Below are 72,089 nucleotides of genomic sequence, written 5' to 3'. Positions count from 1 at the left end.
TTCCTCCTTCCTTCCCTTCCTTTCTTTCCTTCCTTCCTTACTTTCCCTCTCTCCTTCCTTCCTCTTTCTTTCTTTCCTTCTTTCCTTCTTTCTCTTTTTTTTCATTTTCTGAAAAACCAAGGGTAGGAAAAACAACACCGTAAGTGAGACTTCACTTCAGTACAATACTTCAATGCAATAAGACAAGTCACCATTCATTTGCCTCATTTCATTCATTATAGCTATGAATGTCAGTGCACCTCAGCTTTTTAATTTTCGAAACAAAGAATTCAACCTGTAAAATGCCTAAAGCATGGCAATGACCTCCAAATGGATAAAAAGAAGTTAAATATACCATAGCAGCCATTCTATGAGCATCATATGCATTTCGATTTTTCAACAAAACTCGTTAATATAGCCTTAGAGAAGGCATTCCAAATTAGTAACGTAATTAATATTGGCAGACTGTTTCTAATGAAATGTCTGCTCTGTCACTTTCAAGTAATAATGTGACTAGAACTAAACTAATAGAAAATTGCCGAATGAAATTCCAGGCTTTATTGAATAGATATGATTTCCCACCAGCAAATCAGTTGTCTAGAATGTAAATATTTACTTCTAATGTGCTTAAGGAAACTTAAAAAGTTTACTGACACTACATATTCAACAAATACACAGAGACAGTATAAAGTTAAATTCCAGGATGTCCTCCATTTAATAATTTTTAAAAATCTGACATAGAGTCAGTATCAACAAATCCTCTCAGCCAGTATTTATTATAAGGAACTGAGTGAAAAGCCAGAGATACATAGAGTTATATGATGTAGGCTTTGCCATGGAAGAGTTTATAATGTAATCTAGGATTTCCACAAAATCATACTGCATTAGTCAGGGCTCTACAGAGAAACAGAACTAATACAAGTATGAAATACTTAATATACGTAGTGAAACTGCCTTCTACCACTACCTATTGTGTATTTCCTCTGAATTCCCATTCAATAAGCTCATTATGGTGTCTCCTGTGGAAACATTTCTCCCTCTAGAATTAAAACCTTGAGGACAGGGGCAACTGGTGGCTCAGTGGGTTAAGCCTCTGCCTTCGGCTCAGGTCATGATCTCAGGGTCCTGGGATGGAGCCCCACATCGAGCTCTCTGCTCAGCGGGGAGCCTGCTTCTCCCTCTGTCTCTGCCTGCCTCTCTGCCTACTTGTGATCTCTCTCTCTGTCAAATAAATAAATAAAATTTTTTAAACAATAAATAAATAAACAAAACCTTGAGGACAATGGAACATAAATTCAAGGGAACAGAAACCAAAAATTTTGCTAATGGTTTGCTGGGGCGTAATAGTGAATGGTGCCACTCCCATTTCTACTCCTAGATTCCTGGACCCCATGAATCCTGATTACAAGAGAGAGAGCATGATGTATTTCCATCCTGATTCAGAGCATGCACAGCCTTCTGGACAACCTTGTACAGCTCTTCAAGCTATTTCCACTTAGTAGCCACTGTAACGATGTATTCAAAAGGCCATTCCATAGTTCTATCAAGCCAGCTGTTTTGGGATGATAGAAAACGTGCCAAGATAAAAGGAATTCCATGAAAACAGGCCCATTCCTGCACTTTATTTGCCATGAAGAAAATTCTAAGATCAAAAGCAATGTTGCATGAAATACCATGATGATGGTTAAGGCATTCTGTAATACTACACAGATGGTAGATTTGGCAGAAGCATTGCATTCAGGGAAGGCAAATCCACATCTAGAGTAAGTGTCTATTCCAGTAAGAACAAAACACTGCCCTTTCCATGATAGAAGAGGTCCAGTATGTTCAATCCACCACCAAAGAGCTGGCTGATCACCCTGAGGAATTGTGCCATATCAGAGACTCAGTGTAGGTCTCTGCTGCTGATAGATTGGACATTCAGCAGTGGCCATAGCCACACAGGTCTTGGTGAGTGGAAGTCCATAGTTCTGATTTCATGCATAACTGTCATGCCTGATGTCATGGTCACTTTGTTCATGAGACTATTGGGTGATAATAGGGGTGAATGGGGAAAGAGGTTCACCTGTATCAATGGAATAGGTCACTACAAAATTGATTATTAAACTTTCCCTCTACTAAAGTCACACTTTGGTAAGCAGTCACATGGAATACAAATATCTTTGTATTTTTTGCCCATTCAGAGAGATCAGGGTCCCTGTTGAGCAGGGAGTCCATTGATGGATGAACGAATAAAGAAGTCTTGGTTTGGGGCACCTGGGTGGCTCAGTGGGTTAAGCCTCTGCCTTCGGCTCAGGTCATGATCCCAGGGTCCTGGGATCGAGGCCCACATCAGGCTTTCTGCTCAGTGGGGAACCTGCTTCCTCCTCTCTCTCTGCCTGTCTCTCTGCCTACTTGTGATCTGTCTGTCAAATAAATAAATAAATAAATCTTTTTTAAAAAAGAGAAGTCTTGGTTCATATATAGAATGGAATACCATTTGCCCACTAAAAAAAGAAGGAATTCCTGCCATTTGCAATAACATGGATGAATTTGAAGGCATTATGCTAAGTGAAATAAGTCAGACAGAGAAAAAGAAATACTATATAATCTCACTTATATATAGAATAAAAAAAAAAACTGACTTCGTACAAACAGAGATAGATGTTTGAGTGACAGGGAGAGAGGTGTGTGAAATTGGTGAAGGTGGTCAAAGACTACAAACTTCCAATTATAAGATGAACAAGTTCTGGGGATGTAATACACAACATGGTAACTATGATTAACAATACTCTTTTGGGAAGCCTGGGTGACTCAGTCAGTTAAGTGTCTGCCTTCGGCTTGGGTCATGATCCGGCTGGGATCAAGTCCCACATCAGGCTCCCTACTCACCAGCGAGTCTTATTCTCCCTCTCTCTCTGCCCCTCCCCCCATTCATGTTCTCGTGCTCGCTCTTTCTCTGTCTTGTCCCCCTAAATAAATAAATAGTTTTTTAAAAAATATGGTTTTGTATATTTGAAAATTATTGAGAGAGTAAATTTTAAAAGTTCTCATAACCAAAAAATAAAATACTGTATCTATGTAAGGTAATGCACTGACTAATCTTATTGTGGTAATCATTTCAAATATACACATATGTCAGTTCAACACATGTATGCCTACATAATGTTCTATGTCAATCATATCTCAATAAAGTTGGGGGGGTGGAAAGGAAAGGAAGAAATTACCTAGATGATCAAAAATGAAGAAACAGCCAAGTAAATTATAGTATATATCCATATATATAGATATCTATATATGGTACAACATTATTCAGTCATTAAAAATGATACTATAGAAAAATATTTATTGAAGTACATGTTTCTAAGTATTGTTATGCAAAAAAAGCAGAATATAAAAACTACATGAATAGAAGTGCCCCATTTTGATGTCAATGTTTATCATATGTGTGTACGCATATATATGTAAATACTTAAATACTCTGTCCCATTAAAAACACATGAAATGAAGTGGTTGACCCTGAAAGATAAACTTAAGGTAACATAAATAGTAAATAATGGACCCTAAATTCAAACTCACACTTCTCAGATTTCAAAACAACACTAACTGTGAATATGAAAATATATGATACTAAGATTCTATGCAAATGGCATGCTTACAGTCATGGAAAAGGTTATCAGCAGAATCAGACGAAAGACAGAAGAAGAAAATAAGAATTTCAGGCCAAAGGTGGTTGTGTGGCTCAGTCAGTGTGGCATCTGACTAGTTTTCGGCTCAGATCATGATCTCAGGGTCATGAGATCATTCCCCATGCTGGGCTCCATGCTCATCATGGAGTCAGCTTGAGAGTCTCTGTTTCTCCCTCACTTTCTGTCCCTCCACCCGTTTGTGCTCCCTCTCTCTCTCCCCTCCTCGCTCTCTCAAATAAATAAATAAATCTTAAAAAAAAAAAAGAAAGAAAGAAAGAAAAAAGAATTTCATGCCAATGTTCATTCCAAATGCTTGTCAAAAATATCTAACAGAGGGTTGCCTAGGTGGCTCAGTGGGCTAAAGCCTCTGCCTTCAGCTCAGGTCATGGTCTCAGGGTCCTGGGATCAAGCCCCACATCGGGCTTTCTGCTGGGCAGGGACCCTGCTTCTCCCTCTCTCTCTGCCTGCCTTTCTGCCTGCTTGTGACCTCTCACTCTGTCAAATAAATAAATAAATAAATCTTTAAAAATATTTGGGGGGAGGTAGTTTCTTCTAAGAGACCAAAATATACCCAAAATCAAGTGGGTGACTCTGTTCTATGCACCAGTCTAATATATATATTTTTATCCCCTTTCTTCTCCCCCCAGTTTGGGATCTCCTCTGATTTGGTTAGTGTACATTTTTGGGGGTCTTTGCCACCCTTTTAGTATTTTATCATTTTAGTATTTTATTCTCTCATTCATATATTCATATATTATTATCTAGATAAAATGACAAGACAGAAAAACTCACCACAAAAAAAAAAAAAAAGAGCAAGAGTCTGTACCAATGGCTAGGGACCTAATCAATACAGACATTGACAATATGTCAGATCTAAAGTTCAGAATGATGATTCTCAAGGTGCTAGCTGGGCTCAAAAAAGGCATGGAATATGTTAGAGATACCATGTCTGCAGAAATAAAATCCCTTTCTGGAGAAATAAAAGAACTAAAATATAACCAAGCTGAAATCAAAAACGGAATTAATGAGGCTCAGTCAAGAATGGAAGCTCTTACTGCTAGGATAAATGAGGCAGAAAAGAGAATTAGTGATATAGAAGACCAAATGACAGGGAGTAAAGAAGTTGAGCAAAAGAGAGACAAACAACTACTGGACCATGAGGGGAGAAGTCAAGAGAAAAGTGATACCATAAGATGAAACAATATTAGAATAATTGGGATTCCAGAGGAAGAAGAAAGGGGGGGGGCAGAAGGTATATTGGAGTGAATTATAGTATAGAATTTCCCTAATATGGCAAAGGGAACAAGCATCAAAATCCAGGAGGCACAGAGAACTCACCTCAAAATCAATAAAAATAGGTCCACACCCTGTCATTTAATAGTAAAACTTACTAGTCTTAGTGACAAAGAGAAAATCCTGAAAGCAGCTCAGGACAAGAAGTCTGTAACATACTATGGTAAAAATATTAGATTGGCATCAGATTTATCCACAGAGACCTGGCAGGCCAGAAAGAACTGGCATGATATATAAGAGCGTTAAATGAGAAAAATATGCAGCCAAGAATACTATATCCAGCTAGGGTATCACTGAAAATAGAAGAAGAGATTTAAAAAAAAAAAAACCTTCCAGGACAAAGAAAAATTAAAAGAACTTGCAAACACCAAACCAGCCCTATAGGAAATATTGAAAGTGATCCTCTAAGCAAAGAAAGAGTCTAAAAGTAGTAGAGCAGAAAGGAACATAGGCAATATACAGTAACAGTCACCTTACAGGCAATACAATGGCACTAAATTCATATCTTTCAATAGTTACCCTGAATGTAAATGGGCTATTACCCCAATCAAAAGACAAAGGGTATCAGAATGGATAAAAAAAAAAAAAATCAATATGCTGTCTGCAAAGAAACTCATTTTTAGAACCACAGACACCTCCAGATTTAAAATGAGAGGGTAGATTTTTTTTGATTTATGATGCTAATGGACATGAAAAGAAAGCTAGGGTGGCAATCCTTATATGAGATAAATTAGATTTTCAGCCAAAGACTATAATAAGAGATGAGGAAGGACACTATACCATACTCAAAGGGTCTGTCCAAGAAGAAGATCTAACAATTTTTAAAAATCTATGTCCCTAACATGGAAGTAGCCAACTATATAAACCAATTAATAACAAAATCAAAGAAACACATAAACAATAATACAACAATAGTAGGGGATTTTAACACCCCCTTAACTGAAATGGACAGATCATCCAAACAAAAGATTAACAAGGAAATAAAGGCCTTAAATGACACACTGGGCCAGATGGACAACACAGATATATTCAGAACATTCCATCCCAAAGCAACAGAATACACATTCTTCTCTAGTGCACATGGAACATTCTCCAGAATAGATCACATCCTGGGTCATAAATCAGGTCTTAATAGGTACCAAAAGATTGGGATCATTCCCTGCGTATTTTCAGACCACAATGCTCTGAAGCTAGAACTCAATCACAAGAGGAAATTTGGAAAGAACTCAAGTACATGGAGGCTAGAAATCATCCTACTAAAGAATGAATGGGTCAACCAAGAAATTAAAGAAGAATTGAAGAAATTCATGAAAACAAATGATAATGAAAACACAACTGTTCAAAATCTGTGGGACACAGCAAGGGTGGTCCTGAGAGGAAAGTACATAGCCATTACAAGGCTTTCTCAAGAAAAAGAAAGGTCTCAAGTACACAAACTAACCCTACACCTAAAGGAGCTGGGGAAAGAACAACAAAGAAAGCCTAAACCCAGCAAGAGAAGAGAAATCATAAAACTTAGAGCAGAAATCAATGACATCAAAACCAAAAGAACAGTAGAACAAATCAATGAAACTAAGAGATGGTTCTTTGAAAGAATTAATTAGATTGATAAACCCCTGGCCAGACTTATCAAAAAGAAAAGAGAAAGGACCCAAATAAATAAAATCATGAATGAAAGAGGAGAAATCACAACCAACACCAAAGAAATACAAACAATTATAAGAACATATTATGAGCATCTCTATGCCAACAAATTTGACTATTTGGAAGAAATGGATGCATTCCTAGTGATGTATAAACTACCAAAACTGAACCAGGAAGAAATAGAAAACATGAACAGACCCATAACCAGCAAGAAGATTGAAGCAGTCATCAAAAGTCTCCCAACAAACAAAACCCCAGGGCCAGATGGCTTTCCAGGGGAATTCTACCAAACATTTAAAGAAGAATTAATACCTATTCTCCTGAAACTGTTCCAAAATATATAAACGGAAGGAAAACTTACAAACTCATTTTATGAGGCCAGCATTACCTTGATCCCCAAATGAGACAAAGACCCCATCAAAAAAGAGAATTACAGATGAATGTCCTTGATGAACACAGATGCGAAAATTCCCACCAAAATGCTAGCCAATAGGATCCAAGAGTACATGAAAAGGATTATTCACCATGACCAAGTGGGATTTACTCCTGGGCTGCAAGGTTGTTTCAACATCCACAAATCAATCAATATGATACAATACATTAATAAAAGAAAGAACAAGAACCATGTGATCATCTCAATAAATACTGAAAAAGCATTTGACAAAGAACGGTACCCTTTCTCGATCAAAACTCTTCAAAGTGTAGGGATAGAGGATACATTCCTCAATATCATCAAAGCCATCTATGAAAAACACACAGCGAATATCATTCTCAATGGTGGAAAAACTGAGAGTTTTTCTGTTAAGGTGAGGAACACAGCAGGGATATCTACTATCTCCTCTGCTATTCAACATAGTACTAGAAGTCTTAGCCTCAGCAATCAAACAACAAAAAGAAATTAAAGGCATCCAAATCGGCAAAGAATAAGTCAAACTCTCACTCTTTGCAGATGATATGATACTTTATGTGGAAAACTGTAAAGATTCCATGCCAAAACTGCTAGAACTCATACAGGAATTCAGTGAAGTGTCAGGATATAAAATCAATGCACAGAAATCAGTTACATTTCTATATACCAACAGCAAGACAGAAAAAATAGAAATTAAGGAGTCGAGCCCATTTACAATTGTACCCAAAACCATAAGTTACCTATGAATAAACCTAATCAAAGAGAAAAGAGTCTGTACTCGAAAACTATAGAGTACTCATGAAAGAAATTGAGAAAGACACAAAGAAATGGGAAAAGTTTCCATGCTCATGGATTGGAAGGACAAATATTGTGAAAATGTCTATGCTACCTAAAGCAATCTACACATTTAATGCAAACCCTATCAAAAATCCCATCCATTTTTTTCAAAGAAATGGAACAAATAATCCTAAAATTTATATGGAACCAGAGAAGACTTCAAATAGCCAGAGGAATGTTGAAAAAGAAAGCCAAAGTTGGTGGCGTCACAATTCCAGACTTCAAGCTCTATTACAAAGCTGTCATCATGAAGACAGTATGGTACCGGCACAAAAACAGACACATAGATCAATGGAACAGAATAGAGAGCCCAGAAATAGATGCTCAACTCTGTGGTCAACTAATCTTTGACAAAGCAGGGAAGAATGTCCAATGGAAAAAAAGACAGTCTTGTCAACAAATGGTGTTGGGAACATTGGATAGCCACATGCAGAAGAATGAAACTGGACCATTTCCTTACACCACCACAGAAATAGACTCAAAATGGATGAAAGACCTCAATGTGAGACAGGAATCCATCAAAATTCTTGAGGAGAACACAGGCAGCCATCTCTTCGACCTCAGCCACAGCAACTTATTCTTAGAAACATCGCCAAAGGAAAGGGAAGCAAGGGCAAAAATGAACTATTGGGACTTCATCGAGATCAAAAGCTTTTGCACAGCAAAGGAAACAATCAACAAATCTAAAAGGCAACTGGCAGAATGGGAGAAGATATTTGCAAATGACATATCAGATAAAGGGCTAGTATCCAAAGTCTATAAAGAACTTATCAAACTCAACACCCAAAGAACAAATAATCCAATCAAAACATGGGCAGAGGACATGAACAGACATTTCTGCAAAGGAGACATCCAGATAGTCAACAGACACATGAGAAAGTGCTCCACATCACTTGGCATCAGGGAAATACAAATCAAAACCACAATGAGATACCACCTCACACCAGTCAGAATGGCTAAAATTAACAAGTCAGGAAATGACAGATGTTGGAGAGGATGCAGAGAAAGAGGAACACTCCTACACTGTTGGTCGAAATGCAAGCTCATGCAGCCACTCTGGAAAACAGCATGAATTCCGGGGGCCAGCCTCGGCAGGTCCAGGTGTCCCTGAAGGAGGGGCGGTGTCAGCAAGAGGAATGAGAGAGCCACACAGCAAGTTCTGGTCAGTAGTCAGGCATCTCCATCTTTATACTGATTTTAGAGCTTCTTATATAAGCAGTTTACTTAGGGTTAGGGGTTACATTCGTGCAAAGGACATCAAAGGACTCGAGCATTCATCAGGTAATTTCTCTTTGTTCAGCATATGTTATTCTAGTTAAGCTATAATGGGTATAAACTGGTGCCAGGTATGGGGGACAGGGTCTTGCTTCTTGAGTAATCATGAGAGGTAGCAGAAATATGTACTTTTTGGTAACTTATTCTGGGGTCTGCAGGAAAACAAGATACAGGTTAATGGAAAACGAGAAGGTTTAGGGATAAACTAGATAGTAAAGAACTGTAGGAAAATAAGATATAGGTTAGTGGAAAATGAGAAGCTTTAGGGATAAACTAGATAGTAAAGAACTGTAGGAAAATAAGATATAGGTTAATGGGAAACAAGAAGCTATCTGAAGAAATTAAGTATATAGAAGAGAAGTAGGAACGAGAAGGTGTTACCTTTGCAGGAGGCAGGGTGTATTTTAATGGCTCAGCTTGTGAAAGCATTGGACAAACATCAACCTAGGGAGGAATCTGTCTATTGTGGTATATATCTAAAGTTCTCCAGTGTCCTAGGTACAGAATAATTTACCTCCTTGAAGTTGCTTCCGCCCATAAGCCTGAGAGAATGTTTGTGGCAGATTAGCAAGGGGCTCTTCATTTGAGAGAGGTACGGGTATCCAGAGAAAAAGGCAAGAGACTTATCAGATCATGCTTATCTGTGGGGCTATCCAGCCCTCGGCAGCCTGTGGGGCTAACCGGCCCTTGGCAGGATTAGGCCTGCATCAGCTCAAACCTTAACCTAGTGGGGTGATGCCCTCAACCAGGCCTCATGGCTCCCAACACATGGAGTTTCCTCAAAAAGTTGAAAATAGAGCTACCCTATGACCCAGCAATTGCACTCCTGGGTATTGACCCTAAAGATACAACTGTAGTATCTTTATGATCACTGTAGTGATCCCAAGGGACACGTGCATCCGAATGTTTATCACAGCGATGTCCACAATAGCCAAACTATGGAAATAACCTAGATGTCCATCAACAGCTGAATGGATAAAAAGAGGTGGTATATATATGCAATGGAATACTATGCAGCCATCAAAGGAAATGAAATCTTGCCATCTGCAACAATGTGGATGGAACTAGAGGGTATTATGCTGAGTGAAATAAGTCAATCAGAGAAAGACAATTATTATTTGATCTCACTGAAGTGAGGAATTTGAGAGACAGAGTTGGGGTTTGGGGGGTAGGGAAAGAAAAAATGAAACAAGATGGGATCAGGAAGGAGAAAAACCATAAGAGACTCTTAATCTCACCCAACAAACTGAGGGTTGCTGGGGGGAGTGGGGGAGGGAGAGGGTGGTTGGGTTATGGACGTTGGGGAGGGTATATGAAATGATGAGTGCTGTGAAGTGTGTAAGCCTGACGATTCACAGACCTGTCCACCTGGGGCAAATAATACATTATATGTTAATAAAAATAATTAATAAAAAAATACTTTTAAAAAATATATCTAATGGTTTTTTCAACCTTCATCATTCAATTATCATAAGAACTAAGTTGAACTCTTTAATTGAACTATAATTTATAAGTGTGATTGAATTATTTTTAAAGTTAAACCCATAATTAAATAAATATACTTTCAACTTCCAGAGGCTAGAAAAATAGTAATTTGCTCTTCAGCACTCTCTTCAGTTCTTTTGAAAAAGATTTACCATGTTGGAATTCATTTGAACAATAGTCTGAAAAGATTTCATGGTGTGGAAAATGATTTCCTCCAATGAATTTGGGTCAGTAATGTTTCTTGAAATTAGATAAACCAGCATGACATTCAGGACTCAAATCAAGACCAACTTGTTCAAACCCAGTTTTCTTGAAACAAAGTAGAATATAGTATCAATTTCTTTCTCATCTGCATTATATACTTGAATGAAAAATCACCAATTATATAAAATTCATCTTGTGTTCACAGACTACCCATTTGTTCAGTTGAATTGTGATCAGTTAGCTCTTGCTCTGTCTAAGCTTGCTCAACCTTGAACTGTTACCACCAAAAAGAGCTTTCCCTAATCCTCATCATTTGCCTGACTCCCATAAGAGTCACCCACAGCCTTTTATTATCAGATTAAATGTCACAGGAAACATATCCTTTCAGCTTAAACATCCAGAAGCTATTATTATTCTTTTTTTAGCAAGAGAAATTTTATCTCCTGTCCACAAGTTTCATATCCCAGAGTGAATCAGGTTTATCATTGAATTTACAATTAGATGAATTTAATGTTCCTACTTGGCAGAAAAGACAGCAAAATCTTTTATAAGTTACCTTAACGTAAAGCCCAGGAAAGAGGTTTTATGATGAGAAGAAGAAAAAGCAAGTCTTCTCCATGTTTGGTTTGAATCTTGTGATTTGCCACCACCTTGGGGTTAAGGGGAGAGAGAAAGAGGTAGTATCTATTTTTACATTTATAACAACTACTATGTGCAGGATATCCATTTATATTATATTGGTTAGTGCTCTCAAAATCCACTAAGGTAATATTGTAATTATTAATTTATAGACAAACCATGGCTTAAGAGATTAAATAACTTGTTCAAATTTATTCAGTAAGTATCAGGACAAGTAATCCAAAATTTTCCTTACTCCATGTCCATGCTCTTTCCACTATTTCATTCTATCTGTTTAAATATATTTGCCTCTTTCATCCTATCCTCCCCAACTCTCAAGACAAGAACTGTTAAGTACGTATTTCCTGGTAGGTGCATAAAAAAGTAAAAATAGTTTTAACTTAAGTCAATCAAAAACAAAGAATATAGCTACTACAATACCTTGAGTTTCAAAACCTAAAGCAGGCAAGTTTGTACTATGTCAAGCTGTCCCATTTTTCAGTGGGGAAACCAATTAATTCCCATAAAGAGATTAGGCTCTTATTTTAAGTCCAAAGAGGAATATATTATAGCTTTATGAGAAATCCAAAATTTTATTGAATCTATTGAGTGGATAAAAACTGATAGAGTTTTATTAGGATCAATGACATTACAATTGGCTGTAAGCCACATTCAGAAATTTAAAAAAAAAAAAAAGCTGGGACAAGATTTGTTTTATTTACTGCAAATACCTAATACCTAACTTTTTTTTTTAAGATTTTATTTATTTGAGAGACAGAGAGCATGGGCAGGGGCAGGAGTATCAGGGCAGAGGGAGAGGGAGAAGCAGACTCTCCACTGAGCAGGGAGCTAGACGTGGGGCTCGATCCCTGGTTCCCGAGATCATGACCTGAGCTGAAGGCAGAAGCTTAACCAACTGAACTACCTCAGTGCCTCAGTATCTAACATTTTAATAAGAATTACTCAATAAATATGTGTTAAATCCAAAGTAAATATCGTCCCTTATGACAAGCTTATTCATAACTTTCAGAGATTTTTTTTAATGTTTTGAAGTAAAAATGTATTGAGAAGAAATTATTACTGACTAGAAAGATTAGTTCAAGAATATTTCAGAAAAAAAAAAATTTTCAGGAGACTTCAGTATTAGGAATAGTTTAATTTAAAAGCCCCATTACACTGATACCACTGAAAACGATAGGTCTCTGATGACAATAATCAGCATCATGCCTAGAAGTTTCAGCTGAATATTCAGAGAAGGCCAAATATCTAAGATAAAACCTTAATGTCTATTCTAAGACATTATCAATAACAATGAACACCATTAGTTTAATAATAGCTCTTTTGGGAAAAAAAAGTAACAGTGTATTAATTGTAGTTAAATAAGAAAAAAAAATTACTTGTATTACCCAACAATAGGATATTCATAAAATAAATAAAACTCTATTCATAAATATCACAATCAGATTTTTAGTCTAAGACTTCTTCATAATATATCTTTAATAATACTTCTGAGTACTTTTCAGCCATTGCAATTTAGGATAATGGTGTCACGCAGTTTTTTATAACATGGTTAGAATCTTGGCTTCCTAGTGTCATTAGAACATTAGTGTCATTAGGACAGTCATTAAAAATCTAAATTTAGGGGTGCCTGGGTGGCTCAGTGGGTTAAGTCTCTGCCTTCGGCTCAGGACATGATCTCAGGGTCCTGGGATCGAACCCTGTATCGGGCTCTCTGCTCAGCAGCGAGCCTGCTTCCCCCTCTCTCTCTCTGCATGCCTCTCTGCCTACTTGTGATCTCTGTCAAATAAGTAAATAAATAAATAATATTTTTTAAAAAAATCTAAAGTTTATAAAATATAGCAGTACTGTCATATCCAGTACTAGCGACCAAGATAATTCAGATTAACCCCTAGCCCCCATAAAGACAAAGAAAAAGCTTGACAAAATATACTTTTTAAAAATCAATAAAGAACTAGACAGAAAGAAGGCTAACTGAGCAAAAATACAAGACACTACAGAAGTTTAGAGAAAAGAATCCTACATTCCAGGATGTTTTTGTTCCAGAGGTATTCACCCATACTAAACAGTTGACCAAGAGACTGAGGAGTGCTTTTTTTTATACAGAAACCAATAAGAATAAGAGAACCCTAGTGAGGCAGAATTTGCCTCAAATTCCCTTCTTTCCTGAAATTATATCATCTTAAAATGAGTAGTAGATTAAATAAGGAATTTGCAATTAGAAAACATATTCATGTGTTAACAACACATTTATGGATTATCCACTGTTTGATTCACATATATGGTTATTTTCAAGTTACATATTTCAAAATATTTAAAAGTAATCTCTAGTAGCTCTTTAGGGATTCTCAATATGTGTGAGCCACAGTTAGTAACTCTTTTTGGTGTTAAAAAGTCAATTGCTGACTTACTTTATACTTAGTACTAGACAGATGGTATACAATAAATACTTTCTGCTTATCTCATGCTGTCAAAATTGGAAAATGAGATGACTAATTACATTAGATTTCCCTCTAGTGCATATCTCAACAAATTAGGACAAATTCATGATTTTCAAAAATGTAATATGCCACTATATCTTTTTACCAAAACACTTTGTAAAATACAATTGAAATCTGCAAGAATCTTCATCTTACAGTTTTGATTGCTTTATGTGATCTATTACAAACTTCCCAGGGTATATGTGATAACAAAATTTTTCTTCCCATACAAATAGTCTCCAGAGTTTGACATTGAGAAAGATAAAACTGGAATATAAATTATTTCAGTGACTTCAAACATGAAACTGAGGTTTCAGAGTGGGTGTGTAGAAAGCTATTAGGTGACATCTTTCTGAAGTTAACCAAAAGCTAGGAAAGCAAGAAAGTAAAATGGAAGTGCTATTTTCATTGATACTAATACGATTTACATCCAACTTCAAAATAAATGGACTACCAATGGAGTGAAAATTGGACAAAGGTGAAAGAAATAGAAAAAAAGACAAGATGCTTACCACTGAAGATCTCAAGTAGAGACGGGAAGAGCAAAACAAGTAGACTGTTCCCAGAACCAGTCACATGAATACATGGAAACTAAACTGGTAATGAAACTAAATTTGACAGTATATGAGTGAGGGTAGAATTATTCAATAAATTGTATGCAAACAATTTTATAGAGAAAAAATGAAATTCTATGGCATCTCTTACACAAAAATCAATTCCAGGTGAATTAGAGACTTAAATGTGATCATCAAAATCTACAAAAATCTTTCAGGAGAAAAAAAGCAGAGTATCTCTATCACCTAGAGGTAAGAAAGAATTTTCCAAACAAGATTGAAAAAAAAAAAAATGCAAGGTAGAAAGGAAAAGATTGATACATAGGGCTTCATTAAAGTTGATATAATATATTTATCAAAACACCATAACAAGCATGACTATATAACCCTGTCTGACTTTGGCTCAGGTCATGATCTCAGGGTCCTGGGATCAAGTCCCAAATTGGGCTCCCAGCTCAGTGGAGAGTCTGCTTCCCTTCCCCTCTCCCTTCATCCATCCCCCTGTTCATTGTCTCTGTCTCTCTCTGAAATGAATAAACAAAATCTTAAAAATTTTTTTTTTTAATATCTGATATCAATGCTAGCAAGGACATTGACACTGGGAACTGTTATGCACTGCTGATGGGAACATAAACAGACATAACTACTATGGGAAATTATTTCTAATTATTTCTTTGAGTTATTTATATATTTATATAGAAAGTATATATTTGTACATAGAAAAAAATTATCTCAAATGCAGCCCATGCCCATGAGCAATGGACTCAACCTTATTTGCTGACATATTCCCTTAATATTTTTTAAAATGCTATACTCCTTCATCTTTAAATTGGCTACCATTATTAAACAAAAGTTTTTATAGTTCCAAAGAATGTAATTCCCATTTTAGTATAAATATATGATTATTAAATAAAACTGTTAAGTGCTTCTTTTTAAATGCATTTAAGGAATATAAATATAATAATAAATTTTTACTAACCATTATTTATTTTTAAATGCATAATCAAGTTTTCTTTGACATTTAGAAATTCACATCTGTCCTTTCTCTCCTTGAACTCATATCTCTATTTCATCTCCTTCACATAATTTTGTCATAATGGAATATATTTTATACTTGAAAGTCTTTATCAGTAAAACTATTATTCCTATTTAGAAGGTAAGAAAATAATAAAAAACAAATCATTCATGAATAAAAAATAAACAAAAAGAAAAAAGTAAGAACTGTTTCCAGGAAGATGTAATAGATACAATTTTCCTTATTCCTCCCAATAAGTACAATCAAAAAACATAGATATTACATATAAAATAAACATAAGGAGAGTCTGAAGAGTACAAAGAAGAAAGAAGTCTTTCTAGGCACTACTGGATCCATGCAACAACACAGTGGTGAGTTCTATGGGTTATCTTTTTGCCTCATATATCCTAGATTTGGAGGTAAAGAAGCTAGAAAACTGGAAATACTAACAGACACATTGGAAAAAAAGCCACAACAACAGCTTTTCTAAACAAAGGAACCAAGGAAGGGGCAACCTAGCAAGGCAGAATACTTTTAGAATTTCTCCACTTCATTCAAACACCAGGGAAAGAAAAGCAAACCACGTGGCTCCACCCCCAATCATGTCAGTAAAAGCCAAGTGAGAAGCCTAGACCACCATTCTTGTAAGGCTAAAATAAGGCACCTTAGTCCCCTCCCTGCCAAGATGATTTCAGAGATGACCAAGTACACAGCCAAGCTTTTCATCTCTGCCAGCCGGTATCAAGCCAAATCCTGCCATGTCAGTGGAGACCACATGGAGAACTGGAATTCCCAAATTCCTAACCCCACTAAGCAGTACTGAGGACTAGCCCATCATGTCTCAACAGAGCACATTGTTTTAAGAAACTTCCATCTAGCAATACCAAGGTAAGTTTCCTACTAGAGAGCTGTCATTATCCATCTAAAACAAAGGTTTAAATAAGATAGAATCTCACAACATAATACAAAAATGTCCAGGTAGAAATCAAAAGTCACTTCTTATACCAAGAAACAGGAAGATCTCAAACTGAATGAGAAAAAGAGAGAATAGATACCAACACTAAAATGACAAAGACTTTAAAGTCATAATAAGAATGCTTCAAAAACCAATTATGGAAACAAATTTTTAAAATAGCAAAAACTTGGGAAAGAAATATCAAGTCTCAGCAAATAAATAAAATATATAAGAAAGCAGCAAAGGAAATTTTAAATCAAAAAATAGAATAACCTAAATAAAAAGCTCAGTAGATGAGATCAACAGAAGAATATAAGAAAAAGGGGAAAGAATAAGTGAGGTAGGGAAGAAAATGAAAGAAACTACCCAACCCAAACAAGACAGATAAAACAAACTGAAATCAAAAAATAAACAAAAGATCTAACACATATGTTCCTAGAGTCTGAGAAGGAGAGGAGAAAAGGATAGGACTAAAAATATACCCAAACAAATAATGGCTGAAAACTTTCTAAATAGGACAAAACAAACAAACAAAACAAAACTTAAAACTACAGATTCAAGAATCTGAGGGGCACCTGGGTGGTTCAGTGGGTTAAGCCTCTGCCTTCAGCTCAGGTCGTGATCTCAGGGTCCTGGGATAGAGCCCTGCATCGGGCTTTCGTCTCAGTGGGGAGCCTGCTTCCCTCTCTCTCTCTCTCTGCCTGCCTCTCTGCCTACTTGTGATCTCTCTCCATCAAATAAATAAATAAAATCTTAAAAAAAAAAAATCTGCATGAACCTCACTCAGGATATGCTAAAAGAAATTGATGCCATAATGACATGATTAAACCCTTGAAGCTATGAAAGAGAAATACAACTGTATGGGGAAAACAATTCTAATGATAGTGAATTGTCTTGAGACAATGGAGGCTTGAAAGAAGTGGCACAGTATTTTTCAAGTGCTGAAAGAAAAGAACTATCAACACAGAATCATATGCGCAGCAAAAATATCCTTAATGAATGTAGAAATCAAGAATTTTCAGATGAAAGAAAACAGTGATGATGTCTTTCCAGCTGACCTATCCTAAAAGAATGGCTTAAGAAAGTTCTTTTAGCAGAAAGAAAAATAATAATAATAAAAGAAATCATAAAGAATGCAGCAAACAGAAATATGGGCAAACATAATAAGCGTTTTTTTTCTCTTCTTGGTATTCTAAATTATGTTTGACAGTTGCAAAAATTACAGTGCTATCTGATATGTTTCTAAGTATTTAGAGAAATATTTTAAATAATTACATTATTTTAAAAAGAGGATGAAGGAATGTAGAGGATGGCAAAATTTCTATACTTCACTTGAACTGGTAAAATGTTGACACCAGTAGACTGATAAATGTAAAAGTGAGAGCAATCTCTACAAAAAAAAAAAAAAAGCAATATAAGGACATACCTCAAAAATGCTATCGATAAATCAAAACGGATCCCTAAGGTGTTCAAGTAACCCACAGGAAGGCAGGATAAAGAGAACGGGAAAAAACACAGAATACAAAAGTAAAAATAAAATGACAGATTTAAGGCTTAATCCATCAGTAATTTCATTAAATGTAAATAGTCAAAAAAATAAATTAAAAGCCAGAGATTGGCAAAGTGGATTTAAAAACAGGATCCATCTACATGCTGTCTATTAGAAACTAACTTCAACTATAATGATATGGGTGATTAAAAGTAAAGGGATGAGAAAATATATGCTATACAAATATTTTAATATAAAAGCATGGGTATATTATAACCACATTAATATCAGATAAAGTTGACTTTGGAACAAAGAAAAGTACCAGAGACATATGACATTACACAACAAGAGAAGGGTTAATTCTCCAAGAAGATATTGCAATCCTAAATGTGAATGCACCAAATGACAAAGATGAAAAACATGTAAAGCAAAAATTTATAGAACTAAGAGAATAGACAAATCCATAATTATAGTTGGAGACTTCAACACTCTTCTGTCAACAACTGATAGAACAGCAGACAGAAAATCATCAAGAATATAAAATAATCACACCATCAATCAACAGGATCTAACTGACATTTACACAACACTCTATGTAAAAAATAGCAAAATGCTCATTTCTTCTTCAAGTGTATGTGGCATATATACCAAAAAAACTATATCTTGGGTCATAAAATATCCTCAGCTAATCTACAGTAAATCAAACTAGAAATCAATTTCCAAACACTTGAAAGCTAAATAAAGCACTTCTAAATAATCTGTAGGCTAAAGAGGAAGTTGCAAGGGGAATAAAAAAGTATACTGATGAATGAAAATCAGCATATGAAAAATCATGAGAGTAGTTAAAGCACTGTTGAGAAAGATTATAGCACTAAATGCTTAATATTTAGTAAGAAGAATACCTCATATCAAAAATCTATCCTTTTGAGATTCTAATTACATGATATTCAACCGTTTGATATTGTCCCATAGCTCTCGAATACCTGGTACATTTTGTTCACTTTTTTTTTTCTTTTGTGTTTCAGTTTGGTGTTTTTATTCATCTATGTTTAAATTAACTAATCTCTTCCTCAGCTACATCAAATCTATTGGTAAGCTCATCAAAGACATTGTTTATCTCTGTTATCATGTTCTTTAATATTTGTTTATTGTTCTTTAGCATTTTAGCATGTTCTTTAGCATTTGTTTCTTTCTTATAGTTTCTATCTCTCTACTGAAATTCTCCATCTGTTAAATCCTACTATTCACTTCACTAGAAATTTTAATGTATTAATCATAGTTATGCCAGAGTCCCTGTTTGATAGTTTCAACTTCTGGACCATCTCTGGGTTTAGTTTTACTGATTATTCTGTCTTTTAAGAGTAGATTGTTGTTTGTTGGGGGATTTTGTATCTTATAATTTTTCATTAAATTCCATATGTCTTGTGTAGATTAGTAGAGACTGAAGTAAACAGTTATATGCTTGGAAATTTGCACACCTCTTCTGCTAGCTATTAATATGGAAGGACAGAGACAGGTGAGTCAACATGGCCAGGAGATGAACTAATTTAGAGGTTTGTTATTGCTATGGTAACATCACTATACTGCTTACTTTAACTCTCTCCAGAATGAGTTTGGGGTGGGGATAGCCCAGCATTTCCTCTGGGATTTGTTTGTTTATGCTATCTTCTCTGTGCACTTGCACTACACATGGGCTCTTTCTTCACTCTCTCTCTTTTTTTTATTTTTATGATTTTGTCTATTTATTTGAGAGATAGAGTGCATGAGCAGAGGGAGGAGTAGAGGGAGAAGGACAAGTAGACTCAGCACTAAGCATGGAAGTCCCATACGAGCCTCAATCCCAGGATCCCAAGATCATGACCTGAGCTGAAATAAAGAGTTGGAGGCTTAAACAATCCCACTGTCCTTTTCTAAGTCAGTGCTAGTGTTTACTACCCAAAGACATGAAGACATAAGGTATTTTACTGTGGTCTGGGTACAGCCTCATTCTTAGCCAAGCCCTGTGCTTAGGTCTCTGAAGTGGGATTTTCATAGTCTTCTTCCCCATTGCAGCCATACTCTGCCTTGTATATTTGATAGATCTTTTTTGCAAGGGATTTTCCTGTCTGTTGCCCAAGGATAGGGGAATATAACTGTTAGTATGGGGTCCTAGTACCAGGATTTTTTCTGTCTTTCCCCTGGAGGTAGAGGGTTTTTTTTTGGTTTGGTTTGGTTTTTGGTTTTTGTTCCACCCCCCCGCCCGCCCCCCCCCCCCAGCCTTTTACGCTTTCTTCAGCTGTAGTAGGTCATCGTCTGCTCTTTGGAGGTGACAGCATTGGTTTTCCTTTCCCCATCATCTTAAATTTTGTGTGCCATTTGTGAGAAAGTTCTGGGAGGGGCTTCATGCTTTTCACATAGACGCTGTTCAGGCCTGTACGTCTGAGGGAGTCTCTCTCAACACTCACTCCTTGCTCCTAATTTTTGTCATGAACACCCATTAGCAACCTCTGGAGAAGAATCCGCAAGTGAATCCATTTGTGTCTGTGACTCCCAAGTTTCAATATTCTGACTTGGCCTTTGCAATTCATTAAAAAATATAGCTGATCGTAATAGCGTGGATGGCACACAACATCTCTTCTTCCCACACTCTACCAGACATGAGCCAGTGCTTCCACGTTGTCACTCCTTGGAGCAGTCTGCCTGTCTTTATATTGATAGTTGGATTCCCTTTGGCATCAGCTTTCTGATGGGCACAAAGAAATCTGATTTTGTCATTTATTTGACTTTATTTTTCGGATGGGAGCGCTCTTTCTAAATTTTAATATCCTAGAGAGAAGTAAAGGGCTCAGAATTTTTAATTATGATTAAGATATATCAAGTTTAAGTCACTAATCACATAAATCCTTCTACAGAATTTCATTTTTTTCTGGGTGTTCTGAATGATTTTGTCTTTTCAAAAAAGAAAAAAAATGATTCTGCAAACTGCTGTTACAGCAACATCTCAAATGCTAGTTTTTTGAAACCAAAATTTCAATATTCAATATTCTGTTTCCTTCAGTTGCTTTGTAATTTAAATTAATGTTCTGAGGCACCTAGGTGGCTCAGTCAGTTAAGCTTCTGTCTTTGGCTCAGGTCATGATCCCAGGGTCCTGGGATTGAGCCCTACAATGGGCTTTCTGCTCGGTGGGGAGCCTGCTTCTCCCTCCCCTCTACCCCTCCCTCCTACTTGTGCTCTTGTGCTCTCTCTCTCTCTCCCTCAAATAAATAAATAGAATCTTTAAAAAAAATGTTATTAATTTAACTTAAATTGCAAAATTAATTAAAAAATTAGAAGTATCCACACTTAGTTTTGAAATTTTAAGTGCTAGACATATAAAATTAAAGCTGCTGTATCATTTGAGGAAATGCAAAGGAATAATCAATACATTAAAGTTTTAAATCTAGAAGGTTTTATTCAAAGGCATATGAACAGAACCACTGGCAGTTAAAATATGACCATACACAAAATGAAAGAATTTGGGTTAGAAAAATAGCACGAACTAAAGGGAGATTTTTAATATATACTGAGTGCTATTTCACTGGTCTGTAAGCAGTTTTATGATTCTCTAGCAATTTCATCGGTAACATATCAACCTTACTTTAGTTAATTTTAGGAAAAGTATATGTCACCAGTAATCAAAAGCAGACATTCTTATAAGGTTGTTAAACCATTTCTGTTAAAGCTATCAAAACATTCCTGATAGGATATAATTAGTAAATTCATCGAATTAGATATACTACAAATTGAACTTTCCTTTAATTCATTTCTTGTGAATTTATTTGTGAACTGTATATTAGGCAAATTGTCCATTTTGGAAAATTGAATATTGATCAATTTAGCTGATCTCATTAAAGCTTCAAACATTAGCAACTACCTAGTCATCCATCAATAAGGAGACATTAACCACATTACCATATATCTATAGAGCTCAAGTGTCCAAAAGGATTCATGCACTTTCAAACTAGACATGAACAAATCTTTAGTAGATAAGGAAAAAAGCAAGTTATTGCCATTAATGTAATTCAGTGATTCTAAAAGTGTGATCTGCAGACCAGCAACATCAGCATCACCTGGGAACTTGTTAGAAAGGCAAATTTTCAAGTCTCAGCCCTGTCCTAGCGAACTGGAAACTCTGAGGGGTGGTATAGTAAAGCAAACTGTTTTAACAAGCCCCCCAGGTGATTGTGAGCCATGCTAAATTTAGTGAATCACTGATATAATTAAAATAAAAACAGTGCACATATGCACAAACACCATACACACACACAAACACACACACAGATCTCACACATCCCTCTAGAATCATAGACTATCCTCTTAAAATACATAGGAATCTGTAAGAGTTGTTCTTTTGGGGCAAGAGAACAGAGGCACTAGGGGTCCCAGATGGGAAAAAAGCTTGCTTTTGATAGAAGCTTGTGTACTTTTAGAGTTAGTTTTCTGTGAACAACTTTGACAAGAGTAAATTTTCAAAGAAACCTTCAGACTTAAAGCTAAAGAAATGTTCAGAGCTATTGTTCATGTAAGCTTTTTCCATTAAATTTCCATATTGAAATGAAGGAAAATTAAAACTGAAACAGTGGAAAAGAAAGCACTTTGAAATATTTTCTGCCCCTTTCTTACAGTAAACATATTAAGTTAGAGGAAAGGTAGCATGTTACAGCCAAGGTACACATTTCATTGTTAAAAACTTGAAACAACTGAAGTAACAAATAGTGACTTTAATTAATTGTCATGTTATTACCTTTTTAAAGATATCTCCACATGACATTTTTCCAAATGTCTACACAAAACAGAAAATTATTTGCAAAAATATCAGAGTGGGTATCTATAGACCACAACTTTAGATGGAATATAAGATATCATATGCATAATTCATCTCCTTCACATTGTAGTGAACTTGGCAGTAACCTCAATTGAAGCATACAGACACAAGTTCATATTAAATCTCTGAAGGCAAAAGGTTGCAGTTATTTTTTCATTCTATAAGATTTTCTGGATTTGTATGAAATGTTTCAAAAATGTTTGAAATATAACATATGAGCATATCTTTAGACTTATTTCCATTTCTAAAACAATGCAGATGGATCAACTAATTACTAGCACCACTACCAAAAAAAATTAAATTAATAGTTTTTCCAAAGTTCAGTATGATTTTTTTTTATTTTGATAGAGTAAGTAATCATTTTTTCAAAATACAAATCAGGTAAATTGATGTGAAGATCTGAAAAAAATATATATAAATCCTTGTGATTATTGTAAGTTGTAAGTTTTACTTATAAAAATCCAGTGGTGGTTTTTGAAATATGTCCACAATCTTTATTTTATTTCTCCCTTCCAGAGATGGAGCTGAACTCTTTTCTCTTTGGGTGGAACATGGCAGAAGTGATATTTTATCATTTCTGTTATTAGGTTATAGAAAGGCTTCCATATTACAAAAAAAATTCTCCCTTAGATCATTCCCTCTTGGAGAATTCAACTTCCATAAGTGAGGAACTCTCAGGAAGCTTTTGGAGAGCCCCACATTGTGAGGAAATAAGCTCTCTAGCCAACAGCCTGCAAAGAACTGAAGCCTGTCAACAAACAGGTGAATGAACTTAGAAGTTGATCCCATTCTCCCCATTCATCTGTTGAAGGGCATCTCAGCTCCTTCCACAGTTTGGCTATTGTGGATATTGCTGCATGCACATTGGGGTGCATGTGCCCCTTCGAATCACTACATCTGTATCTTTGGGGTAAATACCCAGTAGTGCAATTGCTGGGTCATAGGGTAGCTCTATTTTTAACATCTTGAGGAACCTCCATACTGTTTTTCAGAGTGGCTGTACCAGCTTCCATTCCAACAGTATAAGAGCTTTCTCCCTTTCTCCATAGCTTCACCAATATTTGTTTCCTGTTTTGTTAATTTTTGACATTCTAATTGGTGTAAAGTAGTATCTCATTGTGGTTTTGATTTGTATTTTCCTGATGGCTAGTGATGTTGAGCACTTTTTCATGTGTCTGTTAGCCATTTGCATATCATCTTTGGAGAAGTGTCTGTCCATGTCTTCTGCCCATTTTTTTATAAACATATAATGCATTATTTGCTTCAGCAGTACAGGTCTGTGAATCATCAGTCTTACAGAATTCATAGCACTCACCATAGAACATACCCACCCCAATGTCCATAACCCAGCCACCCTATCCCTCCCCCCGACCCCCCAGCAATCCTCAGTTTGTTTCCTGAGATTAAGAGTCTCTTATGGGGGCGCCTGGGTGGCTCAGTGGGTTAAAGCCTCTGCCTTCGGCTCAAGTCATGATCTCAGGGTCCTGGGATCGAGCCCCGCATCAGGCTCTCTGCTCAGTGGGGAGCCTGTTTTCCCCTCTCTCTCTGCCTGCCTCTCTGCCTGCTTGTGATCTCTGTCAAATAAATAAATAAAATTAAAAAAAAAAAAAAGAATCTCTTATGGTTTGTCTCACTCTGGATTCCATCTTTTTCCCTCCCCGCCCTCCATGAGCCCCTATCCTGAATCTCAAATTCCTCATATCAGGGAGATCATATGATAATTGTCTTTCTCTGCTCGACTTTTTTTGTTGAGCATAATACCCTCTAGTTCTATCCACATTATTGCAAATGGCAAGATTTCCCTTTTTGATGGCTACATAGTATATATATATATATATATATATATATATATATATATATATACCACATCTTCTATATCCATTCATCTGTTGATGGACATCTAGGTTCTTTCCATAGTTTGGCTATTGTGGACATCACTGCTATAAACATTCGGGTACACATGCCCCTTCGGATCACTACAGTTTCTATCTTTAGGGTAATTACCCAGTAGTGCGATTTCTGGGTCATAGGGTAGATCTATTTTCAGCTTTTTGAGGAGCCTCCATACTGTTTTCTAGAATGGCTGCACCAGCTTGCATTCCCACCAACAGTGTAGGAGGGTTCCCCTTTCTTCACATCCTTGCCAACATCTGTCATTTCCTGACTTGTTAATTTTAGTCATTCTGAATTTCTGCCCATTTTTTAACTGGGTTACTTATTTTTTGAGTGTTGAGTTTGAGATGTTCTTTATAAATCATGGATATCAGTCCTTTATCTGTAAAGTCATTTACAAATATCTTCTTCCATTCTGTGGGCTGCCTCTTAGTGTTGCTGACTGTTTGCTTTGCTGTGCAGAAGTTTAGATGTGGTACATATATACAATGGAATATTATTCAGCCTTCAGAAGAGATGACTACCTACAACTTGCATCAACATGGTTGGTTAACTGAAGAGGGGTATGCTAAGTGAAGTACGTCAAGTAGAGAAAGACAATTATCATATGGTCTCACTCATATGTGGAACATAAACAATAGCATGGAGGACCATAGGGGAAGGGAAGGAAATCTGAAGGGGGAGCAATCAGAAAGGGAGACAAACCATGAGAGACTATGGACCCCGGAAAACAAACTGAGGGTTTCAGAGGGAAGAGAGGTAAAAGGAGAGGGTAGCATGGTGAGGGGTATTAAGGAGGGCATGTGTTGGGATGAGCACTGGGTATTATATGTAACTAATGAATCACTGAACACTACATCAAAAACTAATGATGTGCTATACAGTGGCTAACTGGCCATAATTAAAAAAAAAAAGAAGTAGATCCCATTCACACTTATCTCCAGTTGAGTCTTCAGATAACAGCAGCCCTGGCCAGCAGTTGACTATAATAACTTCAAGAGAGACCATGAGCTAGAACCATCCAACTAAGTCAGCCATTCTGACTTTAAAATTTCTGACACAGAAATTATGAGGGAATTAATATTTGTTGTTTTAAGTTGTTAAATGTTTGAGTAATTTGTTATGCAGAGACAGATGACTAATGTATGCCCTAAACCACATTATAAGTAAAATATAGTGAACATATGTTTTGTATTTCCCCAGCATCCCTTACTTTGTAGAATCACTCCTTCCACACTCTAAATAATCCTGCACAATCCATGGTATTCCTGGTATGGCTGATTTTTACACACTGAGCAAGGAAGCTCAGCAAATCAGAATATACTGTACCTTTACCTGAGTGATTTCTTCAGAGTCACACATGGCAGCTAAACTGAGCTAATCAGAATCCCCTTAAATAATGTTACCAGAGTAATTAGGAAAGACAATCACCCTTTCTCTGAGATCAACATGGTAAGTTTCACATAAGATTAAAGTGGCTAGGTCATCTTTTCACTCCTTGGGAAGACACTTTCTTGAAAATAAAGCCATGTAGATACACAAAAGCAAGTAAGAAAAAGAGTGTGTGATTTTTATCATGCCCTTTAAACTTCTGTATCCTATTATCTACCTTTTACTTCCCACTTAGTGAGGTCTTTCATATTTCAGCTATTTCAGGAAGTTGAACTGGGTTTCTGTTTTTGAACAAGTCTGAATTAGTCAACTGAATCAGTTCTAATAAATATGACAATTCTATAAACTCAAAATACACCAAAGACTTTTGCTTCTGGCTATGATGGAGTAACAAGAATGAGTTCCTCCCTGGCAATACAAAAAAACTTAAAATGAACAAACTATATGAAACAAATTACAGGGGCTCCTGGGTAGCTCAGGTCAGGATCCTGGGATTGAGCCCCACACTGGGCTCTCTGCTCAGCAGGGAGCTTACTTCTCCCTCTCCCTCTTCCTACCACTCCTCCTGCTTGTGCTCTTTGTATCAAATAAATAAATAAAATCTTTTAAAAAGAAACAATTTTCAGACACTAGACAAAAGTCATCTCAGCACAGTAATCCTTGAAGAAGTGAGGCCTAAAATTTCCCCAGACTATTGTCTGCAGAGTTTCTAGACTTCAATGGTGAAATGGTGAAAACCAAACAGACCCTAGAAGTCATCCTGAATTGAGAGGACAGTTGAGAATGGGGAGTCCAAAGCAGCTAGACTTCATAGGACAGAATAATGACAGGAGGGTGCTACAGAGGTCTGAAAATATGCAAGGAATTTCTCTTGAGTCTTCAGCTGAGTAGTTTTTACCACATGCATGTGAGATAACTACCTGAGGCTGGTAAAGCAATTCCAGAGATCATAGCAAGCTGGGAAAAATTCATCTTCCCAACAGCTAGGCTGTAGAAATTTCTTAATGCATGAAGCAACGGGTTATATACTTAGAAGGAGATTATCTCAACAGTGGAGCCAAATTAGCTCCAGGCTAAAGGCTACCCTGCTATTTTCAAGGAACTTAGATATATCATAGAATAAACTTTAAAAAATATGTAAAAGAATACAAAAATCCCAGAACCAGACAACATAAAATTCACTAAATTACTTTGACAATATCATCCAACATTGTATCGGCTGTCTTAACCAGTGCATTGGAGAAGGAAACTGAAAACACACAGACTGGATAAAAAAGAAAATTATCTTTATTCACAGATGACATGATGATCTCTGTAGAAAATCTTAAGGAGTCTGCAAAAAAAATCTGCTAGAACTAATAACAGTGTTTATCAAGATTTAAAAATCAGTATACAAAAATCAATTTTAGTTCTACAAACTAGTAATAAGCAATCAGAAATTTTAAATTTTAAACTATAACATTTATAATAGCATGGAAATTTTTGAAATATTTATGGATAAATTTGATAAAACATGTGTAAAATCTGTATATTAAAACTGTAAAATATTGATGAGAGAAAATTTAAAGACATAAAAAGAAGAGTTATACATCTTCAAGGGTCATGTCAATTATTAAGACTTCATTAAAATGACATATATAAATTCAATGCAATCTCAAATAAAATTCCAGCAAGTTTTTAAGAGACTGACCACCTGACTCTAATATTTGTATAATGCATAAGACCTAGAAAAGACAAAATGATATTTTTTTAAAAGAACAAAGTTAGAGGACTTACACTATTGGATTTCAAGACATATAACAAAACTGTATTAATCGAGAACGTGTGATATTGGCATAAAGATAGACATGTAATCCAATGCAACTAAGTAGAGAGTAAGAAATAGATCCATACACATATGGTCAATTGATTTTAACAAAGGTGCCAAGGCAATTCAATGGAGAAATCATTTACCCTTTCAACAAATTGGTGTAGAGCAATTGGATAACCTTATTTTAAAAAAGAGAAGTTTCAATCATTCTTTGACACCATATTTTTAAAAACTAATCATAGACTGAAATATAAGAGCTAAACTATTAAATTTTTAGATGAAAGAATAGGACAAAAATCTTAGTAGCCTTGGGTTTGGCAATGATGCTTGGTATAATATACAAAAAGATATTAGAGGAAACATCAATAAGTTAGCCTTAATTAAACTTCTACACCTTGACTTTTCATACAATACTCTTAAAATAAATAAATAAAGGCATAAGCCACACACTCGGAGACAATATTTTCAAAACATCTATCCATTGAAGGACTTGTATGTAGAATATATAAATTCTTACAATTCAATAATAATAAGACACATAATCATTTTAAAAATGGGCAAAAGATTTGAACACTTGACCAGAGAAGATATGTGGATATCTATTTATGTATGGAAAAGTGTTCAATATTTTTTTTATTCTTTAGAGAAAACAAATGAAAATCACAATACTATATCACTACACACCTACCAGAAGGGCTAAAGTTTAAGTCTGAGCACAGAAACTATCGATAAGTATGTGGAGAAACTTGAGCTCTTCTGCCTATTTTGAGAATGTAAAATGATTTAGCCACTTTAAAAAACTATGGACAGTTTCTTTAAAGTTAAATATGACCATAACATTTAACCTAATGACTCGGCTCCTAAGTTTTTACATAAGTAAATGAAAGCCTATACCATACAAAAACTTATACATAAACCCTAAATGATTATAGAATTTTTACTTATATTAGCCTCAAACCTGAAGCAATCCAAAAGTTCATCAAAAGGTAAATGAACAGATAGATGTACATATCTATAAAATACCACTCAGCAATAAAAAGAAATAAACTATTAACATATGCAATATCTATGAATTTCAAAATAATTATGCTGAGGGAAAGAATCCAAAGTAGAGTGCATACTATATGACTCCATGTATATAAAACTAAAAAAAAAGTGCAAGCTAATCTTTATTGACAGAAAACAGACTAGTTGTTGGTTGTCTTAGGGATAGTGGAGTGTTGGGTTGGAGAAAGGAATCACAAAGGACACAGGGAAACTTTCAGAGGATTTCAGATATATTCATTATATTGGTTATGGTGATTTTTGTTGTGTTTTGTTGGGTGTCAAAATTCATCAAAGTTTATATTTTCTAATATAAAAAGTTTACTGTATGTCAATTATCCCCCAATAAATCCATGAAAATGTTCTTTTTTTCAGTCCCTAACTGGGACTGAAATGTTATGTCTATAACAATGTATAAAAAAAAAATTTTTTTAAGATTTTATTTATTTATTTGACAGACAGAGATCACAAGTAGGCAGAGAGGCAGGCAGAGAGAGAGGAGGAAGCAGGACCCCTGCTGAGCAGAGAGCCCGATGTGGGGCTCGATCCCAGGACCCTGGGATCATGACCTGAGCTGAAGGCAGAGGCTTTAACCCACTGAGCCAACCAGGTGCCCCTAAAAAAAATTTTTAACAAGAACTAGTACAAGTAGTAGATAGCAGAATCTTAATAACAAAAACAGCTCTCCCTGAACATTTCAATCTACAGCGTACCTTTTACACCAGGTGAAGGCTTCAGACCATGATTAATGATCACATTTAAAGCTAAAAATGACCTGGCAACTCTGGATTTTGTCTAACATTTGCATATTCCCGTTGATCTCCGAACATTTGGAGCAAATAATACATTCTTGGGAACCACTTTTATAATCAACATATTCACAAAATAGCTATTTGAAACTAAAAATATTTTCTTTAACCCTCAGACATGATCATTTTTACTCAATATATACATGGGAGATATTTGGTGCCATTTTTGAAGTCATTAGCAAATGTTCCTGACTCTTTAATGGAGCTAAAATAAAATAAGTACTAGATGCTACCTTCCATATCCACCCCAACCCCCATGAAGCCAGAAATGTCTAAAAAATGAAAAAAAAAAAAACAAAAAACATCTCAAATGAGAAAGTAAACAAGGCTATCTCATTGAAGTATTTCCTGGCTCAGGGAAGGACTGAGTCCCTAAGAAGTGATAAACTCCAGCTAATACACACACACACACACACACACACACACACACACACACACACACACCTTTTTTTTTTTTTTTAATGGTTACTTATTTGAGAGAGAGAGAGAGCACATGTGGGGCATGGGAGGTGTAGAAGGAGAAAGAGAGAACAGACTGCACTGAGTGCAGAACCCCACTCAGCACTCAATCTCATGCCCCTGAGGTCATGACCTGACCCAAAACCAAGAGTTGAACTCTTTTTTTTTTTTTTTTAAAGATTTTATTTATTTATTTGACAGATAGAGATCACAAGTAGGCAGAGAGGCAGGCAGAGAAAGAGGAGGAAGCAGGCTCCCCGCTGAGCAGAGAGCCTGATGCGGGGCTCGATCCCAGGGGCTCTATCCCAGGACCCCGGGATCATGACCCGAGCTGAAGGCAGAGGCTTTAACCCACTGAGCCACCCGGGCGCCCCAAGAGTTTAACTCTTAACTGACTGCACCATCCAAGTGCCCCACAACTACATCTTAAAATAACCCAAAGGAATGTGGGCCCACATTGTTAAAAATGAACAGGTTCTGTCTGCTTGGAATTAGAAAAGCAAAAATTAATTCAAGGACAATGAACAATGAAACAGGTTAAGAGGAATAAAACACAATTCAAAGTTTGGATGGAATTTCAATAAAACAGTAAGAGCTAAGTGCTAAGAATCCCTGTCTTTTTTTTTTTTTTTTTAATCACTGATATTTTCATCTTCATTGGTATTTTGGCATGATGGCTTTCAGGATATTGTATAGTACATGGAAGTCTGGTTTATACAAACATATCCCAAATGCCCCCGTTAATCACTGTCATGAGAATGTAGAGATCCCGTGTCCTCCCTCTATAGTCCTATCAAGCAAAATGTATAGAAGAATATATTGTTCACTGTTAAAGTCAAGGTCTCCAGAGGTGGTGGACCCAGAACCTCTTTTGTTCTCCTGCAATGCTGCCCAGGCCAAGAGGGGAAGGACTATAAGATAGCTGCTAGGTTAAGTTGCTACACTATAAAACCTTACTGGATGAGATCCCAGCAGCAGATGTTTGTCTTGTCTGCCATTTCTGGACTCCTGTATATAAGTTCCCCCAAAAGGTCTATGTCTTACTCACTGTCTCTGGGTCATTTCTTCAGCCTCACCAGAGCATCACCCAACCTTAGCTTGGAATCTGCTGGGGTGCAGCTACACAGATATGAAGAAATGTATAGTAGCCTTTGAGAATTAAGTTTTAAAATATCCAGATATTTTAGATTACTTTAAATAAATTTATGAAAAAACTTTGGTTACAATATATCTGTGTCTTATAGGCAAGGTTTAAGGTTGTGCTTGGATAAAATTAAAAGGTACATAGTAATAGTGATGTGTAAAAACCTGACATGGATCAATACTGCTCTATTCTTCCAACACTATCCTAATGTGAGGAAGAGATAGGAGAGATGGCTCACTGAGAAGTAGGCAGATTATACAACAAGAAAAGAACACTAACAAGAATACTTTCTAATCTGGAGGAAAAATAACCCTATATATATCAATTTCTACTCCGCCCCCCCCTTCTTGCTCAGCCCTGATTGATTTAGTGGATTACTTTTAAGACTACCAATGACTATGTTCTAGTCACTCCTGTTTAGCTGAAGCACAACTTGTAGGATAAAGAACAAGTCTTTGGCTCAATAGACTAATCTCTTTTGAGAAAGAGGGAAAGACTGTTACTAAGTACACCCATCCTTAGCACAAAGTCCTCTCACAAATTTAAAGGGTTACCCTTAGTCTCCTCTCATATCATAAATCAACAACTAAGGTTCTTAATAAGTCATATTGTATCCACCCTACCCATGTTCTTTCTTCTGCACCATTCTAATGAGGAAATAGCTTACAGAAACTAAACTCTTATTGGACAACCTTATACCAAAACTATGCCTATCAGCCTTATTTCATGTCCCTCCTGCTGTGGAACGTAAAGAATAACACTGAGTTAGAACTTACAAAGGATAAAACAAGTTTGTAAATGAACCTAACATTCCTTACCTGTGATTTTAATTCTTCCCAGACATTAATACCATGGAGGCAAATGGCCAATGCCTGGATTTACATTGCTTACCCTCTTCTAGCACTCATCACATGCATGCACATAGGCACACACTCTCAGTTGGGTTCCATATGTTTTAAAATTGCTAACTCTTGATAATTAAACGTGTTTAACATTTTATTTATTTATTTATTTGGCAGAGAGAGATCACAAGTGGGCAGAGAGGCAGGCAGAGAGAAGGAAGGGAAGCAGGCTCCCCAGCGAGCAGAGAGCCCGATGTGGAGCTCGATTCCAGGACCCTGAGATCATGACCTGAGCCGAAGGCAGAGGCTTTAACCCACTGAGCCACCCAGGAGCCCCCATGTTTAACATTTTAAAAATGAAGTCCTTCATTAGAAGCTGAATAGCTCAATTAGTTGCTAATTTTAGAAAGTATTAACTAACATCTACTAAGCACTCACTGTGTGTGTGCCAAGCATAGTTTCAAATACTCCACTTGCATTATCTCATTTAATCCTTCTGAAAATCCTTCATGAGGAGGTACTACTATTAACATCCATTTTGCAGAAGTGAAAATGAGGCACAGTAAAAAAAACTGCTCAGAATCAGATACACTAAAATATATTATGACATATGTTTAAATCCTGGCAATCTTGACTCCAGAACCAAATTCTGAGTGCTGCATAATATCATTCTGAAGAAACAAGTGAGAGTGACAAATATATTCAAAAACCCTAAGCACCGTAAGTATTCTTAACCCATGTCAGTCACTTTGACTTGAAAACACAAGGGTAAAATCAAACGTTCCAAGATTATTTTGTCAAATCAAACTTAAATCCATGAAGGAGTGAAAGTATATCACAGTGGTGAGCACTCAAAATTCCCAGGGGAAACTTTCCCCTGGAATCCATCAGGGCTATGGATCAGACATTACACCAATCCAGGCAAGCCAATTCTCAAGCATCTGAGCTGTCTGAAGCCTTTTGCTGTGACCATGGCAACCCTTGCCTTCCACCTGTGTCACACCTGCCTTCCATCTTGACAAGAACATTTTCACCCAGCTAAGGAGCTCTATATTTCTGCAAATAGTGAATTCAGCAAAATGGTTGATCTCCAGGTTGTAACTCAGTTTTTCAGGTGGGCAAACCGAAGACATTTCTTGGCTGTTCTTCTGGAATGAAAAAAGAGAGGAAGAAAAGGAGAGAGGATCACTTCCAAATTACATAAGTGGAATTTAATCTTATTTCTGAGACTCAAAGCTTAATCTGAGTATACATGTTTTGTTCCTTCACTTATCCAATCTATCTTTGTCAATTCAAGCCATTTTTATTAAATCAGAGACAAGTTAAAGTATGCTATCATTGAAGTTTTAAAAAAAAAAAGAGGATTTTACTTCTCCCAGGGCAGTGATTTGTTAGTCTGAGTAATTGTGAGGGCATGAGAATTCCCCATTTAGTTATTTACAAAGTAGATTCCAGGCTCCTCCCTCCTTGAAGATCATGATTCTTTACGTACAAAGTGAAGCAGACAGTAATCAATTTGGAATTTGGGATTATTTTCCATGACAATCCAAATTTTAGTAACTTTTTTCTCTTTTTAAGTTATTAGTTCTTCAGTATTTTTAATCTTCCTCAATGTTAACCTATTTCCCTGTCCTTTTATGCAATGGAGTATACACATACATTGGTACACTAATAGGTATTTGCTCAAAAGCCATGAATGCAATTACAATGTGCCTCCCTGCTTCTGCACCTCAAGGACATGCTTTCTGAATCTCATCATGCTTCCCTGTGCAATACCTGAATAGCATTTACAAGTATATAAGAGTTCAGGGGTCTGTGGGTGGCTCAGTCGGTTAAGTGTCTGACTTTGACTCAGGTTATGGTCTTAGCATCCTGGGATTGAACCCCCACAGAGGGCTCCCCACTCATCAGAGAGTCAGCTTCTCCCTCTCTCTTTACCCCTCCCCTTGCTTATGGTCTCTCTCAAATAAATAAATGAATAAATAAATAAATCTTAAAACAAACAAAAAAAAGAGACTTCAAATAGGTCCATGTGGCTGTGGAGAGCTTACCCAGTGGCTTTATCAGTCATCGTGTGGCAGAGAGGACAGAGACCCAGACATGGTGGAAGGATAGACTGACATCTAGGAATCTTCTTCATAAAAATGGAGAGAAGGAATCTAAGAGAGACCTGAGCAGCAGGTGATCTCCAGTTGATTAGGGGCTGCATTCACAATACGGGAGTATAGGTTAGAAGTAAAGAACATGGCCTTTGGTATTTGAATCCCACCTTTCATCTATGTGACCTTGGATCATTTACTTCACCTCACCATACTTCAATTTTCTCATATGTGACAACAGCATGGCAGTGAAACTCACCTTACATGGCTGTTGTGAGGATAAAAACAATGCACTAGTACATGGAAAGTGCTTGATGGCATACTTGGACTATAGAAGTGATAAGTTATTGTGACTATTACTACCAAAAAGAAGGAACAGGAGAGCTTCAAATACCAATATTTTTGGCTAAACAAAGTTGGAAATTATATCATCCATCTTTCTTCACTCCTTTCAGCTATGCTCATCATAAATGTCTACTCGTTGATAAAAACTCCCTTTTGACTAAACTTTAGTCAGACTTCTCTGAGACCTCTTCTCAATTAATAGTTGTCCTAGGTCAACCGAGCCTGGTTTTAGCAAGAATCTTGCTAAGTTGGTTTGGTAAAAATCTTCCAATCTTTGATATCTAACCAAATTCCTCTTAGTAATTTCTATCCAGTGACTCCCTCACATTAAACATTCACTATAAATCCCCAGCTGTCCTTCTTGTCTTCAGGGTTGAAGTACATCTTTTTCTCTATTGAAATAGTCTTGACCCCTATTTCAATGGTCTTAAATAGAGTCTTTCTTGCCTATTTAACTTCATCCAGTGCAATATTCTTTGTCATTTGTCAATGAAAAGCCAACACTCTCTTTGGAGTGTCTTTGACTGGGGTGAAAGGGAGAAAAGGAGAGAGAAGGGGCACCTTGCCCTTAAACTTTTCCTTCTCAAGTCCTTCTCACTCAAATGTGGTCATCCATCCCTGGATAAGTAGTTTCCAGTGTGAATGAAGTCACTGGAATTCATTCATAGTAAGGTATAATTTATCAGTTATCACATTAAAGGAACTTAAAAGTGAGAAAGCACAGGAAAACGGGCAAGAATTGGGGCACTGGACCCATAAAAGTAGGAAAGGGAGTCTGTTTTGAGTAAAAGGGGACAAAGGGAGAGGCTGAGTATTTGAATCATGAGCTGACAACTTCACAATGTAGTTTACATCAGAGAAATATTCATACTGTGCATAATTTTTCAGAAGCATAAAAGGAAAAGAAATGGGAGAAATTCTTCATGAAAAGAAGAGAAATCTCTTAGATTTAATAATGATTCCTTGGGTATGGTTTCACAATAAGAAACATTGGATGCAGTTGTACACAAACATTTTAAACAGCCTTTTAGAAAGCAACACATAAAATAATTACACTGTAAAGAACACCTACACCCAAAAGAATGAGAAAAAAATGCCCTAATACCCTAAGGTGTAGTGGTAGACTGACATAAAGTTTTCTATGACAGCAGCAAACACAAAAAACAGAATGTTATGTCTCAGCTTGAGATCCAAGCTATTGGGCCCCAAAAAACTGCTTCAAATTATTCAAAAAGTATGTTTATTAATGATAAAGACAGAGATATCAAATGTGAATGGGGAAAGTATCAAAGTTTGTTTTTCATGAAAAGATATCAGAAGAAATTACTACTTCTAAAAAATGTCAGATATTACTCTGAGCCAAACACTTTTTAACACTTCAAGTAATATACGTAATTACCTATAGGGAGAACACTGAAAGTCCCTAATTTGCAGGTGAGGAGATGGAAGTATAGAGAAAGGAGCAATTTACCAAAGCCATCTCACAATGAGGAGGCAGGACCAGAACTTGAAGCAAGATGTGGTGGATTTAGAGTGCACAGGACCACCAGGCTTTCCTTGTTTGGCTGGCTGTGCTCTCTAATCCACCCATGTAAGGAGGACATCTTTCTCTAATTCCCACCAAGGTGCTACGTAGACTATCAGTCCTAAGAACACAGCTACATAAGCACACACACACACACACACACATACTTGTAATGATAAATTCAATATTACACTTTATGAATTACACTCAATTTTTCTACATTCCTAGACGGTTATGTATTCTCATCAACCAAAGAAATTTTTTGGAGCTTCTCATCAGGAAAATGAAAGTAGAGCATCTATATCTTCTCCATGAAACCAGTGTTGCTCAGTAAAGATATTCTTATATCAGGTGCTAAGACAAACATTTTTATCCACATCATTATAAGAAAAGTGTTCAATAAAGGAAACATCCAAAGCATGAAGAGAACATTTTAAAAATAATTTTTAACATTGAATTTGACCTAGTTTCTCTCAAAAATGTTGTTCATAGATAAGCTTTAAAGAGCTAAATCCCATTTAGGAACTTGTGACTTTTTTTTTTTTTTTTTTTTTTTTTTTGGTCTACATTGCAAGAAGCCATCAAGTAAAGTTTACATAGATTTTGACTCTAGATTGTCTGGATTCTAATTTCTACTGCCTAGGTAAGCAATTCTGGGAAAGTTACTTAATCTGCCCATTTCCTGTCAGTAGAATAAGAATAGTAATAATCCTTTCCCTCACAGAGATAGTGTGAGTATTACATGAATTAAAAGAGCCTTGTAGATGTTCATATAGCCCAAATCAAAATAGCTTTCAAGTAGTACATAACATACTATCTTTATTTTTATGATGCTTTTACAAGTCAAAATTTCAGAAAAAAAAAATGTCTTGTTTTCTTAAGTGATATGAAGCCTTTCCCTTGTAAAACAAATACTTTTCCCATTAATTTTCTCCAATCGGAATCTGCCCCTGAAATACCATCAGACTCATTGACCTGGAAAAAGCCTTATTCTCATTTAGATGTAATTTTCCTCTGAAAAAAGAAAAGGAAGTTATACAAATTTACTTCAGTTTTCTTTTTCAATTTACTGCTTAAAAGAAAATGCAATCAAATCCAAAAAAAATAATGTTTAAGACATAAATTTATTTCATATAAAGGAAATAATGCTCACAAAGTTATCATTCAACACACACACACACACACACACACAAAGCTTTCACTTAAAGGACAACATTGCCTGTCAAAAGCAACTATCTAGTATCTTGATTACCAAGCTCTCTTTTTTCATTTGTTTGTTTTTTGTCTATCTTTAATAGGTGCTTTAGCCATATGTATGTTAGGAAAAAGCATTTTATTCCAAATTTCTTCTTTCTTTTGTCCAAATTCTCAAATGATTTGTATATAATTTCTGAACCTGTTCTTTTCTGTAGATTTCCCTTTGAAAATTCTTTCTATCACCACTCTTCTTACGTAATGCTCTTTTCTTACATAATGCTCTTTCAGGAGCTTACCAATGACCTTTCAGTTAAAAGTCAAGCCTTTTTCCCCCATTGTTGTTTTGTTGTTTACTGGGACCCCTTTATTCTTCTCTTCTGACAGCTTCCAACCTCATCCTCCACCCTTACCAAAGCTCCCATTCTAGCCCCTCCATTCCTCTCTTCATGCCTGCTCCTTCAGAGAAACAACACACCTATCAGAGCTTTAAACATCACTCCTACACTGACTGTCTCTGGAGTTTATGTACTATCAGTGCTCCAGAGTCATTTCTTCAACTCAAATGGCAATCACCGACTCAAGTCTCAAACGCCTGAATTCAACAAGTTCCCTCATCAAAAGAATATCTCTTCACAGTCCTTTATTTGCACTGCTGCCACCATTCTCTGAGCTCCTAATCCTCAAACTGGAGATATGATCATCACCACTGTCAAAGCAAAAACTGCACTGAACAAAATTAAACAAGCAAAGAAGACTTTATTGAAGACTATTACAATAGGAAAGAGAGTCCAGAAGTCAGTCTGAACCAACTTTGCTGACAGAAAAGGTAAGAAGGCTTTTAAGCCCTGGGGTGAACTTGTTGAAAAGTATGATGTAACTGGAGAATGTTAGGAAGAAATCATAGGTCATATGCATTTTCTAACTGGCTATTTCCAAAGGTAAAATAAACCTTTCCTAACTTGATGACAGGAAGTGCTGATGCAACTTGGAGCAAGGTGTCCAATGAAGTGAGGCACCTAACCTCCCACAGAGACTAAGAGAAGATATTGCTAAGAAGCACTATCTTCATTGATAAATACATTTCAAAGGGTCCTTGAGAGGAGTGCCTGGGTAGCACAGTCAGGTAAGCATCCAACTCTTGTTTTGGCTCACATCCTAATCTCAGGGTCATGAGATTGAGCCCCATGATGGGCTATGCACTGAGTTCAAAGTCTGCTAAAGTTACTCTCTTCCTCTCCCTCAACCCCTCTCCACTAAAATAAATAAAAATAAACCTTTTTTTTTTTAGGGTCCTTGGGAAACAAAATTGGCAAAAGTCTTTTAAAAGATTTACATCTCAAATACATTACATGTTTATAAAAATAAAAATAAATAAAATTTAAAAGAAACAGATTTACATCTCAAAAGAGCAAAGAAAGAACTTACAATTACAAATTTTCTAAAGTAAATGGTCTAAGAAAAGGGAGTCCAGTGGCCTACAGTCAGGAAGAAGTCTGTCAAAGTTTAGTCCCGCTGAAAGGGACCTTAAAGCCTTCTTGGTACATCATCATCCACCAACAATTACGGAGCTTGCTATGAACACAGCTCTGGGTCATGAGAATTTTAGACACATTATATTTATACTTCCCCTTCATGGCCAACAGTCCAACAGAACAAGCAGCAGTCCAGCAATCTATAGGCTGCCAAGTGACAGGGGTCAGTGCAGGAGAGGGACACTGAGACCAGACTGCACAGCAGGTGGAACTGAGCGCTATAGTCTTGGGTTCTGAGAAAACGTAAAAAAAAAAAAAAAAAAATCTTCTCTTTCTGGGGGCGTCCCACCTCCCAGCAGAAAAATAATGTTACCCAGATCCTCAGTTAATAAGACATAGCAAACATTTGATAACACAGATGAGGATTTATTTTTAGTCTTTCAGGAGGCAAATTTCCTGAGAGGAAAAGACCGATTTCTTCCTTTTCAAGAAATTAGAACACAGACCATCAAGATTTAAATATTACCCTAAATGTGGCTGGATATAGCTCTATCACTCTAAATGTTGTTGGAAAGTGAATCCCAGAATGTGAAATTTCAAGTCTAAATTACCAGTAGAATAGAAGTTAGTCTTCAATGATGAGGCCTCGGCATACCTCTGGGCATGATTTGGCCTCTGAATATGAAGGGATTTTGTTTTTCCCCTTCTCAGTATCTCTGTTTAGTCAAGCACATTCATACACATCCATGCCCACAGATTACAAAAATCATTCATGTTTACTTCTGTGAGAACATAAGAACCAATTCCAGCATTCCAAGTTAGGGCACACTGGACATGAAACATTGCAAATTAGAGCAATGTGCTCTACAGAACCTTTTGTTCAAATAATGACAGGACAGAAAATTTGTAAAAGATTTTTAAAAATATGTTTCTTTAAATGTTTCACTTTTTTTTTTTTTTTTCATTTGGCATTGTCTTCACCTCTTAGGAGTGAAAGAGAATTACTCTGACTTAAATTTGAGAGAAGAAGAGAGGATTTGGCCTGTCAGTGGATGATTCAGTTAATTTGTAGTGTTATTTATTTGTTGATTTGCTTTGCTGTTGGTTGCCACTTCTATGCACCTCTATTTATATACTATAGGAAGTAGGGCATAAAAATATACAAGGCACTTAGCTGTATGTGATGTCATGTTTCTCTTTTATTTATTAGTGTGACCCCAAAAGTGACACAGAATCCTTAGGAGCTGTTAAGAAAAGAGGGTATCTTTATCATAACACATATAACCAAAGCAATGGGAATCTGAGGGGAAAAAAGAGAAAAGAAATAGCTTTAGAAATTGAAACTTTCTTACAGATATGGGAGATATGATTCTCTGAAAACCATTTTTAGAGATGAGAACATGGGACCAAACTAAGCTTATTCCCCAGCCTAATGACCAGCACACTGCAAAGAATGCCACATGACCTAGACTAAAGTAACTTTTAGTCTGTTTTCTGAGTCCTGTCCAAAGATCCTGAGGTAGCTTATGGCAGATGACTCTCAAAGGCATCAATGCCAAAGGTCCCAAATAGCATTTTACTAGTGTTTTCATAGATGGAAATACACGGCCTTCAACAAATTGAATCCAAGTATCTCCTTAGGTCCATTTCCCCATTTTCACCAAACTCTCAATTCTAGCCAGATTATTCCCTGCTATGCCTCTCCTGTTCATTTCTACCTCCAGAGCTTTGTTCAGGACTTCCTAACCTGAAATAACTGCCATCTTTCTCATCTAAATCCCACCCATTTTCCAGGCTCTGTTCATCAGTCTGGGTAAAGCCTTTCTCTACTAGTGGGCCTATAAAGTGTCCTTCCTTCTTAAATTCCTAGAAAGTTTTGTGTTCACAATCTTATGAAAGTACCTTTCTTTTTGTCTTGAATTATTGTTTAAATATAGTCATAACTGGAAGCACCTGAGTGGCTCAGTCAGTTAAGCATCAGCCTTCAGCTCAGGTCATGATCTCGGGGTCCTGGAATAGGAGCCCCACATTAGGCTCCCTGCTCAGCAGGGAGTCTCCTTCTCCCTCTTCCCCTCCCCTTGCTCCTGCTCTTTCTCTCTCTCACTCACTTTCTCTCTCTCAAATAAATAAATAAAATCTTTAAAAATAAATAAATAAATAAATAAATAAATAAAATCATATCTGTCTTGTGATTTTTAGTGTGTCTTTTAAACTTGTCTTTTAAATATAGCCTCTGTCTTTAAAGAGTTCACTGTCAAAAAGCTCCATAGTTTCAGGAGCCATGTTTTGCATCTTCAAGGATACCAATAATGTTTAGTCTTTTGATGCACTGAGAATACACCAGATGATCTATCATCTTCTGGAAGTAACAAATGTTAATAATAAACTCTGGTAATCCAACCCTCTCTCAAACTCGACACCTAATTCATTTTAGACAGATAGAGATCAATCAGATTTTTCAAGATCAATCAGATTTTTCAAAGCCTCTTCTGATCTTTGCTATTCATTTGAAAATTACCTCCATAGTTGGTCTGACGTCACTGAGCAACTCCCTGCAGATCCCAGCAAAATTTTCCCAAATTCCCCTAGCTCAATGGATCTTAAATGCGAGGGATTTTATCCTCCTCCAGTGAGGGGTGGGGTGGCAATATTTGGCAACATTTTTGGTTTTCACAGCTAGGGATAAGCTACTGGCATCCAGTCAGCAGATGCCAGAAATTTTGCCAAATACCCTACAATATACAAGTCAGCCTCCCTTGACAAAGAATAACCCATCTCAAGAGGCCAATAGTGCTAGGGTTGAAAATTCCTGTCCTAGCTAAGATATGATTTCCCCTTCTAGATGCTTAAAGTACTTTGTCTCTGGCTTCCTTATGGGAAATAATTAATCTTTACTTTGTAAATTGGTAAGAAGATGTCATGCCTTTATCATCTTTTGATCTCCCTGTGCTTGGTACTTAGCACCATGCCTTATAATCCCATCTAGTTCCAAAGACCATCAGCAAAGCCCAGAACAGAAAAAGCAGACCCACAAAGTAATAATGTCTAACATTTATTAAAAATTATTGTTCTCTGAGGTGTCTGGGAGGCTCAGTCATTGAGCATCTGATTCTTGATTTTGGCACAGATCATGATCTCAGGGTCATGGGATCCAGCCCTATATCAGTCTCCACACTCAGCAGGGAATCTGCTTGAGATTCTCTCCTATTCCCTCTCCGTCTCCCCCTCCCCCTGCTCTCTCTTTCTCTCTCTCTCTCTCAAAAATTAACTGAATCTTAAAAAAAAATCTTGTTCTCTTCCAGATACCCTAAGTGCTTAACAAGGATGATCCCAGTTAATCCTGAAACAGCCCTATGTATGGGCATTGTTATTCTATAGATGGAACAACTAAGGCATTAAAGAAGTTATTTGTTCAAATTCAGTTAATAAATTAAAGATCCAAGATTCAAACATACAAATTCTCACTCCAGTGATCATCTTCTTAACCAATGATTAGTACCATTTGCACTCTATTGTTTGGACAATAATCCTCAAATATAGACCCCAGAATTTTTGGTAAAGAAGTTAGGAAGAGTATGTTTTCAAATAATAACAGGATATTTTCAAACAAATGTAGGAAAGCAGGTTTTTTACCCATTACATTAACCAGATGAACAGTGTCTAGAAATAAAACTTGTTTCTCATAAGCCACATTTATCATATGCCTTTCGCTTTCTGGAAATCATGTTAAGATGAACAAGAATATAGTCCCTGACCTCAAAGCACTCATGTTGTATTAGCAGAGAGAGAAAAGAGATTCAATCCAGTGAGGCTGGTACTCACCTAGACCTATGAACGAGGTGTGATGGGAACAGAATAGAAATAGAGAAAGGCAGCCTATCTCAGCCTGGGAAGGCAACGCAGCTATTAACTCTAAACAGAGTAGTAAAAAACATAAAGGTTATGCCAGCAAGGCAGAAAGGACAGACCTCGGGATGTATATGTTCTTTGTATAACTGCAAGTAATTCATCTGGCTGAGTAAAAGTTAAATATAAATCAGAAGCAAGATAAAAACTTTGAAAAGAGAAAAATCAAGTGATGATGTACCTTATTTGTGAAGCTGATTGTAATCCTCAAAACAATGGATTAAGGATTCTTCAAGAGAAGAGTGGCACAGTCAGATTTGTCCTTTTAAAAAGTCACTTGGGCACCAGAGTGGAATATATATTTAAAGAGGACAAGATTAAAGGAAGGAAAACTAAGTAAGCATACACTATAGTAATCGAGGCAAGAAATGGTAAATGCCTGAACAAAGAAGTGGCAGCCAAGGTAACAGGAAGTTCCCTGACAATAAACAGATGTTCTTTACCTGAGTTATTTCCTAAAATTTACAACCCAATACACTTCACCATCAAAACAAAGCACTTAGGCACCCTCATAAATATCTTGTTCTTCAGCTAAACATTCAGCACTTCTGTGATTGCCCTTGGCCGTTGTGACAAAAAGTCTAGATCTTGCTCTCTAAAAAATCCTAGTCAAACCCACATTTTATGAGGGACATGAAAGAATTTAACAGTGGGTAAGCTTTAACAGTGGGTAAGATTCTCAAAGAATAAGGAGAAATCAGCAACAAATCTTAAATTCCTCACATATACCTGGCCTACGGTAGGCCTTCAATAACATTGACTGAACAAATGATTTAAGAACGTCTTCCTGGTGGTTCTCAATAATATTCCATCTAAGGGGTGCCTGGGTGGCTCAGTGGGTTAAAGCCTCTGCCTTCAGCTCAGGTCATGATCTCAGGGTCCTGGGATCCAGCCCCACATCGGGGCTCTCTACTCAGCAGGGAGCTTCCTCCCCTCTCTTTCTCTGTCTGCCTCTCTGCCTACTTGTGATCTGTCAAATAAATAAATAAAATCTTTAAGCAATAATAATAATAATAATATTCCATTTAAATCCTTCATACTGTACCTAGAGTTCAACTGGTCTTTCATTTTGTATTATTTCTTCGCATTTTAAATGCCACACATACATTTATTTATCTTGATTAAGCTTTTTCCAGCTATTTATTTTTAACCACAAATTAAAATTTTCACTTTTGAAAGCTTAAGCCTAAAAAGAGAAAAAAAGATAAATCACTTCAAAGCCTAATAATGCTAAATGTGCTCAGATATATTGAATAGAAATAAATGATAAATCACAGAAACTACTTAAATATGACCACATTGTTTCATATCTGCCTGCAAAGCCTAAAATAGTTGACAGACTCTAAGGCCACTGCCTTTCTTCCCCAGGTTTTAGTGTACATATCATTTCCCTAAGGGAGGCCCTTTATAACCCTCTAAGTAAAGTTAGGGACCACTGCTGGTGGTCACCAGCACCTGTACTTCCCCTATCACAACACTTACCACCCTCAGGAGAATGCTCACTTAATTAATATCCCTCTTTCCCCACTTGCCCCAGAAATTCATTGAGGGCATATTCTTAAGTGGCCTTTATCATAGCATTCCCAGAACCAAGCATAATGCCTAACACATATGAAGTGCTTGATAAATATTTGCTTGAATAGAACATAATCTACTCATTCATCCATCCAGGCTGTTTATAAGAGATTCAAGGTGGGGGGAAAAAAAGAATTATTGCCAATGAGGAGTGAGGCTGTGTTGTAAGTTGGGAAAAGGACCTACTCTTTCTCCACACAGTTTTTCCATTGTTTGTTTGCAGGACTCTTTTCATAATATGAAACCTTACTAATTAAAAAAACTTTTTTTTTAAACTTAAAAAATAAAATAAAATAAATAAATATCTTTAAATTCAATAGTGAATACTTTTCTTCTATTTGATAGATCTGAGAGAGGAAACATGGTTGGAAAACAGCACATTTACTGATTCATAAATACTAATCATGAGGGAGCAGGAGGCTGGCTGAGGACAAAGCAGAAGCTGGCACCTTGCACCCCCTCTCCACCCGCTCCGCTCGGTAATATGTGTAACATTCCTCAGGCACCCCTGACCGCCATAAGAGATAAATAGTTAACTTGCAGAGATCACAATCCTGCAAGACAGGAATCTCCCAACTATCTTGATGTTAATGGCTTGCTAAAAGAAAACAGTGGTCTCCCCGCACCTTGTAGGCCCTCTTTAGTATATGAAAGTTCCATTGAAACCTCCCTTCCCCTCCCCTTCCCCCAAATCGCAAGGTACATAACCTGCCATCCCTCACAACCCGGGGCAGCAGCTCTTCCTGCCCACGGGTCCTGTCCCCGTGCTTTAATAAACCACCATTTTGCACCAAAGATGTCCCAAGAATTCTTTCTTGGTCGTCGGCTCCGGACCTCAGCCCACCGAACCTCACCTAGGTTCTAGAACTTCATCACTAAGAACCTCTTTATCTCCTCAGTATAGTTAGACATAATTGTTTTAAAAAATTCTTTCTTGAATGTGTCTCAGTTTTATTTTATTTATGCTGGGGATAATAGCATTTGTGCTTTTTTGCTTTTTTTTTTTTTTTTTTTAAGTAATCTCTACACCCAGTGTGGAGCTTGAGCTCACATCCCAGAGATCAAGAGTAAATCAGGCTCTACTGATTGGGCCAGCAAAGCACTGCAAGTATATCTCAGTTTTAGAACTATCATAGCACTCATATCAATTCTCCAGTGTTCTTTAAAGTAGGTGTTCATTTTTTTATCACTAAATGTACTAGGTCAGAAGAAAGCATTTTCTTAAATTACACTGTCTCATTGAATACCCTTCCTAATCCATCTTATCTATAATATTGATCAGAAGTTCTCCATACCTCATCAGCATTTAGGGACATTTTTCTCAACCCAATCAAAAGTACTCGAAGTCTCATTGTATCCGATAACTGGTTAGGCTTTATTTATTAATCTTTTTCTAATAAAATATAAATGTATAATTCTATCCCTATATGCATCACTAGGCCTATTATGTCCCTTATTAAGAAACGATTCTGTAAGAGTAGTAGTTTGGACTGCAAGTAACAGAAGATGTATTCCTTTTAAAAATAAATCAATTTTATTATTTCATATAACAAGAAATTGGAAGCAGTGTTTCTGAGGGTGGATGCTATGGTGATTCTTTTCTTATTTCCCCTCTGCTACCCTTAGCCTGGTAGCTATTGATCTGAAAGTCCCCAAATGGCTTCAGAAGCTCTAGACATCATACCCTCAATCTGCAAAGTCCAGAAGAGAGAAGAGAGTAATTCCTTTTCTTTGTTGAAATAACTTTCTTGGCCTGAGATAGAGCCGCCTCTGCCTGGAACTAAGATAACTTTTATGTTCCTGTAAATTCTCCACTAGGCCAGAAATGCAATATATCCAGGCAACCAACCCCCAAACACCAAGCCAACTCTAGTTCTATACTTGTTTCCTTTCTCCTCACCCCAAACAAGTTTGACAGTCAGATACGTTCTGTTTTTCTTTATCCTATAAAGGCTTCCTGCCTCCCACCCCATGTTGCAGTTCTCTAAACGGAGAATATTTTCTTCAGAAAACTTTAAGTAAGTAAACTTTTTGGTATCACCTAAATTGTCTTCTTTAATTTTTTTTTTTTTTTAATCAGCTTGGGCCCCTTTTCTTAAGAGAGAGGAAAACTTTCTCAGAGTATGCTGGTATGCTTATTAATGCCCATTCCTTAATGAATCATTGGCAAAGGGAATGGAATTATCAGGATTATATTTTACTGATCATGATGGCACTTGGTGCTAGGGATGGTTCTCCTCCTTGCCCAAGCAAATGGAGGTCTAGTATCTGAAAAATCTCAAGGTTCTATTTACAAAAAGGTTGGGAAATAATACGAACTTGATAGCCAATCAGATGTGTCAATCCCATAAGTATTTTTCTCCAATTTGCCCCTTTTAGGGAATAAAATCATGATCATAATTTACCCTACTTAAAAAATAAAGGGCATGGGGCGCCTGGGTGGCTCAGTGGGTTAAGCCTCTGCCTTCGGCTCAGGTCATGATCTCAGGGTCCTGGGATCGAGTCCCGCATCGGGCTCTCTGCTCAGCAGGGAGCTTGCTTCCTCCTCTCTCTCTGCCTGCCTCTCTGCCTACCTATGATCTCTTTCTCTGTCAAATAAATAAAAAATAAAAAATAATTTTAAAAAAAGGGCATATTTTTCTTTTTTTTTAACTTGAAGATTTATTATAAGTACAAGATTATTACAAGTACAGTAATCAATACAATGTGATATTACAATAAGGAAAGATATATACACAAATGGAACTAAGTAGACTCAAAGAATAGCAATAAGCACATAACAAGATATTCAATCATCAGATTGATACAACAGGTATATGCAAATTATAACCAGAATTAGGTACTATCACATACCTACTAGAATGACTGAAATTTTAAAATAGTGATGATATTGATGAGGGAACAAAAGGCTGGCTGAGGACAAAGCAAAAGCTGACACCCTGCAACCTTCCCCCACCCCCTCTCCTGGGTGGGACATATGTGACATTCTTTAGGAATCTCCCAACTACCTTAATGGTAATAGCTTGCTATAAAGGAAAAAAAAAAAAAAGATCTTAGCACGGCCTTTGGTATCCAGTATCTTGTAGGTCCTCTTTAGCATATGAAAGTTCTATTGAAACCTCCCTTTTCCTTACCTCTCCCAACACCATCGTACATAAACTGCCACCCCTCACAACCCCAGGGCAGCAGCTCTTCCTGCCATGGGTCCTGTCCTCATGCTTTAATAAACCACCATTTTGCACCAAAGATGTCTCAAGAATTCTTTCTTCATCATCGGCTTCAGACTCCACCCCACTGAACCTCACCTATATTCAAGAACTTCATCAATATCAAGTAAGGTGTGAATATGGAGCATCTGGAAATCTCATGTTACTGATGAGAGTGTAAAATGGTATTTTGCTTTGTTTTTGGTTTTTTGTTTTGAGTTTTCTTATATTTCTATTTTTTTTATTTTTTCCATTTTTTTAATTTAAATTCAATTAATTAACATATAATGTATTATTGGTTTCAGAGGTATTATTGGTTCATCAGTCTTTTATAACAGCCAGTGCTCATTACATCACGTGCCCTCCTTAATGTCCATCACCCAGTTACCCCATCCTCCCACTTCCCACTCCTCCAGCAACCCTCAATTTGTTTCCTATGATTAAGAGTCTCTTACGGGGGGCGCCTGGGTGGCTCAGTGGGTTAAAGCCTCTGCCTTCGGCTCAGGTCATGATCTCAGGGTCCTGGGATCGAGCCCCGCATCGGGCTCTCTGCTCTGCGGGGAGTCTGCTTCCCTCTCTCTCTGCCTGCCTCTCTGCCTACTTGTGATTTCTCTCTGTCAAATAAATAAATTAAATCTTCAAAAAAAAAAAAGAGTCTCTTACGGTCTGTCTCCCTCTCTAATTTCATCTTATTTTATTTCTTCCTTTCTTCCTCTATGATCCTCTGTTTTGTTTCTTAAATTCCACATATCAGTGAGATCGTATGATAATTTTCTTTCTCTGATTGACTTATTTCACTTAGCATAACACCTTCTATTTCCATCCACATCATTGCAAATGGCAGGATTTCTTTTTTCTGATGGCTGAGTAATACTCTGTGTGTGTGTGTGTGTGTGTGTATCTCACATCTTCTTTATCCATTCATCTGTCAGTGGACACTGGGCTCTTTCCATGGTTTGGCTATTATGGATATTGCTGCTATAAATACTGGGGTGTAGGTGCCCCTTTGGATCACTACACTTGTATCTTTGAGGTAAATACCCTCTAGTGTAATTGCTGGGTCATTTTCAACTTTTTGTGGAACCACCATACTGTCTTTCAGACTGGCTAGACGAGCTTGCGTTCCCACCAATAGTATAAGAGGGTTCCCCTTTCTCCACATCCTCGCCAGCATCTGTCACTTACTGACTTGTTAATTTTAGCTATTCTGACCTGTGTGAGGTGGTATCTCAATGTGGTTTTGATTTTTATTCCCCTGATGCCAAGTGACACTGAGCATTTTCTCATGTGTCTGTTGGCAATTTGGATGTCTTCTTTGGAGAAATGTCTTTTCATGTCTTCCACCCATTTCTTGATTAGATTATTTATTCTTTGAGTGTTGAGTTTTATATGTTCTTTTTTTTAAGATTTTATTTATTTATTTGTCAGAGAGAAAGAGAGTACGCACAAGCAGGCAGAGTGGCAGGCAGAGGCAGAGAGAGAAGCAGGCTTCGCCGCCAAGCAAGGAGTCCGATGCAGGACTCAATCCCAGGACCCTAGTTCATGACCTGAGCCAAAGGCAGTGCCTTAACCCACTGAACCACTCAGGCATCCCAAGTTTTATACGTTCTTTATAGATTTTGGATACTAGCCCAAAAAGGATACTTTTATTCATTAATTTATTCAATGCATTTAAAACAGCTAAGGCACTAGAATAACTGATAAATACACGGTCTTTGCTCTTGTGAAGTTTATACTGTAGTAAAGGAGACCGACAAAAAATTAGCCAACAAGTGAAAACATAATCACATTTGGGAAAAGCACTATGAAAGATGAAACCATAAGTGGTAAGATGATAATACAAGGATGAAGCACTTTGATTTAGTGGTTCAGACTTCTCTGAGGAGCTGACATTAAGCTTGAAGGATGAAAGGGAGCTGAGTGGAAGATAGCCACCATGGGCAGAAGGAAAAGCATGTGAAGGTCTTGAGACAAGGCAGAGGCTATCATATTTGAGAAGGGACACTTCACCTTCTGACTCAGAAGAAAGCAAGATGGTTCCAGGTGCAGACAGTAGCAACAAGTTGAGAGGTTCCCTTTGAATGGGTTCTGTGTCTTTTCCTGAAGCAAGACATTGGGTGATTTACCTTAGTAATTTGCTTCTGATGGAAGCCCAGGAAAAAAACCCTTAAAATGAAGACGGGAAGAGGAAGGGGATCACAAAGCTCCTCTAAGGAAAGGAAACTATCTTTTTTTCCTCTACCTTTTTAAATTCTCAACTGGGAACCCCAGAACAAAAGGCAGATTCACAAAAGAAAAGCATGCAAATTTATTTAATCTAAATTTTACACGACATCAGAGCCTTCATAAGGAAATGAAAACCTAAAGAGAGGTTAAATCACAGTGTTTTTATGCTGGGTTTGATGAAGAGCGGAAAGGTATGATAGGGCAAAGAGGAACTAAGTTCATAAACTGAAGGAAACTTAGCAAGGCCTGTCCATTCAGATCCCTCTCTGTGTACCTTCTCTTCCTCAAAGATAAGGATGCTCTTTTCCTCTCAGTATAGGGAGGGCACCTCCCTCAGGAAGGTTTTATGACCTTCAGGGAAAGATCAGAAGGTCCTTCCCATGCATGCTGTTTCTCAGTTCCTTCAGCTTGATATACTCAATAGGCAACGTTACCAGATTTGGGGGTAGCATGTCCTGATCCCACCACTCCTGTGGCAGCCACAGAATGAGAAGCTCTGCACAGCAACCCTCAGGACTCAAGAGACTCTCTCAGGCTTGTCTTTCCCCAGGGCATCAGTGGCTCTCTCTCAGGACTTCTCCTTATGAAATGTGACATTGCAAAAGGCAGTTCTGTAGGCAAAAATGTATGATTCTACAAAAAAAAGAGAAAATAGATCATTCTCTACCACTTTCATTCAAAAAGAAAAAGAAATAAATAGTTTAACACATCCCGGAATTAATCACTGTGGCCATAACAGTGGAGCACTGTTACTGACTCCATGTGTCACAAGGGTTGGTGTCCATTGTCCAAATGGGGAGGACACGAGGCATGGAGAACAGAGATTACACTCCAGCTCCTCAAAAACACAACTCAGGTGTGGCTGAGAACTAAATCTATATTTCATAAAAAAATCATTTACAATTAATTTATGTAAATAAACTACAGAAATCTTCTGCAATTCCAGTATTGAAGTTCTAACCCATATCACAAAGGAAGAATCGATGAAGCCTTAAACCAGTCATAGCTTGAAGAACGGTTTCTCCTGTTTGGAACCTGTTCTTTCACTGTGCTGGTTCTGTGACGCTAATGTCTCTCATTCTGTGTCCCAGTTTATGCCACATCCTGCAACAAACCTTAGAATGTTTCCTCCCCTGTCTCTCTACAAATGCTTAAAATGTCACACTTTTTTTCCCCAGCTATTGTGGCTCTTAATTGGCAATTCCACAAATTTGTGCAAAGATGGAAGAGGATAAAAATATAGATGAAATCATGAAAATGGTCATCCTTGATCTTTATCAGACGTCATATAATCCACATGAAATTTGCTTGATTTTCATTTGAAGTGTTAATAATTTTTCTAATAGAAAAAGATCATATGACTAACTGTAAAATTCACCTTTGATTCAGATAGCACCACCTGCAGAGTCCTTATTGAAGAGTAAGAGACAAAACTAAGAGGTCAGATTCTTAGTTACATTTGTTGTTGTTGTTGTTGTTGTTCTTGTTTTCCAGCCCTGCCTTTACTCTCTGCATTGCAATTTTCCATAAGCATATTTTCCAGAAAATTTCAATGTGTAGGGCTTCAATATCTCAACTAAATTCACAGACCTTGAAATCTAAAGGCTTAGCTCAAAAATGTAAAATAGAATTTAAAATATTTTACTACTCACCCTCTTACTCTGCATGACTTTCTTTAAAAGTTAATGCAATTATTTGCAAATTTGGAGAAATGTCAAACAAAACTTGAGCAACATAGAAAATGTAACTACGGACTAGACTGAAGAAAAAAAATTTCCTTTCTTTCTAATTATTGCAAGTTACCGATGTAGTTCCATCCAGTGTCCATAAACAGTTAAACCTTTTAGTTAAAGTATTTATTGGTTGTTCTCTACAGTACAGTAAAAATGGTTTCCTACACCTTTAACTGTTAATTAGCTCAAGTATTTGGTTCAGAAACCACAGCTCTGTTTAGTGTGACCTCACTGGTATGGCATCTGGGCAATTATCTTCAAGATAATGAGCCTTTTCATCCATAACAGAACAACAACCTCTCACTCGGATTGCAAAAGATCAGAGCCAATCTGCTGCACACCAGGGTGCCTGCCATCCCCTTTGTATCATACCTTATTTTCAAACTAACCTTTCACATTTTGAATTAATTAAAATGTTTTCAGATTAAAAATTAATGAATTCACTTTAGCATCATTTGGGGGGATAATAAGCACAAAATACCATCCCAACAATGTTTTGGATTTTAATACCACAGCCTAAAATAGAAGGAAAACTACATCTCTCGCAGAATTTCTGACATGTGTCACAGCCTAGCCAAATCCTGATTCTGGTTACTCAGGAAAAGGCAGGCTCAGAAAAGATTCAGTGATACAGTGTTATAGGGGCTCAGTTGCTCTTTTGATACATTTTAATTACATTCAAAAATTAATTTAGAGGTTACCAAGTTTTCTATCAGGTTGTGATAAGAGATTCCTAACCTTAACCATCAACTGCTCCTATTTATTCATGTCCTGCCTCCTTGCCTTACCTTCTCAAAGGGTCAAGCCCTCCTTCTCAGACATCTGCTAGAACCTCACTTCTTTAAAATGCTCTCTTCATGAAGAAGCTTAAAATGGGTAGAGTCTGTTAACCTGAAAATAAAGAGCCGCAAAGAGAGGCTGTAAGGACCTATTTAGCCAGAGCCCTTCCATCTGGTTGAACAATAACTTTGTTGTTTAAAACTTAAACTGTCCCTCCCCCCCCTTCCCCCAGGGGACTTACTTTAAAAGTCCGAGGTAACAAAGCCCAAATACAAGGGTGGGTCAGGCCAGGTGGAAGTATCCAATGGGGGGGGGCACATACTGTCTCCCTAGTTACCAAGGAGTATGGGCACCCTTTGGGCACCTTTTGGGCACCAATTGTGACCAAGATGATAGGCTTGTACAAATATCTACTAGGGTAAATTGTAATTCAATTGGTCACTTATGTGTGACCTAGCATGATTGTGTAGCTTTCTCTGTGTGTTACAATTTCATTGGCCACCTGTGCATGGCCAGGCCCAATCACATGGCCTTTGCCCTTAAAATCTAGTCTGTGAAGCAGAGAGGGGTCGCCCTCTCTGTAAGAGGTGCGGCCCCGAACGTTCGGTTTGATTCTTGATGCTTGGCGTGAAATAAAGCTTCGCTTGACCTTCGTTTTGTATCAGTCTTGCTCCTTTAATCATGGACCCATTATTGGGGGACCTTTCAAGGCAAACAAGGATTTTATTTTAGATTAAAAATTGCAATTTGGGGAGCAAAGATTCAGGGAGAAACCCAAATAGTATCTCACTTGTAGGGTAAAAGCAGAGGGTTTTTATGAGGAAGAGTAAAAAGAGGGCAATCACATGGATTGAGAGGGTGGAAAATAGTTTTCTGTGGATATTTTAATGAACTAAGCTACTCTGGGTAGCGATGGAATGTAGAAAGAGCCCAGAGTGATCACCTGGGTGGATAAGGATGGGCCCAACAGACAACCCACCTCAAAATATCCACTGGCCCTAACTGACCAATGGACTACTTATAACCAGGTAGAGTTCCCAAAAAAGAAAAACTCCATATAGCCCCATACTTCCTCACTTCCCCTTTTAAAATACATCCCTGGCCCTCTCCTTCTCGCAGACAGCCTCTCCTCTGCAGTCCTGCCCACCACTCCCCTATGGTGTACTCAGTAAACTTTTATCTCTTTTGTTCTGCTTAAGATGAATTCTTTCACTGCTGAACCATTGGCTTCCACCAGATCATTGCCCCACATTTGGGGGCCCCCATCCTACCAGGAGAAGCACACAGGTTATACATTGATGGAGGGCTGATTTTATCTCAGAAAGTACGCAGCTGTCAGTCTTATATCAGGATGTCCTTTCTCCTGCTGACTTCTCAAGCAATTGCTTAAAACAATTGCCACTTTGCCCAGTCCTAAGGTTTTGGTGCAATTCAAACAAAGGCAAGTAAAGTCGTTTCTCTCCAGCAGCCACTCAGACTCCATTTTAAAATAGTTCCAGTCATGTCACTTTTTTACAATTCCATCTAGATCTACTGTTAAAGTTATTCAGATACTTGTTAAAGACAGTAATGAAGGGACACCTGGATGGCTAAGCTGGTTAATTGTTTGACTCTTGAATTCAGCTCAGTTCATGATCTCAGTGTCTTGAGATCGAACCCGGCATCAGATTCCAGCTCGGCAGCAAGTCTGCTTGAAATTCTCTCTTCCTCATGTGCTCTCTCTCTCAAATTAATAAACCTTCAAAAAAATTTTTAAGGAAGACTTTACTCAAGAGGGAATACTGCAATGGAAGTTCTGCAGTAGGGGAGAGAGACTGAGCTTAACTTCAAATGAAACAAAGAGAACAGGAGATTTACAGCCCAGGAGCAGGGTGGAGTCAGGGGATGCAAAATTACTGAGAAGAAACATTATGACAAGGGGGACTGTGGGTAATCTGACTCAACAGGATTCTTGCTAAAGGCTGGTCAAGGTGGTAAGACATGGAGGGTGGGGGAAGAAAAATTTGACCAAATACAGAGGTTGAGGAATTTGATAAATTGATTTAACTGGAATCTTGCCAAAACCAGACCAAGTGAGCCAAGGACAGAGCCCAAGATGAGAACTTAGCCAAATGAGGGCTCAGAGAAGCCTGACACAAGTTTGGTCAAAGGAGAGAGTCTTTGTCAATATTAAAACTCCTCAATATAATCCTAAAATGATATGTCAGTTCTCTTACTGTTGCATGCTTGACTTTACTTAATAAGGGAGGAATGAGAAGAAAAGTGATGCTAACCACTCTGTCATCATTCCCTTAGTCTTAGTCAAGTTTTTTCTTGGTTGTGAGGAAGAGAAATCCACTCAAATTAGCTGAATCACAAAGGAAGAATTATAAAAGAAATTTTTATAAGAGGACTTAGTTTAACCAATTCTCATAAAGAATAAGATCCAAGGCCAGGAAAGGAATCAAAGCAAAAGCATTTCTCTGTCTCTCTCTATCTCTTTCTCTCCGTGTTTTGTTTTTGTTTTTGTTTTTGTGGGGGAGGAGGGTTTATAGGCTGGTTTTGTCTCTAAGGATGAATCTGACTTGACCACTTTGGTTTGCTGCAGCACTACTGCTGTTACAGGATTTCTTTTCCTTTAGTGCCCATGTCCTTGGTCACACCACTACGAAAAATGAAGAGGTAGACCAGATGAATGAAGAGTGGTGATCTGCAAATCAAAGTTCAGTAAGTGATAGTATAAAGCTCCCAAACAGGGAGGGCATCTAAGAGGGTTGCCACCAGAGTTTCTAAGTCTAGGGATTTTTATGGGCTTGTTGATGGGCTGTTTTAATCTGATTAACCCTCTAGCACCCATCATCCAATCAGGTTTTTGTCATCTGCCTATCAGAAGGGAGAGGGTGGAGGGCTCCTTCCAGGACGATGTAAAATCCTTTTAAGGGTGGTTTCCTCTTAGCATCAGGGTCCGTTGTACACGCCTGCCTTCTTCTTCCGGCTATCCTGCATTACTGTTCCAAGTCATTTTTGTAAGAGAAAGTAAGATGATACTAATGGGGAGCAAAATATACTACCCCAAAATATGCCTCTTTGGCAATTGATTATTTTGAGCTGGTTATTTTTTTTAATTAAAGATTTTATTTATTTTTTTGACAGAGACCACAAGTAGGCAGAGAGGCAGGCAGAGAGAGAGAGAGAGAGAGAAGCAGACTTTCTGCTGAGCAGAGCCTGATGCGGGCTCGACCCCAGGACCCTGAGATCATGACCCGAGCTGAAGGCAGTGGCTTAACCCACTGAGCCACCCAGGCGCCCCTGAGCTGGTTATTTTTAAGAAATAGCAGATACAGGTGAAGCTCAAAACTTTGTGGAAGTTACCCTTTTGTAAGAGACGTAAATTTACACAAGGAGCCCTCCTCTTTGGAAGAGAAGAGTGACTCTAAATCTCTAGAAATCATTATCAGTAGACAAGACAGGGACTTAAATTCACATAACAACATGACTCTTGTTTACCATGCTTTTTCTGGTAACCTCGCATAACTGATCTCCCAGCCCCAACATCTTCTTTTGTCCTTAGGTGAAGATGGTATTTAAGGTAATGCCTTTGGCCCATTTCAGAACCTTAACTCAGTTTTCCTGAGTGTCTCCCATGTATATGGGAGGTATACATATTATCAAACTTTTGTTTGCTTATCTCATGTTAATCTGTGTTATGTCAATTTGATTACTAGACTAGCCAACATACTTAGAAGGGAGGAAGAGAAAGTTTTCCTTCCCCTCCATCTCCTCGATACCAGTGGAGTTAGGAATTAAATTCAGCTGGAATGATGACAATGCATCTTAAAAATCACACCTAGAAATCTGTCTGATTAAGTCACATAAAATTCATATAACTCCTTTGCCCTTTTAAGAAAACTCATTCCTGTCATCAGCTAATCTAATAAAAGGTTTTTGCTCACATTAGAAGTTATTTATATGCTTATTTTATAATTCTGAAACATGTGGCAGTAAAGTACACGCATAACATAAAATAACTAGAAAATGTTAATAGTTGATTAACCATTAAATTTAAAAAGAGGGCTATGGAAGATAGATTTCATTTTAATGCAGTAAATTTAGAGACTTCACTCCATTTCATTTCTTCTCTTCTAACAATAAATTCTTGCTGTTGGCTATTATTTTTAAGGACCATTCAATTGAACTCTGTAGTGGTTATAACTTGGTATTTTAAGGGACTTTTCCTTTAAGGAGCTCTAGAATTAAATCACTCACTTACATGAAGCAAGGCAGTAAAGGAAAGATACACACTGAAATATCAGGAAATTAAAGATCTGTGCTGACAGCCATCTATAAGCAATACAGGGAACAGGACTACATCTGTTTTATGTGTGATACCAAGCTTTTCTACACATAAGATTAGGCTTTGCAGAGCAAGATTGAATCTATGAAATATTTATTCAGATTAACATTCATTCTGCAATATTTGTACAGTGGAAAATTTTGCACAATTGTTCCCACCCCACTTTCTACATCTTTCCAACTCTCTTCTACAAGCCTCTAAGGAAACCTTAAGCTTTGAAATCCATTTCACTTGTGAATAATACCAAAATGTAAACTCTGTGGTTATGGGTGAAAATCATAGTATACAGACCTCATGTAGTAAAGCTAATTACTATAGCTGGTAAATAATAAATATTGTACTTAGATTTCTTGTCCTAAGTACAATGCTCACTGAGAGCTTATAAGTCATTATTTACCACTTAGTAGACACTGAGGTTATGTTAGCATGTTAGTACATTGAATAAGCCATGACATCTTCTAGTTCTTTCTAGTCAAGACCACAGCCTGCTCCCTTGTCTTGATTCTTGTGATTTCTTTCTCCCACAGTCACCATCCTGGCCCGAGCCTCTGTCACCACTTCTTAGAACTGTCACAATAGCCTCCTATGGGGAGGCTGTTGCTTCCCTTGCTTCTCTCATCTGGATGTTTGAATGACATTACATCACTATTGACCTGCCGATCCCCAGAAAATAGTCCAATCTCTCTCTGAACCATGTACAATATTTCAGATTTCCTCTGTAGGAAATCTGAACCCATTGTAAAAAATAAATAACTAAAAAGAATGCATATCTCTATTTCTTTTAATCTGGAAGAGCTTAACAAGTGCTTCATGGTAAAGAGAGGTCCCTTTTCAGGTTAAGTGCTACCTAAATTATCCTCCCTATATAAGCGTTTTCACTAATCCATTGGGATTCCACTCAGAGAGACAGAGAGAAAGATGGGCTGATTTGGGAGACTGTAATCTGTGATGACATTTTCTTTATTTTTAATTTTTATTAAGATTTACTTATTTATTTGAGAGAAAGAGCAAGCAACCATGAGCAGGAGGGGCAGAGGGAGAGGGAGAAAGACTCTCAAGCAGAACTCTGCACCAAGTGCAGAGCCTGATGTGAGGCTCGATCTCACCACCCTGAGATCTGGACCTGAGAAGAAACCAAGAGTCCGTCGCCTAACTGACTGCACCACCTAGGCACCAATTCTTTTTTTTTTTTTTAAGATTTTATTTATTTATTTGAGAGAGAAAGAGAGAGAGCATGAGCAGGAAAGGGGCAAAGGGAGAGGGAGAGAGAGAAGCAGACTCCCCACTGAGAAAGGAGCCTCATGCTGGCCTGGATCCCACAACCCTGGGATCATGACCTGAGCCAAAGTCAGACACTTAACCGACTGAGCCATCCAGGTGTCCCTCATTTTCCTTATTGAACCAGAAATGCTTTGCCAGAAGAGGTCTCTGCATTTCATTCAGTGTGGTATGAGAAAAGTGTACTATTAATAATAGTAGCTATAATAAAAATTGCTATAATAAAAATGGCAACTTTGGATTGCAATGTATCACATACTTAATAATGGCTATGCAATCTTAAATAATGTAAGTATTTGACACTGATTAAAATAAAAATATCCCAAGCTCTGAAAAGAATCTTCTTACTTTTTAGAAAAAAAAATAATTTAAATCTTTTTGGTATTCTTTAGGCAATCAGTATTTAAGATTTCTTTTATCAACTACATCACTATCATAGTTACAAAGGAGGATTATTATGCTTTGTTTTGTGTTTTTTTAACTAATCAAATAAGTAGCTAATTTGTATTATATACCACCTGCAGGTATTTCATTACCACATTGAAAAGGTGAGAAAATAAGTCATTAGTATGTATAGATGCTTTCCTTAAGCAATTTAGAAAGGTATATACAATAGGAACTCTTTCCAGATCTCCACTATTGCAAAGCTAAAAAATTATATTAAAATTCAGCTATTTAACCTTCATAAATGAAGTAACCTGCATAGCTAACATTAAATGTTTGATTTAATTTACTTGCACAGGTAACTCACTGAGAAGGCATTTAACCTTAAAGTTAATGATATCAGATCTATTCCACAGTGTATGTGCCTCCAATTGCTTTCTACAGAACTGCACAAACTAATATTAAGTTCTCCTTTTAGTAATATCCATGGGCAGGAGGGAGACATTATCCTCAATTATACCTGCATAACATCTTTGTCAACTTCCGATGCCTTCCATTTCAAGAGCTGTAGGTGAGGAAAGCAGGGGCAGGACCCAGTTCACACCAGATAACCCCTGAAAATGGATTGAAGGAGAAACCTTTTAGAACCAGGCATGAGTGTCTGTTTTCAATTGTTTCTAAACCAGAAGAGCCTCATTTTCCCTTTTGATATTTGTACCTCAGCCACCTTTAGGATGATTGGGTAGGGGAGGGGGTTTCCCAATGTGGGGAAATAACTATAAAAGTATTTGAAGATATCTTTGGAGAATTTATCATAATTTCAGAGGTGGAAGGTTTTGCTAATCATGATTTCAAAACTCAGAGGTCCTAGGATTAGAAAATGGATAAATTTAGCTACATACATATCAAACATTCCTGCATACCAAAATTCACCAAAGTCAAAACACATGACAAATTGGAGGAAAACCAAAATCATGTGTCATAAAACACTTATCTCCTGTTTAATATATAAAGAGTTTCTATAAATCACTTTTAAAGTCTGATAGCACGTTAGAAAAATGGCAAAGAATGTGAGCACAGAGTTGTCTTTAAAAAAATAAATATGCATCTGAAACAAATGAAATAATGCTCAAGTTCATTCACAGCAAGAGAAATACAAGGTACCAAGACTCCAGCATTCCATTATCAGACTGGCAAGGACCCAGAGGTTTAAAAAGGTACTGAAGGTGTAGAGCAACAGACACTTTTACACATTACCAACAAGTATACGATTTCATAACTTCTATGGAAAATAATTTGCCAATATCTAGCAAATTCACAAGTCTATCTGCCCAGATATCTCACTTCTAAGAATAGTATATCCTATAGATATACTCACACATTTAAGAAAAGACATTCATTGTTTTCAACACTTTTTATAAGAGCAAAATGAGCAAACAACCTAAAGAACTCACATAGGTGGATTTGCTAAACTAAGGAATACACACAAAAGTAAACTGTGTAGTCATTTTAAAAAGAATGAAGGAGCTGATTATACATTAAGATAAATTGAGCTTTAAGACATACTATTAGGTTAAAAAAAAGCAAAGTATAGAATAGTATATGCAATGATAGCATGTATATATTTGTATAAAAAAAAATAAGGAAAAAGATACCTAGGAATAAATAAAGGACAAACAAGAAACTGGTCATTTTATTTTGTTGCACTGAGAATTTTGTACCTGAGGGACAGAAGTGGAAGGGAAAATCTGCGATGAATATCCTTTACATTTTTAAATTTTGAAGCTTATAACTACCTCCTATACAGAAAACAAATAATTTTTAAAATCAAAAGAAGGAAGCAGAGGTGCCTTAATGTCTCGGTCAGTTAAGCATCTGCCTTTAGCTCAGGTCATGATCTTGGGATCCTGGGATCAAGCTCCAGCTTCTCAGTCTCCCTGCTCAAAGAGGATTCTGCTTCTCCCTGTCCCTCTACCTCTCACCACACCCACCCCTGCTTGTGCAGATACATGGCTCTCTCTCTCTCTCTCTCTCTCTCTCTCGAAAATAAATAAATAAAATCTTTTAAAAAATAAAAATTTTAAAATTTAAAAAATAAAGAAGGAAGCAAGCAGATCGTTAATTGCCTAAAATAAGGCATGTAGATTTTCCATGATTTTCAATTATTAAAAATTTAACTTTTATGCAACAAAGATAATCAACATTATTTTTTGAAAGAAAAATTAGGAATGCCTTTCTGAGAACAACTGTCTGTGTCGTTTATGAGAACTCCTCCTGGAGAATTCTAAATGTTTTCTCAGCACTTTCCCCACTCAGTGCCTCTTTTCCTTTCATGGCATGAACCATGATTACATAATTTTTCTAGAAAATATCAGTAAGGACTTCCAATTCTTGCTTGTATGGAATTAGCCAGCTTGCTCAGTATCAAATTGTAGTCTTTCTTGGGATGTAATTTCTATATTTCTCCATTAGAGAGGCCTTATCTAACATACAGTCTGGCACTGCGACAGGACATTTTAAATGGGGCCACTTAGACAATCATGGATTAAAAAAAAAGAGAATTTTTTTAATGTTTAAGGTTAGAGATTTGATAAGAAACGAGATATTCTTGGGTTTTCTTCTGTTCTCTTTATGTTTGATTTTCATGTTTGTTTAATAGAGAAGCTCTTTAGTTATTGATCAGAGAAAAGTGTTCAGTCCTAACTGAATGCCATGGACTCGGTCCAAAATGCCATGGACTCTTCCCCAAGGTGAAGCCATGGAGGGAATGGAATGGGCAGGAAGAGGCAGGAGTTGGCAGCAAAGGCACATGTGAAAGAGACAGGTGCATGATTATTTCAATACTGCATGTGGTCCAGAGATGGAGGATGTCTGGGAGGGTAGGAAATGAAATGTGACCCCAGTGATTACTAAAAAATTATCACTACAATGCTTGTCTATTTTTGAAACATAAAGTTATCTTCGGTCCAACAGGACTGCGAGGTATATGTTATCATAATTGAAAATAGATAGTTTTTAAATAACACCTGTAACAGCAGTGCAGGACAAGCCAGGAGGGTGTTTAGTGCAGCATAACACATTTAGCCTACACAAGAGAGAAGAGATACTGATCAAAATAAAAACTCAGCCAGAAAGATAATTCTCCACATTTACATTTTTGTGGTCACAAGAATTTTTCCTTGTGGCCCAACATCTTTTTCCTTATAAACTCAGGCTGGGCACAATGTGTTCCTTCCATCTTCTTTTTGTTCCTCCCAGCACACGGTTTGACATTGGTTTGTTGTCATTAGCATCACCTTCAACAAATCATTTTTTTTACTTGTCCAATTACAGACAACATAAAAATGCCTGTCCTCCATGTTTCTTATTTCAACACTGGGCTTGACATGACTCTACTCTAAATCACAGAAGCTGCTTGTCAGTTTCTATGACTTAAAGTTAATTTTCACTTGGCTTTCTCTTCTTTTTATTTCACATTTCTTATGGGTAATGGCCAGAGTGAAAATGATGGTTTAAGAGCTTCTCTCCTTCAGACCCCTACCTTCCCCATCATGGATTTACAGCACACTTTTCCTCAGGGAAATTTTAGTGTATCTCCCCTCCACTCAACAATAAAAACAAAAACACTATCATAAACCAGTACAGATATCCTCTTGCACTCTTTAGGGACAGGTCCTTCCTTTACACCAAACTGTAGAACAGCTACATCAATCAACAAAGAAAATGGAGCATTTGTTGTCTTAAGGAAATCATCTGTGTTTCTAATTCTTTTCGTCCCACTGCTCCCAAAACAGGCTTAGAGATACACGTACAAAAAGTAACTACCTCTGTGACTGCAAGCAAGGTAAATACACAATAATATTAGCAAAAAAGGGGAAATAAGAAATCACTTTCAGTTTGAAGAAAAACATTTTACTGAAGAGGAGACAAGCTAAATAACTTGAATTTTACTAAATTAGTTGTGTGTTTTTAATTCTTATTTTCTGCATAAGAGCAGCAGCAATGGAAATATGGGCTAACTACTCAAAGCAGAAAATAAACTCAGGAAAAAGTTTGCTTATTTTATTTCAATGAGCATTATCTTGGCCTCTCTTGAGGTCACTGGTTCTTCACTGGGAACTTCCATTTTCCTAATTCCTTTTTTTTGGTCCCCTTTTTAAGGTTTTTAAATGCTTGATTTGCAATACACACTTGTAGATTTCTATGGGGACCATGATTCACCTTGAAATTAAAACAGTATTCTAATCAGGGTTCTGAAACACCTCCAGGGCTCCTATATAGCACTGCCCAAGCTATTACTGTCAGGCTTTTATGGGTGAATTTCAGAGCTCCCTTGGATTAGTTAAAAATGTGAGAGTCTTGAAGATGAAACATCTTTCAATGCCAATGTCTCTCACTTTATCTTTGATCCTGTGTATTTCTATTTTACTTTCTTTAAGAAAAAAAATAGGATCATCGCAATTCAGACTCTGGGAATTTACTTCAAATTCAGTTAATACTACCCTAAAATTTAAAATCCAGCCATTCTATAAAATCCAGAAGAAAAAAATGTTCATCAAAGATAAAAATGCATCAATCCCCCAAACTATCTCAATTACAAATGCTTTTATAATTTGTTAATTAACTATAACATCTTCGCCAAAATAAATGATTTAAACAGTTTGTTCTCAATATTAATCGCTATGTTGGGAATACCAACATGCACTGATTTAGAGAAAATATCCAAAACCATTTCACTAAGGGCAGAGGGAACTATGTTCCTTATATTGCATGGGTTCTATTTAATCCTGCATTATGTTACAGTGTTTGATAAGAACCTTCTGTTTTAAAGGAGACTACACTGTTCACTATGGTAGCCAACAGCCACACTTGTCTATTGAGTAGTAGAAATATGGCTAGTCAGAATTGAGATGTGCTCATTGAGAATAATACACATTGGATTTTAAAGACTTAGTATGCATTCACACCAAAAAAAAAAAAAAAGGCAAATATTTGAAGTGATGAATGTGTTAACTAACTTGATGGGGAATATCCTTTCATAATATTCATGTATACCAAATCATCATGTTGTATACATTAAATACCTTGCAGTTTTGTTTGTCTATTATGCTCAAGAAAACTGAAAAAGTTAAAAATTTAGTATACAAAAAAGAATGTAAAATATCTCAATGATTTTTATACAAGTTATATGTTGAAATGACAAAATTTTGAACCTATTGTGCTAAATATACTATTAAAATTAATTTCACTTGTTTCCTTTTTTACATTTTTGGTACAACTACAGAAAATTTTAAATTTCACATTTGGCACATTTATATTTCTGCTGAAGAGCACTGGTAGAGACACTTTAATAGTATCGTGCAAGGGTTAGGATCATTGTTCTTAATTACTGCATCTCAAAGCCTAGCACATGTTCTAAATAACCCCAGTTCCTGGCATAATACAGGTGCTCAATTCATATTTATTAAATAAAATAATAAATGAAAGTAAATAAATAATGTTTTAGCTATCAAGTATATTTTCTCCAAGGAAATCAAAATGTTCCTTAAGTATGCAGAAATGAATAATTTGCATGTTTGAGGCCTAAAGGAAGACAAGTGCTAAGAGAGATGAATTTGGAAAGAAAAGAAATTGTACTTAGAACAAAGAGTAAGTATTGGTTGAAGTTGCAAAATCAAAAGCAAAGAAGGGAGAAATATTTGTAAGGTTAATGCATGTGATAAAGAACATCTATATATTGTTTCTAAGAAAGGTAACAAAGTAATTGAAAGATCAACATATCTTATGTAAAATTTGGGCCATTTTTTAAGAGTAAATTATACAAAGTCATGATTTAAGGAAGTTAAATTATAATTTAACTATAGTAAATACAATAGTCTTAAATGGTATGAAAAGAAAAAATGGTTTAAAATAAGTGACTAGTGACATCAAAACTAAGCTAGCTATAAATACTAAGTAGGCAAAATTTGCTTTTTTAGAACTTTAACAAGAAACAAATATCCATCAGTTTTACCAGACATTAGAAATAACTTGAGGGGCGCCTGGGTGGCTCAGTGGGTTGGGTCTCTGCCTTCAGCTCAGGTCATGATCCCAGGGTCCTGGGATCGAGCCCCGCATTTGGCTCTCTGCTCAGCAGAGAGCCTACTTCTCCCTCTCTCCCTGTCTGCCTCTCTGTCTACTTGTGATCTCTCTCTCTGTCAAATAAATAAATAAAAATCTTTTAAAAAAGAAAAAAAATTAGAAATAACTTGAAAGTGAACTATTTATCATAGGGGGAAATTCTAAATGTTAAAAAACAAATTAGGCAGTTTGGGAAATCTGCAAATATCTAAAAAAGGAGAAACCTCTTGAGTTGGTTCCAATTGTGAAGTCATAGGATACTAAATATCTAGAAGGGAACAATGGTATGTTTAACTGATGGAGTTAAAGTGCTTAATATGTGTCAGTCAGAGTCCTAAGCAATTAATATAAGTTAACTCATTTAATTTTCACAAGAATTTCATGATGTAAGGACTATGATCTTTCCTATTTTACAGATAAGAAAAGTGAAACAAGAGGTCAACTAACCTGCCCAGGGTCACACAACTGAGTTGCATAGTCTGAATTCAAACCTGGGCAGTCTAGATTTCGTAACCCTGCTTCTAATCACTCTGCTACACATTTATGAGAAAGTGTCTTGTGATAGGTGATTTACATAGACTACTCATTTAATCTTTGTACACTCCTAAAAGGAGGTGTAATTATTAGCAGTTTAAAAATTAGGAAATCAGGACTGAGAGAGGTTAAGTCAGTTATTCAAAATAAGTCATTTTGAGTATCAGAGTTAAGATTTGGATCTAGATCCATCTGACCCCACAAATCTTTCCCCTACCAGCTCAATTGAGTTGAAAAAATATAGCCTGAATAGCGAATCTGAATAAACCTTTTGTCTCTAAGCACCTATCAATGACTCTGTTTAATTAAAGCAGATCTCTTAGATTACCTGTATCAACCATTCCGAAACAATTTTTCTTGTGAGAAATACAATAATAATAGGTTATTTTCTTTGAAATATATTGCTCTTGTGAAATTGCACAGACCTATACCCTGGTATTTACTATATATTCTTATTTTCGAATCTTACAATATCTGCCGATATAAGTATAATAGAGAGTATATGAAACTTTGAATAGGATAGAGCTCAGGACCTTGAAAAGCTACACCAAGTTTAACCTCCAAAAAGGATTGTTGGATTTTGAGAAAGTATTTGCAAGCTGCAGAAAGCTCTTCTTTCAAACAAAAATATTTTCTATACTCCTTGAAACCTGACCCATACATTCATAAACAGACTCAAATGTCAGTGAACAATTAAAACACAGAGATACAGTCATCTCATTTTTTTTCATATTTTTAAAGAAATAAGATCAGGAGAAAGCAAATGAACTACTGCTAATTGTGCCAAAGAATTATTATGTAGGAAAGTTAGAAATGAAAAGTTATGCTTCCCCTAGTAACTGTAACTTGGCATATTCTATATAAGAACATAAATATAACAGCAAATATAGTACATAAAATACTATCATGTGTGCAAGGAACGAATAACAATAACTGGGAGGACCATAATTTTTCCTTTCTTGACTTTTATGAACTTAAATTCTCAGCCACAATGTTGCATTAATACATACAAGTTTTTTAACTAATCTTGATTTAATTTTTTGCCTCTTTCTAGGCAACTGTCCTCTAAGTTTTTTGGCACTATGCTAGCTAAGGCAGTAATATTTGAATGCTGACCTTCCAAATTTGATTCTGATTCAAGTCTTGACCTTTAAGGAGAAAAACAGGAGGAGTAAATATTTCATCTTGGAGCTCATTTAATGAGGAAAAGTAAGTAAAGGCAAAGCTTTCAGCTGCACATGATTGTTAAACAGTGGGGGAATGCAGAAACTGCTAAACAAAACAAGTCACGCATCAGGCCAGAAAAAAAGCTGAAGCAATCGTTTAAACCTGCACACTGCTGTTTTTTATTTAATGCTGAGAGGTGTTTACCTTGCTGTGATTGCTGGAGAAAGGTTAATCCAGAAGAGTAAAAGAGTTGCAGTATATGAGACTGTTTCACACCAGCTCTTTGCAGTGAATATTTTAGTAACTATTGTGAATCCATGTCAGCAGTGCAACCATCGAATGAAACAGGAAAAAAAGCAAATATTACCCTAAAGAATGAATTCTGATTTAAAATAGAAGCAGAGGCATTTTCATTGCCCTCTGCTGTAGTGATGATGGGGTAGAAAACAGTTTGCATCAGAATGAAGTGCCCTTTTTGAGCTCCTATATTCTCAACTCACCATCCTATTTGTGAATTTGAGAGGTAGGGAGGAGTAAAAACCACCACTCATTCTCCTTCCAGTTTTCATTTAGTTTCTTTTCCCCCATGAGATTCAAACTATAGTAGCAATTCTCTCCTTGGAGAGTATTACCTTGCCTCTACATCAAGCTATGTCAAAAACTATTCAATATTCTAAGCAGCTCCACCAGGGGCACATGTTCCTGTCTTATTTCCTTCCCTGAAAAGAATCTGTATCGATCTCTCCAAAACCTTGGGGCCAAATGAAAATAGCAGGAGAGGCATTCTGTAGGGGGGAAAATGCAGATTTGTACTGTCTCCTCCATTTTTTTCTCCATCTCCACAAGATCAGCGCAGACAGAGCAATATTGGAAACTCAACACTAGTTTCTTTCTTCCTTCTTCCCCAAGGCTATGTTAATAGCAGCATTTGTGTTCCTGCTTTTACAGCTTCAGGACCAAAGATCAATGAGAGTCATTGTTTCAACTTTTCCTTTGAAAGAACCACTGCCCAACCCATAAATAAAACGCAAATTTCCCCTACTATTGGTCAGTGCTACTGATTTCTATAAGTAATTACTTCAGCAATTCGACTTTGAGTTTTTGTACCCAGTTTACATTATTCATAATTTTGTACTCTGTTAAAGAAAAACTTATTTAGACATTTGTTGAAGACAGTAAGGCAGACTTTATTCAAGAAGGGCTACTACACTGGGGCCTTATAATAGAGGAAAGAGATAAAGCACACCTCAGTATAGGACAAGAAGTAGAGATTTATAGCTATTGGAGAGGAAGAACTCCCTCTGCCCTATAGTCCTTCTAGCTGGACTTAGAATCAAATTGACATGAGACAGATTAACAGAAGAAAATCAAATTTAATAGGGATACATGCAGGGAGTTCATACAGGCATGAAATTCTAAAGACAATGAGGCAACATAAAGCTTATATGAACTAAGACAAGGCGTAGAGTCTTAGGATGCAAAGGAGGGGAAGACTGTAAACAAGAAGGTGAAAGGAGATGTTTGGAAAAACAAAGATTGCTCTATTATGCAGATTAGTACCTTTGGTAAAGGAAAGTCACAGTTAACAGCTTTCTTCCTGGTAGAGATTCTCCTTTCTAGTGTAAATTTAGGCAATAGAGAGGGAGGCATAGAGCTTTTCCTTCATCTACTGGGTTTTGATTACTTTTAACTCAAAACAATCTTTATGTCAAAGTGGCCCATCTCGAAGTAGCCTGCACTTGGCCCCTACATAGACAAGGAGCCAGGTGAGGTCAATAGGTAAAAAATTACTAAGAAGAAATACCAGGGATAAAGGGACAATGTCAAGGGCTAAACTGGCGGGAATTTTTGCTGAAGGCAGGCAAGGATGATAGGCTATCAAGGGTAAAGGATAAGGAATTTAAAGAGATCATCAAGAGTGGTCATTTACTAAGGATAGGGTAAAGAATTTGATCAAAATATCAGGGGTGGGGGATTTTTAATAACACCACCCAGTAGCAGAATTCTTGCTAAAACTGGACTGAGGCTAAAACAGAGCCCAAGAAAGTCAAAAAGAGAACTCAGAGGATCTGAATTAATGATTGGTCAAAAGAGAGTTCTCATCAACTGATTTTTTAAAATTAACTGCATACTTTTAGACAAGAAAAGGAAAATATGATCAGGCATGTTCAAAATATTATTCTGATATGTATTGCAAGCAAATGTATTTTTGATTATATAAATTTTATATTAATGATTATTTTTTAAACAAATTTTATTAATAAAAACATTCCAATATCTACTACATAATGCAATGTCAAAAGGTTAGGAAAAGAATCAAAGTCCTTTAACAAATTAGATAACTGGCTTATTATCTGAATGATAAATCAATAAAATCTTATATTTGTGAAGTCTTTTGTATTTTAAGTTATTTTCACATAATACTGCCAGGGAGTCCTCTTGCCCAACTATAACTCCCAACAACTAAACAAAAATAGACAAGATTGATTAACTCATGCTCTAACTGAAACCCACTGTTCTCATTTCTTATCTCACTTATTTGAAGCATTTTTGAAAGTGTTTTTGCTATGACTGGAACATTTTAGCCACCAGGCTAGAAATGCCCTGATAGCCATGGAATGTGTAGAAGACCACACCCCACAGGCCACTTTCTTGCCCATACTCATGGCCTGACCACATACCAACCCCCAACTATGATCATGCAATCTCTGTCTCCTCTCTTGCACATATCCTCTCCCTATAAAATAGTAGGTGTCCATCTTGCCAGTGGAGAAGTCAGTTGCTAATGTGGGAAACAAAGGCAGAAGAAAAATTATTAAATTTCCTTATTACCTATAGCCCATTGATAAGTCCTTGAAACAGGCAGAGTGACATTCCTCTAGGGACTCTAGGAGTCTAGGGACTCCTCTACCTTAATGCTTTGCTAAGGGCAAAAGACAATCCTAGCCTGACCAACCCCACCACCACTACCACCAGGATCTTGTAAGTCTACTTTAACCTACAAAAATTCCTTTGGAAACTTCTTTCATCTCTAAACTCCCCAAGATTTGTGTTGGCAGGCATCCCCCAAGCATATGGCCCACTGATATGCATCTAAAAGGTCTCATGACAAAGGTTTTATCAGAGAGTAATAAATTACCTTTTCCCAACAATAGCTAGTCCTCTCAAAGTCCTGGAAACCTTGCTTCCAAAATTCCTTAGAGACTTAGGCTATCCCTAACCCCCTCCCAACTTGAAAGTATTTAATGGGTCACTTCTCAGGACCTCGGTGCAGCTCTTTCTACCCATAGGTCCTGTCCCTATGCTTTAATAAAATCTCCTTTTTGCACCAAAGACATCTCAAGAATTCTTTCTTGGCCATTGGCTTCAAACCCTAGCATCATCTTTCCTACATCACTGCCACTTCCCCTGCTTGCTGACACCCACAATAAATTTCTTTCTTTCTCTTTTCCAAACCCTGATATCTTGAGTTATTAGTTTTTCTTGAATTTGTTCAGCCAGTTTTGGCAAACACAGGCAGAGCTATGCTTTTGATTTGTCTAGCCTCCTTGGGATTCCTGGGAACAGAGCAGTTGGCCTCAGTAGCACACCAGAACTCACCATTCATTTCCTGAGTTAGCAGTTGTGATAGATTGGTCAGTAAAAATACTACTAATAACTTAGACTGACTGGGTGTTAATAAGTATCAGGCCCAAACAGAATGCTATGGATATTACCTCACTTAATTCTTTTTAGATTGACACCATGATTACCCCCATTTAAGGATGAGAAAACTAAAGCAAAGAGTATTGCAAAAATTTCAGTGTTAGAGTTAGGATCCAAACTCAGATGTGCAATGGGTCACTGTGGTGTAATGCATATCCATAATTTCACTTGGAAATTTATACATTTTTACAAAATAAGAGAGCAAATGTTATTTCTACCTGGCAGATATGCAAACTCTTGGAAAAAAAGGAATGACGTTAAAGGTCATTTCACTGAGTATGAATGAGGACTAACATTCAGGGACATAATTCCTGTAAATGCATTGGTCTTTGAACAATTCCATGTGCTTTAACTATACATGGCTTAAAAATCCTTTTAATTATGAGTATGAGAAATTCAACCTCCTAACACTAAAAAAGGCAAATTAAAGTATGTTGCCAATTACATCACTGAATAGATCATCCAAACAGAGTATTGACAAGAGAACATTGGCCTCAAATAACATATTAGACCAGACAGACTTAATATATACATACACAAAATTCTATTCCAAAACGGAATATACTTTCTTTTTCTTTAAGATTTTATTTATTTGACAGAGATTTATTATGTTTTATTTATTATTTTATTTATTTTAAGATTTTATTTTATTTATTTGACAGAGAGAGACACAGCGAGAGAGGGAACACAAGCAGGTGGGCAGAGGGAGAGGGAGAAGCAGGCTTCCCACTGAGCTGGAAGCCCAATGAGGGGCCTGATCCCAGGATCATGATCTGAGCCAAAGGCAGATGCTTAATGAGTGAGCCACCCAGACGTCACCAGAATGTACTTTCTTCTCAAGCACACGTATAACATTCTCCAGGATAAATTTTATGTTAGATCACAAGACAAGCCTCAATAATTCAGGAAGACTAAAATCACAGCAAGCATCTTTTCCAACAATAGTATGAAATCAAATACAAGAAGAAAACGGGGAAAAAAATCACAAGTATATGGAGATTAAATAACATGCTACTTAACAACTGATGGGTCAATGAAAAATCAAAAGAGAAATCAAAAAATAATTTGAGATATATGTGGAAATATAACATATCAGAAGTTATGGGATGCAACAAAAGCAGTTCCAAGAAGGAAGTGCATAGCAATGTAGGCCTACTTCAAGAAACAAGAAAAATCTCAAATAAACTATCTAACTTTGGAACTAGAAAAAAAAGAACAAACAGAGCCCAAAGTTAGCTGAAGGAAGGAAATAATAAAGATAAGAAAGATAAATAAATGAAGAGACATTTTAGAGACTAAATGGGCAATGGAAAAGATCAATGAAACTTAGAGTTGGTTCATTGAAAGGATAAGCAAATTTGACAAAACTTTAGCTAGACCCTCTAACAAAGAAGAGGACTCAAACATTTAACATCAGAAATAAAAGTGGAGAACTTACAACTGATACCGATGAAATACAAAAGATCTTAAGAGACTATTTTGAACAATTATACACCAACAAATTCAACAATCTATAAGAAAGGGACAAATTCCTAGAAATATACCATCATCCGAAACTGAATTAAGAAAAAATAGAAAAACTGGAGTACATAGGTGGCTCATCAGGTTAAGCATCTGCCGTCAGTTCAGGTCATGATTCCAGGGTCCTCAGATTGAGCTCCACAACAGACTTCCTGCTCAGTAAGGAGTCCATTTCTCCCTTTGCCCTCACTCTCCTCCCCTGCTTGTGCTCTTTCTCTCATGCTCTGTCTCAAATAAATAAGTAAAATCTTGAAAAAAGGAAAAAATAGAAAATCTGAATAGACTTGTTAATAGTAAGGAGATTGAATCAGTAATCAAAAAAACAAAAGTTCAGGACAAGATTAATTCACTGGTGAATTCTATCACACATTCAAATAAGATTTAATACCTATTCTTATACTCCTCTAAAAATGATAAAAAGGAATAAACAATCCCAAACTCATTTTATGAGACCAGCAATAATAGCCCATGTTGGAGGTTACGGCATGGCTGGAGTCGTGGATCAAACCAGGCCCTGACTTGTGCCTCCTTTAAAGTCCGGACACCTTCACAAAGTTAAGGATGGGAAAGTTGAGTAACACTGAGAAAGGGTCTGTGCTCTGTGTCGTGTGCTCGCCTATGTGACTTCCCACACACTCTCCCTACAGAAGGGAACAATGTGGTCAGGGTCGTGAATTCTTAGTTGGTCCTTGTTGTTCCTGTACCTCCCATAATCCACTCCCTGGTTGATTGTCTTGCTAATGGCTTTGGCGGAGACTACCTGGCATCACGAGGTTTGCTTGTAGTTAAGGTAAACCTGTTATAGGAACTTGCGGTCATCTGA

Source organism: Lontra canadensis, unplaced genomic scaffold (assembly GCF_010015895.1).
Source record: "Lontra canadensis isolate GAN:19392208 unplaced genomic scaffold, GSC_riverotter_1.0 scaffold1, whole genome shotgun sequence".
Lineage (NCBI taxonomy): Eukaryota > Metazoa > Chordata > Mammalia > Carnivora > Mustelidae > Lontra > Lontra canadensis.
Note: the sequence above shows the minus strand (reverse complement) of the source record.